At 52.9% G+C, this 54,770-nt stretch overlaps 2 protein-coding genes across 6 annotated transcripts; both read right to left on the reverse strand.

The window, feature by feature from the left end:
* Positions 1 to 4,346: 4,346 nt before the first annotated feature.
* fignl1 (fidgetin-like 1) lies at positions 4,347 to 9,686 on the reverse strand. 4 transcript variants are annotated; one of them, XM_018734567.2, is made up of 3 exons: positions 7,782 to 7,825; positions 5,312 to 6,721; positions 4,347 to 5,230 (listed from the first exon to the last, which is right to left on the reverse strand). In XM_018734567.2, the coding sequence occupies exons 1-3, from the start codon at positions 7,788 to 7,790 to the stop codon at positions 4,730 to 4,732; spliced, it is 1,920 nt and encodes a 639-aa protein (XP_018590083.2). In that variant the 5' UTR covers positions 7,791 to 7,825; the 3' UTR covers positions 4,347 to 4,729. The 4 variants fall into 4 exon arrangements, with proteins under 4 accessions (XP_018590083.2, XP_018590082.2, XP_018590081.2 ...); XM_029245935.1 differs by having other exon boundaries at positions 4,593 to 5,230; positions 5,337 to 6,721; XM_018734566.2 differs by lacking the exon at positions 7,782 to 7,825 and adding an exon at positions 9,390 to 9,686 and having other exon boundaries at positions 4,347 to 6,721.
* A 464-nt stretch (positions 9,687 to 10,150) lies between these two features.
* On the reverse strand, positions 10,151 to 53,808 carry itga9 (integrin, alpha 9). 2 transcript variants are annotated; one of them, XM_018734604.2, is made up of 28 exons: positions 53,373 to 53,808; positions 51,366 to 51,493; positions 49,831 to 49,937; positions 49,487 to 49,610; positions 49,058 to 49,125; positions 48,093 to 48,222; positions 47,312 to 47,397; positions 47,118 to 47,180; positions 46,494 to 46,631; positions 46,228 to 46,333; positions 45,744 to 45,838; positions 45,463 to 45,553; positions 44,797 to 44,842; positions 43,760 to 43,914; positions 42,188 to 42,348; positions 30,833 to 30,985; positions 27,252 to 27,328; positions 24,806 to 24,953; positions 21,117 to 21,203; positions 20,909 to 20,988; positions 18,900 to 18,989; positions 17,389 to 17,497; positions 16,890 to 16,997; positions 15,562 to 15,687; positions 15,334 to 15,453; positions 15,148 to 15,243; positions 13,614 to 13,733; positions 10,151 to 12,195 (listed from the first exon to the last, which is right to left on the reverse strand). In XM_018734604.2, the coding sequence occupies exons 1-28, from the start codon at positions 53,558 to 53,560 to the stop codon at positions 12,097 to 12,099; spliced, it is 3,099 nt and encodes a 1,032-aa protein (XP_018590120.1). In that variant the 5' UTR covers positions 53,561 to 53,808; the 3' UTR covers positions 10,151 to 12,096. The 2 variants fall into 2 exon arrangements, with proteins under 2 accessions (XP_018590120.1, XP_018590121.1); XM_018734605.2 differs by lacking the exons at positions 49,058 to 49,125; positions 49,487 to 49,610; positions 49,831 to 49,937; positions 51,366 to 51,493; positions 53,373 to 53,808 and adding an exon at positions 48,687 to 49,045.
* Between the last annotated feature and the right edge of the window lie 962 nt (positions 53,809 to 54,770).

Below are 54,770 nucleotides of genomic sequence, written 5' to 3' on the forward strand. Positions count from 1 at the left end.
CCAGCAAAAGTCCCACTAAAAAAAATCATAGATTCACAGAGGCACATCATGGCACAATGAAGAAAAGGACGTTTCTGAAGAGCTCCAGAGAAAAGTAGCTGAAGCCCATCAGTCTGGAAATGGTTACGCTGCCCTTTGTAAGGCTCTGAACCTTAACCGAACCACAGCCAGAGCCACACTCGTCAGAAGAAGAACGTCTAGAACGGCGGTGAATCTACCGAGGGGTGGCTCTCCTCCCAAAATTTCTCTATGAACAAGGAGTAAAATGATTCATGGGCTCAAGAGCCCAGAGCAAGATGCAGAGAAGGGCAGACCTGCCCAGTCCCAGCTTCCAGCTCATGTCGGTGTTCATGACTCCATGAGTGGTATTATAACGATAATAGTACAACATTGTTTTAATATTGGTGTTACTCATCTCTTACATTCTTCACCGATACACTGCGAACACTGGAAAGGACAGAGTGCTTTTTCACAGCACCGTAACTCCGCGTGAGGCTGAGCCTGTTCAGCTGGAACAGTGGAATATCGTTGGATACGCAGTGTCTGTTCTCTATCAAAAATAATATGCAACTCTCTCCAAAAGGTAACTGCTTCGGTCCTGTCTTTCAACGTATAGACAAGTGCTGATCCATGCATCCCTCAGAACTGCTGAATCCCTGCCACAGGGAAGAAGGGTATTAAACCCATCTCTTTGAGAGGCACTTCTCTCCTGATCTCCTGACAGCTTCATCGATGAGTCCGACACCATCTCCTGTGATTATCTATGTATTTGCTATTTGAATGTCACTTATATATAGGAGCTACTGGAGGGATGTGAACCAGCAACATGGTGGTGTGAGACACACAAGCTGTATGGCTATAGTCCTGTGTGTGTGCGCGTGTGTCTCTAAAGCTCTTTGTGTGTTGTTGATGGACTTCATTTACTGTGAGTTGTACATCACTGTGGACAAAAGTGTGTGGGACCTGAATGAATGGAGACGCTTCCACCCCTCCAGGCAGCTATACATTTAATCTCAGCTGCCTTGTGACAGAGTAGATGTCCTGGAATGTGCACTACTGTCCCCTGGGTTTTAACACGGGTCTCACCAACTGAACAAAGTGACAGGGCTCCAGAAGCACGGAGTGTCCCCCGTCCCCCGTCCCCCATCCCCCCCCCCAGGACCGAGCCGGCCAGCGCCCGGCGGCCAACAGGGGAAGGGAAGGGTGGCCGGGCGCAGCTGCCACGGGGCCGGCCATCCTGCCTGGCTTTGATCCGTCCTCCGGGACGGCCGCCACGTTTGCACTGCTGGCTTCTTGTACAAAGTTTGGACACTGCAGCCAGCCACCCAACTTGGGCTCCATCTGAAATATTCATCATCGACTTGACAAAAAGATAAAAAATAAATGAAACCCTTTTTTCAAGGCCTTCCAGGTTTTTCGAAGATTGTTTCATGAAAATTACATGGCAGTTTGCTTCCATGTGTGCACGCAGAGCACGGTGCCCCCCAGCACCGCACACTGTGTATGGTTGGGCATGGAGAGGAGCACCTGCTGGTGGACAAGTGGCCACAGAGAGGAGCCCCAGGGAACCTGCGAGACTTCAGAAGGACTCCGGGTGCTGGACAGGGATCGGTGCCGTCCTCGGGTGGGGGGGCGGATGCGTGGAGGAAAAATGTCTCAGTATTGCTCAAGAATGTGTTGGGCCACCGAGGCCCCCTGGTGGTACAGAGAACTTGCTGCACATCCAAAAGGCCCGAGCGCAGAAGTAGAGCAAGAAAGTTGTGGCTCGCACGTGGCCGCAAATGGAGCAAGTCGCACTTTATCCGGAACGCCGTTCCATCTTCTTTTGCCCATGTTCATGTCACATCGCAATAGTCGTGCTTGTTTTGGAAAAGCTGTTCCCACCTCACACTAAACTGGTATATTTGCTTCACTTACGGCAGCCTTTCATAGCAGTTTTGCTGTGGCTGCTGATGATCTCGTCAGAATTCCCTTTAAATGTGTCTTTCGACCACTTGTGAGCTGACTCACAATTCTATGCAGCTGCTGTACGTGTCATTAGCGCTCTGGCTCCGCTGAGTGATCACAAGCAGTCGTGACACAAGTGCTTCCCATCGGGGGGGACCACTGCGGGGACTTTCTGCAGTCTCCGCTCCAGGTCTGGATCCTACTGACCTTCTCTGGAGAGCCTCATTTTCGACCCCATCTGGGACGGTGGGAAGTAATCAGAAGCGAGCCACGCTACTCTGCCCATGCTGCATCCACCATGATTGAGTGGCCCATGTCCAGCCTCTGGAGCGGGACACAAGGCACTTGCTGCCAGAGTCCTAACAGGAGACCGCTGCTGGGCTGCCGCTCAGGAACAGCTCGAATGCAGAAGTGGAGAAGTCGACCGAGCTCTAGAGAACGGCCCGCGGCGCATCCCGCACTGAGGCACCAGCGTTTCCCAATGCAGCACCTCATGGCAGCAAACAGATATGGGTGCTGCGGTCAAAAGAGCAGCAAGAGTTTGCAGGGACGTGTGCAACTGTGTCACGAGACAAGGACGGGCCCTGCGTTGCCCAACTTCCCCAGCCGTGCTCAGGACTCCCGAAAGAGAACAATTGCACTCACTGGGGATTTGCTGCTCTGGATGCCCAGGTTCTCAAGAGCCAGTCCGAAAACCCAGCGACCCGAGGACACGCCACAGACACAGTCTGACACACCAGTAGTCGCCACAGTGACTCTTTGCAAAACAGCACCAACCTGGACAAGGGAGCAACTGGGAAAAAACCACGAAAGACCAAAAAGTTGGGTGTCTGCGATGATAAGGTGGCAGGGAAAAAGAAGAAAGCAGCAGACAACCTCGAGTGTCCCAAGGGCTCGCTGGAAATCTTACCCAATTTCCAATTCCGATGTGCTTTGCAACTCAGCAGCGGAAATGAGGCAACACTTAACTAACCAGGGATACAAGTCAAGAATCACAGGCCACTTAGAGAACTCTAAACCGCTACAAAACCATGCTGTTCAACCCAAGATGGGTTCGTAAGGGCTTTGAGGGGAACATTGGACATACAGCCATTTACAGTGAAACTCTTCCAGTACCGCGGTTTTACATATGAGGACACGACTAAGCCTTATCTAGGCCCGTCAGAAGACCGGCCTGATCTCGTAGGGCAAAGAAGACATGACAGATGACCCTTTGTTACCAGCTGTGCAACCGAAAAGAAGCCCCTACCTCGTTCCATATCCGTTACAACGCCATTGGCTGCGCATGATGAGTTGACGATGAGGAAGTGACACCACCTGTATGTAGCAGCAGAACCTTGTACATCTAGTCTGAAGTGTTCATGCTGGTGTTACCGCAGCACGTCCGCAACAAAAATATTGGCGACGTTGCTCATCCGTCAGGGAAGTAACATAAAACCCTTCCAAACAACGGCGAGTCCATCATTCCACAGTGAAAAAGACCACAAGACTTCAGGAACACCATCCTCTGGAGACACAAGGCCAATGTGGACGCACAGTAACCCACCTGACAAAACCTCTTTCCAGATGTCGAGCTGGGTTGGTGGTGGACTCTGGCTCTGCTGAGTGATTGCAACCAGTGCTGTTCTGTAGGCCTGGACATTCACAATCGAGTCTGCAATAACTTCCTCTATACCAGGGGTCTTCTAGATGAAAACGTGATACCATATACCCGACAGCTAAAGCTTGGCTGGAAGTGGCCCGTGAAACAGGACAACAATCCCAAACAGACCAGTAAATATAAAATCAAATGGTACACATACACTATGTCTAGAACCGCTTGCGAACCGGAGCCTAACCCGGCAACACAGGGTGCAAGGCTGAGGGGGGGTACATACCCTGGACGGGACGCCAGTGTACTGCAAGGCACCCCAAGCAGGACTCGAAACCCCAAACCCACCACACAGCAGGCCCCGGCCAAACCCGCTGTGTCACCCTCTCCCCCCACCTGAATGGTTATGGGAGGGGGGGAAAAAAAAAAAAAAAAAAAAAAAAAAAAACAACCTTGGATTTGGAATGTCTACATGAGCATCCAGACCCCAACCCCACTGATATGGCGCACTGTGCATAAACAGATGTCCTCACCCATGCGCTCCATGAGACTGGCAGCAGTCGTACAGAAACAAGGTTATTGCTGCAAAATCAACTGCATGACAGGGCATTTTGTCCACTTTGCGCCCACAAGGCTTTTGCATGTTGCCTTACTTTGAATAAGTAATGATGACAAAATCTGTTATAGGTTGATTACAGAGGCTGCTGTGATGTGGCAGTTCTATCCTCAGATGCAAAATCAGAAGAGAAAGAGCTGGAAAAATAACAGGACTCGTCCAAAATAAGACTTTTATTGAAAGACTAAAGGCACATACAAACATTTAGTAACATTTCCCACTTTTCAAACTGCTGCGTTTTTTTTAAAACGGAAAGATTTGTTTATATGATTCCTAAAGGTGAAACTGTGTAATGAAGCTAATGCAGCAGGATTTTCTGGAAATATCTGACAGGACAGCTGAGACAGTTTTGGTGAGGAAACGGCTTTTAGTTTGTGTGTCTTTTCTAACTTCCGGAGCAACAACAATTTACAAACTAAAAAAAAAACAGAGGTGTCTATGAAATCAAAAGGAAGACAAAGACAAAACGTGTCACTAACACTGTCCCTACGGCCAACAGCCCACAGAAAACGTCAGCCAGAGAGAATGTCTCCGTCTTGTGAGAGAGCAGAACATCACGGGTCAGTGGACCCCAGTCAACGGCCGCAGCCAAAGGTCTTGTTCCACTCCTCATAAAGCTCCAGGTCCTTCGGGGAAACACTGGGTCGCACCGTCTTCAAGGCCTCCTGGAAGTCTGCGTAGAGGATGGGCCGGACCTGATCTGGCAAGATGGTAGCGATGTCGGATACTCGGATGCTCCGGATGGGGCCTAGCGCTGCCTCGCGACACAGCTGGGTCATGTCTGCCCCAGAAAAACCCTGGGAGCCAACCACAATCTTCTCAAGCTCCTCTGGCTCCACCTGACACTTTTCGTGGGCCATCAGGTTGACTACGATCTGCCGACGGGCCGCAGCCTCGGGGAGGGGAACGTAGAGGCGCTTAGCCAGCCTCCGGCGGGCTGCCTCGTCGATCTCGTGTGGTCGGTTCGTCGCCCCCACCACCAGGATCCGGTCGTCGGCCGAGGTGGCTGCGCCGTCCAGCTGCACCAGGAACTCGGTCTTGATTCGTCGCGAAGAGTCGTGCTCACCGTCTGTCCTCTGCGAGAGGAGAGAATCAATTTCATCAATGAAGATAACAGCAGGCTGCTGACAGTGTGCAATGGCAAAAAGTGCCCGCACCATCTTCTCACCCTCACCAACCCACTTGGAGGTCAAGGATGAGGCACTGATGCTAAAGAACGTAGCTCCCGACTGGCAGGCGATGCACTTTCCGATCAGAGTCTTTCCGGTCCCAGGGGGACCAAAGAGCAGTATACCCTTTGGGGGACCGCGGAGCCCAGTGAAGATGTCAGGTCGAAGCATGGGCCACACTACGATCTCTTGAATGGTAGCCTTGGCAAACTCAAGTCCTGCAATGTCCTCCCACGACACTGGGGGACCATGGTCCATGATCTCACTCATTATCAGCTCGATGATTTTGGGTTCGAAGTTCTTCAACCGGTCGTCAATGGGCTGAAGTTGATCCTGGTTTGCCCCAACTCCTCCAACACCATCGCATCCTTCCTGCCTGGGAAGGGGCGACACAAACTTGGAAAAAGCACCCCGGGGCCTGTTGGCTCCCAAGGACTTCTTGATCCCTGCAGATGGAGCAGTGAGCTGTGCTCGCTGGGGCTGGTGACCATGCTTCTTCTGTTGCTCAACAACCAGCTGCTCCCTGGCTGATCTGAAGGCAGCACTGTGTCCTTCCACCTCTCTCTTTCCAGCAACATTATAGCTACTTCGGGCTTCTGCTCCCTGGGTGGGCAGCAAGCCTCTGTTCTTCTCCTCAACTGATCCATAGAAGACCTTCCGCTTATAGGGGTTTGAGGAAGGGCAGAATACCGGCTGGTGGCTGGGGAAGACACTCTCCTGTAGCACAGAGTGCACCTGGGTGGGACATTTCATGTTGGCCACAGACCCAGTCGCAAACAGGGGAGTCACTCCAGGTTGAGGCCTGCTAGTGGACACCGGAGGAAGACAGAGAGACAAGAGGCAGCCCCCCTTTGCTGCCTCCTCTCTCCGCGGGTCATTTGGAGTGCCACTGCCCTCGGGTTCGGGAAACACACTCGCCATGCCGGTCCCTTGCACAGGCCTGCTGCCCACATCGCTGGCCCCATGGTCAGCCTTCCCAACCACAACATCTGCATCCACAGGAGTCACCGAAGGACAGCTGGATGCACTTCTACTGCACAACATGCTGCGCACGCAGGGCATTGCTAGGACGCCCTCCAGCGTCAAGGCTGACCTCCAACTGACGCTCTCGTTCCTGTGTCCGCGGGCCAGATGCAGCACGCTCTCGGCGTAGTTGTTAAGCCCGCCCTGCGGGTCATCCAAGTCCAGCACAGCAGCATAGAGCTCCATGCGGCCCCTGAGCAGGTAGCCGGTTGCCGCCCCTGACAGCAGCGAGCTCGACCATGCATACTGGATGTCCAGGATGTGCCCTCGGATGGCATCCGCCTTCTGTTCAGGTGCGCAGGTGCCAGATGAAATGTCAAAGGACCTCCTCTGCCACTTGCTCAGGTGTGCCGCGCTCATGCCTGCCTTTGGCTTCTGCGAGGAATGGTGAGAGAGTGCATTAAACATGCATGGCCACATCACAGGGCTCCAGCTGTACATGTTCAAAGACCAGGAAAGGCAAGTTCAGCATTTCGAGAGCTTTGTGCAAAAGACATTTTGCAAGTGTGCTAGGAGCTGTCGGATTACAACGTCAACGGCTCAGACAGGGATTAAGTCCAGTGTTACTTTTTTTATCATCATCATCATCCCTGAGAATTAAAATCTTCAAAAAATATGTAATTGGTAGGAAAAGGCACAAAATAGGGTTAGGGATTAAAGTTAAGGGTTAGCCTTAGGGGCTTGAGCCCAGGCTCCCAAAAAACAGACGCTGTACAAACTGAGACCAACAGCATCTGCTGACAACGTCCAGCTTTGGACTCAGGGGGACAGCAAGGACGGGGTGCAGCGGGTTTGACCGGGTCCTGCTCTCCGGTGGGTCTGAGGTTCGAGTCCCGCTTGGGGTGCCTTGCTTGCGACGGACCGGCATCCCGTGCTGGGTGGGTGCGACCCCTCCACTCCGCTCCGCTCCAGTCTAATGCCTGGCCTGTGTTGCCGGGTTAGGCTCCGGCTCCCCGCGACCGCAAACGGGACAAGCGGTTTACAGACAATGTGTGTGTGGGACAGAGAGGAGGAGGCCGAAGAACGAATCGAATGTGGACTTTGACGAGTTTATCCTCCTTCTGTGGCGTGTTTGTGCTGCGCTGATGAAACAGCTTTTCTGCACAACTGCGTGTCCCGCTAATCCGAGGGCCTCCTTTTCTCCTTCTCCCCCTGAACATTATGTTCATTAGTATAATTAACAGTACTAGTGTTATTATTATTTGTCCCACTAGTAGTAGTAGTAGTAGTAGTAGTAGTAGTAAAACTGAACTCGCACGGCTGAGCGAGTCAGGCTACATCCGCTCTCACCACAGACACTAATCTTTCATCCGTTATTTGGCAGAGGAGAGAAAGGCTGTACTTGAAACGCTCACTAGTCCTACTGAGTAACTTTACACGAACACATATAGGCCATTAGGAGCGCAACTTCATTTTTAATATCGTTCATACTCACCGAGTCCATCCACAGAACGCGCTGCGCTACATTCCGCTGTTCTCTCACACATAAACCCCGCCCTCTCCCCCTTTCGCGCCATATTTTCAAAGGGAGCGGGCGGGGCCTACGCACCTTATTGGGTGATGTGGCGTCACGTGCCCGACAGAAGCACCGGAGAGCGACGTGATTGGCCGAAGTGTTATCACGTGCTGTAATAGCGTAAGGTACGGCGATATTCGTTTTGTTGGAGGCGGCGGACCTTCTCATCTGATTGGCCGAAGCGTCGTGACGCCACAAACACTGAGCGGGCCGGCGCGCGGATACACGTAAATTCAGCAGAACCGGTCAGCAGAACTTCGTACGCAGACGAAAGAAGGGCAGTAAAATACACCGGACAACATGAAGGCAAGAGTTCGAGATATGGCGCTGTTTATTATCACTGTTGGTTTGTTTTTGATACGTTTTTCAGTCACAGCATAGTCTCCTGCACACGACGAGAGCTCATTGACATTGATTCATTGTACCAGTGAGTAGTACACGCGTGAAGCGCTAAACAGATTCAATATTGGCCAGTAAAGCGGTACAGAAACACAGTATATTTCGTTTTTTGGGGATAAATCATGTACAAGCCTGCCAGACAGAGTCAGCCGGCCACCCATCTTTCGGCGCCACAGCGCCTCCTGCCGCGAATGAATCGGAGGGTAAAACCCTGACCACCTGGTATATTAATTTCTGTGTGTCGCGTGGAGATGTGTCACGCGCGTCTCTTTGAAGTACGGGTTTCAGTCGGTTCCGTGACCGCAGCGTCTTACAGTATTGTGGCGGGCAGCGCCGTGAGTTTGGATGGGGCGAAGAGGGACGCGGAGGCAGCGTTCATAACGAACGATTTATTTCAACACCAACACAAGGGAAATAATGCTCTCGGTCCGAGGACCCCTTTCCTTCCAGCACCTGCGCTTACAGACAGCCTTAGCGCCCCTAGACTCTCCCAACACAGTGGCAGACACAGTCAACCCACCATTTCCCCCCGAAGTGGCCCCAGCGGTTACAGAGATTATTTACAGATTTCCCATAATGCAACTATTTACATTAAATCAGTAATGCGGGTCGTTACAGTATCTATTTGTCTCTCTGTATTCTGTGTCTGTTTGTATATCTCTGTCTGTCTATCTATCTATCTATCTATCTTGGCCATGGGCTTTAGACTAATGTTGTAAGGCAAAGCTCGGAGGTTCTCGGTTCTGGCTCCGTTGTGGTGGAACGACCTTCCCTGCCTGTCACTCTGCTGAACTGCTGAAACGCTGTCTGTTTTCAAGAAGGGTCTGAAAACCCGCCTTTTCCAGATCCGCTTTGCCCAAGATCTCTTCAGATCGTCTATGGTGTAACCGTTCACGCATCGTAACTCCATAAGCATCCCCAGATACAACCTTTATTCAGCCACTGCTCTGGCATTGTACTTGCTCATTTGTGTATCTTATAATATTTAATAAAAAAAAAGAAAAAAAATGGTGGGAGGGTATCGGGATTTGTCTGTCCTGTGTTTTATGCACCTACTCGAACGATGAACCTCGGTGCAGCAAGTGGTAGGTAACAGACTAGGTTTACTTGAGTACTAGGTTTACTTACATCAGGAAGATGTCATCGACATATCTCCACCAGCAGGTGGGTTTTTGCACGGCTGATTGGAGCGCACGTTCCTCAAAGTCCTCCATGAAGAGGTTGGCAACGACGGGTGACAGAGGGTGATGCCCATTGGTGATGAAACCCACCCACCCTCGTCAAACGCTCCGTTTCACGTTTAACCTCCACAAGATGTGGTCGCACCCTGACGATGCTTCCAGCAAGAGAAGCGAAACGTCAGAACCAATGTCCCATAAGCGGTTTAATCCGGAAGAACAAAACCTCCAGTCAGTTACTGTAGTAATTCAGTGTAAAGTCAACTGTTTCTTTGAATGATGTGTCTGATCCTTTGTTCAGCACTCAGAAGAGCTCTAGAAAAAGAAAATCAAAGTGAAGTGAACTGTCCAGATTAGTGTGTTATTAATGTCCGAATCCGTCACATTGTTCTGTGCGGCAGAAAAACAAAACACCTGTGATAATAAATATGTGAAAATATTGCACTACACTACCTCTGTTGAGGAAGCTGGGAGTTTTGTGGTCTGAGCTGCTGCCTTTGGACCCCAAGGTCATCGGTTCAAATCGCACTTCTACCTGCGATACCCTTGAGCAAGGCACTTACCCTGTTTGTCTGGTAAAATTACCAAACTGCATAGGTAAATGATTGAATGAATAGCTGTGCACATTTAGACCACGAGAGGGCCACACACACACACACACACACACACACACTGAATTAGCACTCGAGGATTTAGATAAGCAACACAACACATAGTGAATCCTTTATTTTACCTTTGCAGTATCATAGCGATAAATAGACAGCTTTTACATGAGCTTGTGCACAAGAGCCAGAGAGAACAGCGTACTCTTACACCCAAACACTGAGCCACAGTAGTTTTCCATTGAAAAGAAGAGCAAAGGAGTGACGGCGGTGACAGCGCTTTGTTTTAAAGACACCTGGGTTCAGTCCTCGCATCCTGGAAGGGTCACGACGCTCCTCCCTGGTGGATGACGGGATGCAGGACAGTGACGTTCAGCTGTTCTTCATGGCATCGGTACGAATTCCTGACACCGCAGCGATCAGCCAACGGCCTAGAGGAGCACAGGGTGAGGCGGCCCCTCTGGGCCCCGGTGACGACCACAGCGAAGTCACCGGGCCCTGCGACGCCGAGTGTTTCGGAGCGCGGTCACGGTGCCGACCTCCAGGGGGAGCTCTCTCGCATTCCAGCCTGTTGACTTAAGCGGAGCGTTTCCCATGAGCGCTTCCCATGAGCGCCGGCACTCAGACGGTGATGGAGCGCGCTGTATTTTTAGCTCATGACACCCAGCTCCCTGTGAACCATGAGGAGGGGCGCCGGGGGTGTGAGCGGTGCTAATGGACCGCCTGGCACGCGGTCATACCGTGGCGGGGCCTCACTGTGGCACAAGCGGTCACTGTTTGGGGGGGTGGTTGGGTGGGCTCTCCCCAACACAGCAACCGCAAATTCCCACCTTCTTTCCAACTCCTCACAGAGAGTAAACAATCCCAGGTGTCAGTGCAATCTGGAGCCGGTCAGACACCCGCCCACCTGTGACGGCAGCGTCCCGAGGCACGGTGCCGACAGGCTCTCTACCGCCCCCTGCAGAGGTCAGTAGCAACGGCCACGAGCCCGCAGACCAGTTCTCACAAATCCCATCACGCCGTTACTCTTCCTACAGTGTCCGCACCTTGGAGAGAGTCCTGCAATGTACGTCCACCAGAGATATTAACTTTGTGACGTTTCCATTAGCAGAGGGCTCTACAGGCAGACGTGTGTCCACCGAGGAGCGTAACGGAGGAAGAGACGGTCATTCCGGCTCCCCCAGGGCAGGGCGTGATGGGAAGTCTAAGTGCATCCAAACTGCATCCTTTAACCATACCTTTTAGCCACACTCTTAACTGTAGCATTTAGCCACACCCATATCGGCTCCATTTAGCCACACCCCTAACCATTTCCCTGTAGCCACACACCCCTAATCACGCCCTTTGGCCTGGTCTTCCTCCTTTAGCTGAGCTCCGCAGCGTCCAGTGTGGGGCAGGAAGGGCTGCGTGAGCTCCAACGCCGTAGACCCAGCGCGCACCTGGTTCGAAGAAGCTTCGGACCAAGCCGGCCACGTGAGGATCTCGAAGCTTCGCTGAAGCGCCCTCTGTCTGCCTTGGAGGAAACATGCCAGAGAGGCATCTGGTCTGAAAAGCCGGACTGCGAGATGGCGGTGCCGCTACTTCGCGGGGTTTCCTTCCACTGCGTGACTTTAACCGCAGGTCTCTAAAGCAAAGTGTCACTCATTCGTCGATTGGTCATCAGTGCTTTGTACGAAAGACGGGAGGCGTGTCGCGGCGTTCCCGCATGTGCTGGCGGACGCCACCCGAAGCCACGTTCGATACTAAAGGCACAGGTGTGTACAAAAATAGATCTCGGTAGCGAAACATTGACGGCCCTGAGAGGTTCCTTCTCTAGTCCACTGTTATTTTCGGGGGTGCGCTCCCCCCTACGGATCACGTGTCCGTCTCACGAATGGGTCCCAGCTGTCAGCTTCTCGTGTTCTTCACCTGACCCTCCCCCCACCCTTAGCGCCCCCCAAAAGCATGTGGAGTCTGCAGAAGGCTTTCTTTTTCCACATATGGAAGGCGGAAAGGCCCGGAACCCGCCGGGGGGGGGGCCCTCTGGTGGGGAGGCTGTGCTGAGGCCGCTGGTGCTCACTGGCTCCTCTGGACCCAGTCCCAGCTCTCATCGCTGTCCTTCCGGCTCTTCTCCGCCTCGATGATCTCCTTGTAGCGCCGCCGGAAGAAGCCCATCTGCGGAGAGACACGGGAGGGTCACTCATTCGCTGCGGTGTCTGGAGACGCAGGCGCCACCTTCGGGCTGAAGGTTCGAGGCCCCCGTGCTCTCGCTGTGAAGCCAAGAACGCAAGAGGTCACCGTCAATGCGCCGCCGGAGTTGCCGTTGAAGCCCCGAGCGGGTGAGGTTCACTGGGGGGGGTGCGCTCTGCTCTGTTCTGCCCTGTTCTGCCCTGTTCTGCCCTGCTCCGCTCCAGCAGCCCCAACCGCCCCCCCACGCCCCCAGTGGACCCACACATGCAGCACTAGCATTTCCTGAACAGAGCTCTGCTAAACACGCGTTGCCTTGGCAATATTCAAGGCGCCCACTCCCAGAATTCTTTGTGCTATGGGTGATTTGTCTGGGTGGCATCTAGGACTCCACGGACCAACATTGTGGGGGTTCGCGTGTGGTTTCCCGTGAGGACAAGATAAAGAAGGTTTTTGGCCTGAAATGCCCTGTAAAGTGGGATCCTCCCTGAGGGCTATGGAGGCCAAATTTACAGAAGACAGAGGGCACAGGAAACGTGAAAAAGAATGTTGCATCGGGGCTCTTTGTTTACGTACAACGTCCTCGTGTGCTTATTTGTTCCTTCATTTATTCGCTTCTGTGGGGGAGCCTCACACCGCGTCAGCCTGCGACCGCACTTTGTTTACATTACCTGAATACGGGTACTTCTTCCTGGGGGTTGTCAACTCAGCCAGACACTCCCCCAGCCAGACTGCCGTGCTCCTCCACCTCTTGCCCGCTTAGTGGTCCCACACACGACGACAAAGATTCTCAGTTCTGGCTCCGATGTGGTGGAATGAGCTCCCTGTGTTCCTCAGAACTGCTGAATCCCTCTCAACATTCAAGAAGGGTCTCAGAACACATCTCTTTCAGACCCACTTCTCTCCTCATCTCTTATCCGCTACATGAAGTCCATAAACCTGGGGACAGCTGGTAGCGTAGGGGTAAGAGCTGCTGCTTTTGGACCTAAAGGTCACAGGCTTGAATCTCATGTTGGGCTGTAGTACCCTTGAGCAAGGTACTTACAAATTACCCAGCTGTATAAATGGGTAAATCAGTGTAAATAGATTACCCACCATCATTGTAAGTTGCTTTGGAGGAAAGCGTCGGCTAAATGAATAAGTGTCCATGTCAAGCTACACCACACCACCTGTTTGCGGCTACTCCTGAGATACACGCTCGCTACCCAACGCTGTCGGGCCAGCCGATGTGCGTCTGGATCTGCGTCTCTGTCTGTTAGCAAATTGCACATTTCTTCTCCAAGGTGTACGTTTGCTGAACAATTACAGGAATGATGCTGTTTCGGGGGTCAGTCCATGTGGACCCTCACCAGCAGGTCAAAGACCATACCTTCAGCCCCGGTCACTCAGGTAGCAGGTCACCTTACCTTCCAGAGCAGCACTGCCAGCAGCAGGAAGATGAGGATGCCCACCAGAAGGCTGATGGCTATGATCCAGCCCACCACGTACCCCCGAGGCTCCTGGTTGTGAAGAGCTTCAAACACCACCTGCAACAGCACAACATGGCTTTAAGTGGTGTCTTGACATTTAAGAGCTAGGCCTCCACCATCATCAAGACTGTAGATCTGGATTCAGACAAGAAGACTACAGATGTGGATTCAAGCATCTTTAACGTTTTTTTTTTTTTTTTGTAAACTTTTACTGGAGTAATGTTTTTAAAGTTACAGTACTTTTGCAGCTTTAGCTACTCATCACACGTGTGTGATACACAACAGCATCACTGCTGGCAGAGGGACAACCTGTCAGGGACCCAGTGGCTTCTTCTGTCTCCAGAACAAAGTGATCACCAAGTGTCGAAGGTCTAAAAGTGCAAAGGGCTGAGAGGGCGGAGCTTCATGCCTGGTCCCATTATTGACTGGAGAAGTCGCACGTAAGCACGTCACGCAACGGAATCATTCATTTGCAGAACCTCGGGAATGAGGCGAAGGGCGACGAGTCCACGAGCACGAATGTTACTTCGCAGCGAGAGCGTGCAGTACCGCTAACCCGTGACAAACGGTTCATGCGTTGCGTGGTTTTCAGCGCTATTTGCCTGAAGGCCCTGTGCTCAGGGGGTAAATCCTGCAGGAATTTCTCCCGCAACGGGCCCCTTGAAGAGCCTGTTCAAGGAGGATATATAACGCGAGGCAGAGCGGCTGGCGGGTCTCTGACAGCGAGGAATTTAACCTCGGTGAACCGTAAAGTGGCACGAGAACACAACTCACGGTCCAGATTCCTGTTGGCCGTGCAACATAAACGAACCGTGAAACACAGCAGAAGATGACTGCGGAGGAGCACAGACACATCCCTCTGTTTCCCACAGTAAAGCCCTCCTTCTGCTCACAGAGAACTGTGAACGTAGCGCGGCAAGCACAGTTTGACCGCATGGTCACCGCGCGATTAGAAGTCATTCGTATGCAGCACCCTGGAATGTGACGGTTATGAAAGCGGAGGAGGAGAGTGGAGAATCCACGGTGCGGTTCATCTGGCTGTGCTCGCTCGAGGCAGATGCTTCGGGTACCAGGAGCACGGTCAACGGTCGGGCAATGCGCAGAGGTTGTGGTCATTCTCAGTGATATGATGGCAAAGGGGCGGTACTGGTACTGGTCCCTCGCAGTTCCTTGGCTGCAGTTTCAAAAGCGACACGGTTTGCGGGGAGTTTGCACAACCTCATCATGATAGGATTTATGGAACTAGTATTGCGTTTCTCTTCATGTTTCAGGCGTTTTTCTGACTCTGTGGACCATTTGCGCGACTCTTTCAGGTCCATCTGTTTGTATCTGTTGACCGCTTGGGGAAGAGGGCAGTGGTTCAGTGGTGGGGAATGGTCAATGATACCAAGCACCCAGGAGAACTAGCCCCGGCCCTGTCCTAAAGAGCATCTTGATCGCGGGTCAGCCGAGGTCAGCCGAGGTCACTCACGGAGACGTCTTCCGGCAGGCCGCTGGGCACCTCCACGGCCACAGGGTCCACCCGCACGCCAGCCCGGGACACGAGCTGGATTACGGATGAGCTGTCCTGCAGAACAGAGAGAGACCCACACAGTGACGGCTACACACACACACACACACACACGCACGCACACCAGGCGATTCTAGGCACACTGACCCTCTTCAGGAGCTCCGTGTTCAGGAGGATGCGCATGTCCACGCTTGCAGACTCCTCCTTAGACAGCGACCCAATTGCACACGTGATCATGAGACAGGACCTCCCAGGGCGGTCGCAGTCCTGCCACACGGAGTCACGGTCAAGGTCGAAGACAGCTACCACCACAGCGTACGTGGGCCGGACCGGACCGGACCGGACCGAGAGAGCCACAGCCGGGCCCCCGCTTACCAGGACGCGGCGGCCCGACTTGGTGAAGAAAGCGAAGATGGTGTGGAAGATGCTCTCGCGGTCCTGTGGCACCGTGCAGGGCATCGGGTTGTTGTGGGAGGTGCAGTTTCCCCGGTCTCCTGCCACCTGGGGGAGGGGAAAGCTTGTTTCAGGCCTGAGGGACCGAGGCCGCTGCGCGGAAGACCGTGTTTCACTGAGCCACACAAGGAATTCCTTGACCGTTCCACAGCCTGTGTAGGCGGTCCGGTTTGGTCCGCTGGTAAAACAAGTGACTATTGTTTGCTATGAGGAGTACTGGTAATTTTACCCCGATGTAACAACCGCACCTGATGGGGTGGTTCCACAGAACCTCTGCTAGTTGTGGTATCAGTGGACTTTACCCCCGAATGCTTGCGCTGCGGCATCACAAACTGCACACCGACCCGTCGCCCCCGTTCACGATGCGGTTCGTGATGTGCTCAGGGACACCGGTGGTTCAGGTACTTCGTACATCTCGGTGCTTCTGGAAGCTTCTCCAAGCAGGAAGCAGGGCTACTGAACACACCTGCCTCCGGCGGCCAAGTCCCAGTGAGCGTCACACTCCTCGTGTTTTCGTACCTTAGTGTTCGTTCAACTTCTGAGAAGTTCGCAATTTATGGAAAGTTATGGAAATGTGCGTAAGAATGTTTTCGGAAACATTTTGGTTTTTTGTATTAGGAACCCGTCTGGAACCACTTTTGGAAAAGACATCTTTCCCTTCTTAGGCTGTGCGTGGTGCCAAGCCAAGGGCTGGGAGAGCAGTGTAACATGAACACTGGCCGGTGTAACACTAACGCTTGTGCTGAATGTACTGGACTGTGCTTCGCCACGGTACCATTTCTTTACCACGTTCAGCCAAACCACACACACACACACTGTCTGAAACCGCTTGTCCCAAGCGGGTTCGTGGCAAACCGGAGCCTAACCCGGCAACACATGGCTGGAGGGGACACGCCCAGGATGGGATGCCAGTCCGTCGCAAAGCACCCAGAGCGGGACTCGAACCCCTTACCCACCAGAGAGGGGGACCCGGCAAAGCCCGCTGCGCCACCCTGCCCCCGTGCCCCCGCCGGCCGAACCACATTTCAGTTATTATACCGGTGCTGACCTTTTGCGATAACATAAAATGAGAATATGACCATGAGAGGAAAATAAAACCTGATTAAAATTTTAAAAAAAGCCCAACATCTGGGGCTGAATCGGACACAAGTGGTAGAAAAGCTTTGGAGAAAAGCATCTGCTAAGTGAATAAATGTGTAGAGTGGTTCTCCTCCCTCCAGGTGGCGCCGTAGAGCACACTGCTCACCCACCTGGCTCTCCAGCACGTGCAGCATGTCGGCGCCGCTGCCCACCAGGCGGTTGGGGATGCGCACGTCCACGGTGGCCGCGGGCAGCCTGCTGGGGCCGTTGTTGATCACCTGGCCGGGGGGCGAAACAAACGTCAGGCACGTGGGGCGACGGAGAGACACCGGCACGCGCCGCAAGTCAGCTATTGTAGGAGGGCGGCGCCAGTGCGGCTGCGAGACGCTGCGCCATCTGACGGTGAGCAGTTACGCTTGCTCTTCGACTGAGGAGCAGAAGGCGCCGGACGTGTTGCTCCGGTAAAACACGGAACAACATGGACCACGGCAGGGGCGCCGGTGTGCGCGAAGGGGAGACGCCAGAGGAAGTCAAACAGAGTGAGAAGCGGGACGGGGCCCGAGGAGACACAAAGGGACGTCCCACTGGTGGCAAAGCAGGTCAAACAGACACGTCGTCAGTCTCTCGTCCGGATGGTTGCGGTTCGAGGGCTGCGACCTTGAGTCTCACCTGGAAGGTCAAGTTCAGAGGCTGGAAGCTGCACTCCATATCGTCCAGCTGCACGAAGCGGGCGGGGTCCATGGAGTTACCGTAGATGAAGGAGGCGGGCGTCACCGTGCTGCAGGGACACGGACAGTGAGACCGACCGCGGGTCCAACGGGGGTGGGGGTGGGGGAAGCACAGTGATAGGGAACTGTCCTTCAGAGGGACATCAAGCTGCCTGCATGAGACTTTCCCTTTGAAAGACACAAACCTCTTTGAAAGCAGAGAGGCTCTCGGAAGCGTCAGGACACAGAGTGTCCACTCCGAACGAGTTTAACAGGACACAAGACACACACACACGCACACACAGAGTCAGAATTGCTATGCCTCCAGGTCAGTGGTGAAGGACAGCAGGGACACCACTGTCCACACACAGTTACTCTCCTGCACTGATCCCACACGTTTGGAGCAACCGATGACCTGATGACCAAACCCTCGGACTGAGGACGACCCAGATCTGTCTCCGGCATCTCCGGTCCCGTGAGGGTCATGAATCCACCTTGGACCCCGGAGCCTCGGAGATGGAGAATGTTGAGAACAAACTGAAAGTAATGGGAGCTTGAAGCGCTGCCTGGGGACATGACCACATTCTGGAGAGAAGAGTTTAATCAGCAAAGAGGGGTCAAAGGTCACTGGCACTCATCACTAATAGGATCACTCGGAGGTTCCTGAGGAAAAGATGCTGAACAAGCTGAAAGGAGGACAATTGGACGCAGGAGTGCATGCTGAGCATCTCCTGTGACTGCTGCCTCACACTGGACCGGGACCAGGACCTGGTTGTAATCAGCCTCCTGAGCTGCTCCTCACATTTTGGGAATAATGTGAACGTGCATTTTGAGTGCATTTATTCATATATTGATTCTCCACATTACAGTTTTGCACTTTGAGCCCTGAAGGTTGGGGCAGCAGTCCAGCGGGGCGGACTGGACTCAGAGACGGCGGGAGTCCGCTGGGTCGTGAGCAGCCACGGCACAGGGCTACACTACCGCTCCCCTCTGAGATCTGGGCGAGTCGTGCGGGCAGATGATGACGAGTCGCCTGCGATCGAGCGACCGAGACTCGCCATGGAGATGATGAAAGGTGAGTGAGGAGGCAGTCGACAGAACGTGCACGACGGAGGATTGAAGATGGCAGAGGAAAGAGGACCTCACTGAGAGCACTCCCAGGTTTCACGCTTCTGCCAACTGCACTTCACTTACAGAGGCTTCTAGCTTCCTGTCACCAGCCCTGCTGGCAGCAAGTCTAGGGCTGGCAGCTTCACTGTCAGGGTTCAGGGGTCAGAGGTCATGGGAAAGGCTTTGAGCTCTCCTTCCTCTTATCCTGGTCTGTTCTTCACCTCTTTAGTTCTCTCTGCCAAAGTGCTTTCGTAGCTTCAGCCACCCCATTATTCCCGGAGCCGCGTGTCCATGGCAACGCTACGGACCCGCTCGGGGGATGGGGGCTAATACAAGACAAGGTGGCCCTGCGGCAGTACTCACCCAGTGATGGTGGTGTCTACCTCGTGGACCAGAGGGATGGACAACTCCAAGGTGTTGTCCGCCAGCTTGCTGTCGTGCTCCGGATTGGCGCTGAACGACAGGGAACAGCATCACGTTAGAGGGGCATGTCGTACGGCGGGTCTCGCGCACACGGCCCGGGTGGGGTTACCTCCCCGGGAGCCAAACACACCTATGGCAGGAGCTGCTCATCTTGCACGGGGGCCTTGGGTCCCAAGAGCCGCTCTTTTACCATCCTCTCCGCGCAAAGAGTGCGGCACCGCGGCACAGCGGGGCAGCGCTGGTGCCACGCAGCTCCCGGCCTGTGGGTTGAGCCCTGGGTTCAAATGCGGCCCAGTCCATGTGTCGTTTGCAGGTTCTCCCCCCGTGTGAGCGATCGCCACGCGGGCACTTTGACCCAAGAGTGCATTCCCAGCCCAGCGTTGCGCACAGACACTAAGTGTGCTGGAAGGACATGCTTAGTTATTCCTCAGCATTCTGCTACAGAACCTTGGTACGCTTTGTTTATATGCCATTTATATTATTCATTCGGCAAATACGGCACAGGTTCAGCAGCTCCTCTGGCTTTTGGTTCACGCACGAGTGTCTCGCAAACAGCGACTGTGTGCCGTACTCAGTGGGCACTTCACTTTGTGACATGACCTTTCACACCACCTGAATACGGACTCATTTCTTAGGGATGTTGCTTCAGTTGAGCTGTGCGAATATGTGGATACGGAATGAGGTAAAATTCCACAAGTGAGAAGCGTTACATTTGCGAACACATATATATATATATATACCGTAATTTCATGTATTCATTTATCAGACACTTTTCTCCAAAGCAACAAACATCTCATAGAAAATACAAAGTGTTCATTAGAGTAGCAGGAAGAGACACTTGGATGCAGACGTGTGATTCTGAAGTGCGGTTAGTTTGTTACTTTCCACCATATGAACCATCGTTCATCACACGAGTAGCTGCATAAAACTTTATCAGAATATCAGTGATTCCTGATCACCTTCCTAGAATAATTTAATTTTTTTTTGAGATGCATATGAACATTTACGTACATTACAGGAGCAGCTGCGTAAAGGTTTATCCGGGCATCGTCTTAAACTCATGGTGCATGAACATTTCCACCTTACGTGAGCTTAAGTGAGTGTGGAGGAGGTGAATACGTTTGCGTACAGAAGGAGCGAGAAACTTATCGACACGCAAACGGACTGCAGGTTCTCCCACAGACAGAGACCTCTGTTGCTGGGTCATGTGAGCCCATGCCCATGTGGTGTTAGGAAATGACGCTCAATGGGGCATCCCTTGAGATGGGGGGGTGTCAATGGACCCTCTGTATGAAGCGCTCCGCTCGGAGGTGGGGGCCTGCGGGTGTTTCCACTCCCTGCTTCACATGCGTTGCGCACAAAAGAACTGTTTTATGTATTAGACATGTCAGCATCACACAGAGCTGAAGCTGGAGGTCTGTTTGTGACACGACTCGTTTCTAAATCCAACGTTTTGGCTCAATGAGGACGGCCGCCGCGTTGCTTCCGGGCTCCTGCGCACCTGGGCCGTTTGGTCATAGGTTTGACTCCAGCTCAGTATGTGCGCAGCTTGCATGTTCTTCACGTTTGCCCGGGTTTCCTCCCGCAGTCTGGAAACGTGAGCTTCGGGTGAACTGGTGACTCTACGCACAGCTGACCCGCGCTTCCCGGATAGGCGCCGCAGCACTGCGACCCTGACTTGGACGAGTAGTTCCCAGCAGTCGGTGGGGATGGAAACAAAAAGAACTCAGTGACCTGTGACACAAACGTGTTTCTGCTCCTGATGTGCGTCCTCCGGGACTGTGGCAAATCCACGGGAGACGCTCCGTGACGCTCCTCCGGCAACACCATCAGAAGCGTGTTCAGGAGCAGAGGCTTACTACCCGCCGGAGCAGGAGTAGAGCGCCGAGCTGTATTGGCGCACATCCCTGACACGCGCCACACGGCGCTGGGCTCGAGCTCACACTCACCTCTGCGCCGAGACACGGAACCGCAGAGTGTCGTTTTCTCCAGAGAGACGGCTGGTGTCAAAGATGACGGCCAGGTGGTACTGAGGACACGGGGGACACAGGGGCACACTGGAGTCAAAGCGCGTCGTCATCAGCGCAGAAAAGTGCCAACACAGACGGGGCGCATCGGCAGAGCTCGCCGCTCACGGCACATACACCTGGGTCTTACCGTGGTCTGCGCTCGCATGAACGGGAATCCCACGCTGCACCTGAGGAAATCAGGCTCTGCGAGCTCACAGGAAATGCCCTTCTCCTCCTGCAGAAGACAAGGGGGGACAGCAGGAGGTTGAGGGGGCGAAGGGACACGCGCACACACGCGCACACGCACGCATGCACGCACACACACACACACCACTCTCAGCAGCAGAGAAATTGGCGCCGCCAGGCAGCTCTTTTGGCAGCTTGTCCAAGTGCTGTGCTGAACTCTGGCTTGTCTAAACATCTGCATCCTGACCCCATCTGCTGCCACGGTACCCACAATGCACTGGTGAGAGGAGTCACTTGAACCTCACCTTGTCAGGAAGGCGATAGCGGTAGAGTAATGCTGACGGTGCCGGCCGGGGGGCTGTTTGTACCGCGCTCAACGAGGGCGTTAGAAAAGGCGATGAGTCATCATTTCCTCGGTTAATTGTGAATTTTGTGTCACACTGGACGCCCTTTTCGTCATACAAAGCAGTAACGTGTAGAAAACCGTCATTAACGTCACATAACGAAGGCCGCTCTGCTCACTCGTGCAGGGTTCCTGTGTTCGGGTACGAGGCCACGCCCACCCCAGGCAAAAACATAGGAACCCTGAGCCAATCCAGCTCTCCAATGTGCAGAGCCTGCAAGGGCAGGGCTTCCCCAAAGCAAAACACTACTATTCATATACAACGCAACAGACAGGTACATTTACTGTCGCTCAAACATGTCTCCAAAGCCACTTACAGTTATTTACCCATTTATACAACTGCCTCATTTTTACTGGCGCTTTTAGGGTAAGTACAGGCTGCTACAGCTGCGATCTGAACCTGCAGCCTTCCACCTTCCCAAGGCAGCTGCTCTAACCACCACAGTGCCATACACATGTCCTTCGACAACGGGGGCAGAGATTCACGGCACCCTGCTTCCTGCCGGTAAAAAGGAGGGTAAAACGAACTTTGTGAGCAACGCGGGGAAACGTATGAAAACACAAAACTGTGCTCCCACTTTTGGTGGAAAGCGCTTCTCTTCCAGGGAAAAAGTACAGCTAAAAAAAGCGGCGACTGTCCATAACGGTAAAGCGTTTCGTGACGCAAAGAACTTCTCCCTGCCAAGACAAACAGGCCGCTGGACACAGGAAGAGGAGCCTCCAGAAGGAAATTCCTCTCTTCCGAGTAGCAGCAGAACAGAGATGCCGCCGTGCCCACTTCCCCACGAGAGAGAGAGCAGCAGGAAGGCTGCCAGGTACCATTGTACTTGGCTACCTCATGGAGGAGTAGAGCTGGCTTTGTCCTCGAGTGCATGTCAGTCAGTCAGTTAGTCAGTGAGGTTCTCAAACCCCTCCATGGGGGGCAGCAGTTCCCCCATCACCTGGAGAGATGGACCGACTCTTTTTCCAGGAGAGGACCGTGACCTCAGAGTTTGAGTGAACATCGTCCGCACCCTCAGTCCCCCAGCTGGACACCCTCCGCATCCTGTCCACGAACATGACAAACAACAGTGGAGACGAAACACTGTGAAGAGCTGGTAGGTAGCTCAGTGTGAGACCAGTTGGGCTCCCACCTCTGAGAGAAATTCTCCCTTGTCCTGACTGAGGACATGGACATGGACATGGAATCAAATGAGACCTTTTGAAAGACCTCGGTCATGGAAGGGCAGCTAAAAGCAGCACTTGAGGGTCGTTGGCGCCGCCCACAGTGGCAACTCTAGAACATGCTGCCGGCCACCAGAGATGACGGAAGATGTTAAGGTGAAGATGAGATGGAACACACCATGGAGAAAGACTAACACGGGATACTGGAGATGAAGCTCCTTCCATGTGGCTTTCATCGTGTAGGGACAGTGGTTTGGAGGACCGTAGAGCTGCAGCTCCTGCCACTTGGACAGATGTGTTTGCAGGAAATTAATACATTTCCAGTTGGCTTGAGACTGCTGTGAAGATGTTCTGGGCTCTCGATGAAGACCTTCTGTTCTTTGAGGTCTTTCATGAAGCAAGTCTCACTGAGAGGAGCGACTTGTTTCCACACACATCTCACATCTCACTCTTCTCTTTGTTTATTTAGCAGAAGAACTTTGAACGCTATCGGTAGAGCAGGAAACGTTCACGTCTCGGGGCTCTACGCTGCACTTAATGGAGCCGCACACTGGAAGGTATTTTTCAGCTACTAATGAAGCCCAGGAATGTGGGGGTGGAACCCAGAGTCCTTGTTAAACAACAATGCTTTACTGTGCGGGAGAGAGTGTCGCCAGCCAGCAGGGGCCGTTTCTGTGGTAAACACGTTTCCTGAGGGTAGCAGAGACTGAGGAGCGTTGAAGAAGCAGGAGCTCCTCAGTCAAATGTTGCGCCTGTGCAGAGCTCCAGTGGACCCTCTGCTGAGCCCTCAAGTCTGTCTGCCTGTGGGCACAGAGAAAGCGTGGGGACCTGCTTGATCCCTTGCTACCACATGGCTCATGGTCACCAGCTGTGGACCTGGAGACAGTCCATGAGGAGCAGCTCTTCTAAGTGGTCTACGTGCTCCTGATTAGGAACTGTGTTGCCCGGGATGCACGGCGCTCTCGCCCTTCTGCTCACCATCAGGTGTAAATACTGCTTGTGAGCATCTTACAGGGGTTAGGGTTAGGAAGGCCCCTAACGGATGGTCACCTATTCACATTCCTGGTGCGGGTTGACCGTCCTTCGGCGAGATCCGACTCTTCCTAAACGACAGTGTGACAGACCACAAAGCCTCACACGCTGACGCTATAATCCATCCAACTGATGGTCTTGTCCAGGATGACTTACAGCGTGAGCTTCGTGAGTCTATTTACGGCGATTTTTCCGTGCGTAGCCAGGGAAGCTCTTACTGGAGCAGTTCAGGGTAAGTTCCTACATCAAGAGAGGGATGTGAACCCAGGAGCTTGAGAATGCAAGGTGACCACTCTGTCCACGATGCTCCCACACAACAGAGGTGCTACAGCAGCAGCTTTTTATTGCAGAACCGGACCCAACTGGACCTTTCCTGTCCACATCCTTCCTCTCTGTGTCACAGCACACTGAGAACCTCTGTGCTAACAGTGCACCAGTATTCCCAACCTTCCCCAAATCCTAACCCTAGCCCCATCTCCAGCCACCCTAAGCTTAAACCAGAGTACTCAGAGTCTTGGGTCAATGAATAGGACAATCAATTATCCTCCTTGGCTGCAGGTAGCACCACAGATATGTGGGTTTCATTATCACAGTCAAGAGAAACGGTCTGGGTGATGTTTACACGCCACTGCTGAGATTGTGTTGACTTCAGTCCCGGAGGGTCTGGGTTACAGCAGCGACAGGCTGCTGGCATCAGCGAGTCTGTGGGCAGATGAGGAAACCCTGGGAGGTGTGAGGCTCGCAATAATATCGGCCATTTCCTGTCTTGCATGGAGGTGTGTCTCCAGCTGCCTACGCCACCCTGTTGTCAACACACTGTCAGTATGACTCCTGGCAGAACATCGCAACACTGTTGTTACACTGGCAGCCTGAAACAATATTTTGGCAAAAGCCTTGTCAAAATATTTGTCTGGCGGTGTTGCCAAAACGGAAATCTCTATGAAGAGTTTAAATAAAGTTCTGGGTTGAGTTGCATAGAAAGCTGAACTTTATATGGCTTGGAAGAGACCACACTGTCAGTATTGAAACCAAATACCATGGTGACCTCCTACCTTCTGCCACATCTTGATGAAGTAAAGCTCTCTGGAGAAGTTGAAGAAGATGTTGGTGTCATATGCATCATCGCCGGCATTGGAGATAGACAGGTTGAGAGAAATGTTCCTGACTCCGCCCAAGGCCAGGTAGGGCCGTCTGGGGACCCTGTGAGGGACACCATCAGAGATGTGGACAGAAGCTGAGGACACCTTCATAGCTGGAAGCCAGTCCACATCAGCACTTGAACACTTGCACATCTCGGTGTTGTAAAAAAGTACATTTTGGAGCAAAAACAATGAGAACCAAACAGAAACTGAGCTTTTGTAAATGAAATGGATATCATATCCTGAATCTTTCTGGAGGAACTGGCGCTCTACAGCAAACATGGAGTCCTCAGAGAATCTAACCTTGACCCCTGATGCTTCTCGTGGGAATCAATAAAGCGCTGTGTCAGGTCACCTGAAATGGTCACCATTGCGAAAGGACAGAAAAAAGCCAGAGGCACCTTCACAGTTGGCGGCTGAAAGGACCTGAAGGACTCACAACCCCGTCACTCTAATTTCTACAAGCAGATGCATCTGCTTCCAGTCCGCTGAGATGCTGGGAAACATCTCTCTGACCCTCGCTCAGCACTGCTGTCTCCATCGATGTGGACGGACTCCAGTGGCTCAAGGCCTCGGCAGATGATGGACTCAGGAAAGGAGTCAGCAAATCAAACCCACACTGCAGCTGTGAAACGTGATGCAGATTTTAGAGAAAAGTGTCTGCTGAAGGAATGAATGTAAATGTTGAACCACAGTTTTCACATGGTCAAGTTACAAACAAGATTGAGTTAGTTACAAACTCCATGGGTTTAATGTGGTTGAGTAACACAAGTACATGTGTCCATTTATCGGACACTTTTCTCCAAAGCGACGAACATCTCATAGAAGATACGATGTGTTCATTACATTAGGAGAAAGAGACACTTGGATGCAGACGTGTGATTCTTAAGTGCAGTTAGTTTCTTTCCACCAAATGAACCATCGTTCATCACACGAGTAGCTGCATAAAACTTTATCAGAAGAGCAATGATTCCTGATCACCTTCCTAGAATAATTTAATTTTTTTTTGAGATGCATATGAACATTTACGTACATTACAGGAGTAGCTCTGTGAAGGTTTATCTGTTGTTTAACAGGCATCATCTCAAAGTTATACAGCATGAACACGTACACCTTACACGAAATTACACGAGATGGTGGGCGAAGTGGGTCCATGACTTTACACTCAGCCTCCATGACTTCACCTGGGTTGTGATCTACAGACTTAAAGTTCCTCACAGTTGCACAGAAACTCCATGATCTTCTCCAGCTTAAACGAGAAACTTACCGAGCTTCTCGTGGTTGACCGAGCTACAGCTGCGTTTGCCATGGTTCAGCAGATCACAGAGTAGAAAGAAGCATCTGTGTAATGAGCCCCGACAGGACACAGACGATGAGAGGAGAGGAACGCACATCAGAAAAGCTACTGCCGTGTACTGTACTACAGCACAACTGCTGCACATGGTGGCCTGTCAGCCTTTCCAGTGCAGGAGAGGTGCGTATCTCAGCAACCCGTGTCACACATTCCACCCACGGTAATTTCCTAAGCCTGAACCCTGTGGGGGCCGGGAAGTTTTGTCAGGCTCCGTGTTGCTGCTGAGGAATTGAATTGAATTCGACGAGAAACACCGATCCCAGTCATCGGAGAGCGGAATTCAGGAAGAACAGTGAACTGCGTGCTTTGACTTGATAAGAGCGATGATAAAACTAATTGCATTCTGGGAACTCCGCTTGGGGACCACGTACCCCTGGGTTTAATGCTAGTGCCTGAAATGGCCCCTCGCGCACACACACACACACACACACACACACACACACACACGGAAACACACTGCGATACCGTGTCACGTGTGAAAATGGAGGGACACAGAGGGGAGCTGCAGTGATCTCCATTAGTGAAGAATGGCTGTTTGCTTGTGCTCCTGCTGCTCTCCCAGCCTTCTGCTCACTGGTCACAAGCAACAAAGCTGGTTCGAAGAGTTCAAAGTGAATGGGGGTCTGGGGAGAAACGAGACTCAAGGGAACCGCAAACAACCACGGAGTGGAACAGAACGACTGCGCAGAACTTCGTCCTTCGCAGGGACCTGTGCTGTCTCCTCACGGCACTGGTGTTGACCCGCACGGCAGCTGTCCGACGACGGCTACGCACCCTTTCTCTCGGTTACACCGAGAGCCGTCCGCTGGGGAGACACGTAGCGTGTACCTCCGGAGCACGCAGCACCGCGCACAGCTCTGCTGGAGCTGGAGATACACCCTGCAGGTCTGGGCTGACGCTGCTCAACTGATCCATCGTGCGCCGCTCCATGAGCCGCGAGGATCACCCATGTGAATCGAAGGAAAGCCAGTCAAGGGCACTCGAGAGGGGCGGTCAAGGTCTTACCCAGGCAGCAGCAGTTGACCTTGAAGACGAAGATCTGCAGCACAGTCATCGGACAAGCAGTTCTTCTCAAACCAGGTCTGTGAAGACAAACAAAGTGCTTCTCAGCTACTTCAGCCACAAGTATCGTGTGGAACATGAAAAAGCCACTGTAGAAGTGTCCCACGAAACCAGTTCAGGCAGGCTAGGTGGAGGGAGGTGTGGGGGGCATTGGGGGTCAATGAGAGCAATGAAAAATAAGGCCGCTGCCAATGGCACGGATCTCACGGGGCTACTTTGCAGGATGCTATCAAATGATTACCGAGCACAGAAAGGCACTCGTGAACAAATCGATGGAACGAACGTGAAAATATTAGAGCCGATCAGTGTGTACAGTGGATCTGCAGCAGGTCGACACGGTCATACACAGACACTTGTGGGTAAGAAACAACCTGGCAAGAAGTGGCAAGGCGAGGGTGGACCACTTGCGCAGCACCCCCTACTGTGGAAACGGTACGAACGCTGACACTCTTCGCACCGCTGATTAGTTCATAAACAGCAGCTCCATTTGGGCACCTGGTAGCGTAGTGGCTGGATCAAGGTACTTATCCTAAACGGCTCCAGTGAAATACCCAGCAGTATAAATGGCTAAATCACTGTATGCCGCTTGGGAGAAAAGCGTCAGCTAAATGAATAAGTGTGTCTTAGTGGCGCTCATTTCAGCACTGATGGGTCATTTCTTGCCTTCAGCACAAAGACCAACTTCTCTCTCGAACCTGAGACCCTCACTAAGTACAGTACTCTGACTGACATTAACCTCTGCTTATGGATGACTTGGACAGACAGTCAGCAGTGTGTGCTCCGTATATGGTTAGGAGGTGTGTGCGTGTGTGTGCATGTATGTGCGTGTGCTAGCTCTCTTTAACACCCGCTGCACGGAGGACTTCGGTGGAGGTCCTACCCCCTAGCGTGACAGACTGCACAGCGTGATAAGCCCTGGAGGTTCAAGACATCGCAGCTCTGCTGTTCTCCAGGCCCTTGTTCTGGACAGCCCTCACTGGGGGTGCAGGGGGGTTGGCGGATGGGCAGAACACACACTTGCACATGGACTCTGCGGGATACACTGAGAGCTGAGTGCTGAAGGAGGCGCCCACCAACAGACAGCCTGTGTGTTTATACACACACTCGACATGCTCGGTAAAATCACTGTAAATTAGTGCCAGTCCAGAATAAACTGTTTACACTCTTTTTACTTTTGAAACCATTAAACTGCTCAGGTGTCGCTTCTTGGCCTTTTAGCTAAGATCAAAGTGCAGTACCATGACTTTAGGGCGGAAGAGTGGAACCTAATAGGGGATTTTGTGTGGCATGAACACAGCTCTCCTGGGGGAAGCTCTGCTCCCTGGCAGGATTTTACCTTATTTTGGGCAGCCTGCTGAGCCCAAGGGGCACGGATTCAGGTGGCTTGTGCCCTGTCCCTGCAGGGTGACACGAAGATTTCATGTCCAGTGTGAAGAGAGCTCGGTGAAGGGTTCATCAAGAAGACGTTGACAGCACCTTGGGAAGATGACAGGATTGCAGCCACAACGAGGACGGTGGCTTTAGGGATGCTGACTTTGGAAAACGCATCCGCTTTTGCTGGAGGACTTGGGGGACATTGTCCTTGGACTCCTGGGACCTTCAGCGGAGAACAATGTCTGCATTCACGGGAATGGGCCATCGTCCTTGAGTGTGGAGTTGATATGGGATGGAGGAAGGCCCTTAAAACTGTCAAGTAGTACTGTGGAACAGAGGGGAACAGAGGGGACCAGTGGGGGAGCTGAGGTAAAGGACAGGTCCCTGGCTGAGGGCTCAAGAACTCCTGGTTACGTGGACAACGGAGAGGATTTTTCAAGAGTGACCAGAAGAGAGAAGAAGGGACGCTGTGCCAGTCACCTATGCTGCACTGGGGAAGTCGGTTTTGACGACAGCCCCCGACAAAAGGACCGAGAAGATTATCCCCCTCCTTAGGGGTACCTGATCATTCGGGGCTACTGATTACTGATTTGTCCCCCGTGCATTTAGGAGGTTCTCACACACTGTGGGTCAAAGTTAGAGCTCTGACTGCTGGTCTTGAAGAGGATGATTTCAGCAACAGGATGAAAAGCGCCACACTGCCTTGGTGACTCCAGTAGATGCTCCTCGATCCCGCTACACGCGGGGTCCTTTGCTGAGATCCAGCAGCGTCTCCCAGAGTCCATTTCATTCCAAATGTTCCTGTCTTGGTTGTGTGCAGCCACTGTGGTGCTAACCGGCATTTTCTGCAAAGGAGCGTGCAGTTGTCGAGGGGCTTGGACCCCACAGCCCCACCCTCGGGAGTAACCCGAGTGGGAAAGGAGAGCGGGGGCTTCGGGGTCGAGGGAGAGCACGCAGGACTCCAAAGATGAAAAGCAAACAGGGCTATTAACCGAGAGGGAACGGGATCCGTCCTCCTTCCTGCTCTGGGATAAGGTGGTTTTCCGCATTCCTGCATCTCTCTCCTGGGGTTTCGGCTACTTCCCTGACCCATCCGGGGGGGCTCCGTTGTGCCCAGCCACGTGGATCGGGGGTTCCTCTTGCTTGCTGCCCTGTGCTCAGACTGCACACGAAGTGCTCGGAAAAGACCGGGAACCGCAGCCCCCAGCAAAGCGGCGCCGGACACAGAGGGTTGTTGTCCCCACTCACCCCACCGGACCCCCAATCCACCTGCACCTTGACAGGACACACTTTATAGCCTTATAGATTTATAGCTTTATTGCTTCAAAAAGAGCTTTTTTGCTTACTTGAGCAGAAAGGCAGGAAGCAGCTGGCGCGACTCCCCACCCAGGAGGAGTTCCATGGAGGAGTGATGTACGGCGAGGCATGGGGAGTGTGGGTCCGTCCGCGCTGCAGAACAGAAATGTACGAAGGTGTGCCGAAGAGGGAGGCTTTGCGTGCCGGAGAAAACTAAACGGCGTTGTGCTCATCCACTGCTCCTCTTTGCAGAGAACCCGAGCCACGCGTGCACTGCCCTGAGACCTGAGAATTCGCTGCGAGTTTCATTCACTGGGCCCATTTATAAGACACCTGAAGAGGGTTTTTGATTTCGCACTTCCACAGAAAGCACACATATGCTCTCTGCATACACCCCTCCCACCCCCTGTAACTCCCAGAACCCAGCATGACCGACCCTTCACCTCCGACACGTCTCGGAGAGCAGAACTTCACAAAGCAGCAACCAGGGAGGGTTCAGCGTCTCAGGGCTCCTCGTCATCCACTGCAGTGTCAGAGCTCCGTGCCAAACACATGTTCCCACCATGAGGCCCTCGAGAAATTCCCGCCCTGGGGCTTTAGGGCGTCCAGAGGCTCTGCTAAGCAGCCCACCAGACGTCCCCAATAATGCGAGCAGCTCACCCCTGCCCTCTGGCTTACCCCCTGCAGAGTGAAAACAGGCCTCAGTAACATCACAAAGACGGCCGAGGAACTCAGAGTGTGACCGAGTGAAGGAGCTGCTGCTGAACCGTGGAGAAAAAATGTGTGCCATGCCTGTCCACAAAGACACCTGAACAAATGAGTCTGCAAACGGGAAAGACCCGATGGCACCTCACCTTGTTCCTTTGAGCCATGCGGTCGCCCTTCCTCCAGCGCAGCACGGGCGACAGCTGGGGCAGCTCCCGGTCCTGCGGCTCCTCGACTACATGTCGGCCCAAGCCGTAGGCTGCCTCGAACACGATGGGCGAGAAGACGTCCTTCACCTCTTTCTGTGGAGACACAAATGAGTGCATGATGGTGGAGCGGACTAAATCAAACATGAGAGTGATACTACTGAACCAGATCAGATGTCACCAGTCAGTAATTGGGTCCCATTGCCAGGATATGCCCAAATAAATGCCGCACTTTGTCAGACCAAACAGAAAGTCCTTCTTCATATATGGCTTTTTAACTTAGTTTTTTTGGTCACACTAGCACGCCGTCGTATTTCTGCTTAGCACAAATGGTAAATGGTGTGGTGCAGACTGTGCCGGAATACAAGGGATGAAACTTTATTTTGACTCGCTCTGTACTGCCTTTGGCACTGGACTCTAGAGCGCAGCTTTTGCAGGGAAAAACCACTCTTAGGGTGCAGAAGCACATCCCATTGTTTATTGTGTAAGAGGTCGAGGTTTTCCAAACCGACTCGCTATGTTTCCCACACTCTGTCAGTCCGGTTCAGTCATTTCTCACTCACACTTGAAGACACTCCTATGGTGCTGTCAAAGGGTGGCCTTCTACAGGAAGGGCTTCTCTGGGGTCCATGGAGACACCCTGCGTGAAGGAGGCCTTTATGTCAGGAGGAGGAACCCTTCACTGTCGGCGGTCACCTGTCATGCATCCTGGGCTGCTCCCTTATCCCTGGGGCCATTAAAGCCACACCCATGTTTCCTCTGGCACGGATTGTGGAAACAGCACAGTGCTGTGTCCAGTAGAAAGCACCCCCAGGGTCTCGATGGACTGGGCAGCAATGGACGTCGAACAGAAAGACCTCTTTTTGTGTGTCCAGTGCAGGACTCGGCATCATGGGTAAACATGACCATCCTGACCATTCTGACTCCAACTCCCTGCTCTTTCTGACTAGTGTCCTCATCCATCCTGTCCATTGTTTCTCAGCCTTTTGGCTAAGATCAAAGTGTAGAACTGTGATTTTACGGGGACAGAGTTGAGCCCAATACAGGACTGTGTGTGGCATGACTGCAGCTTTCCTGTGGTGAAGCTCAGCTCCCTCGGAGGGTTTTATTTTATTTTAGGATAGCCCATGGAGCCTAATGTGCAGGGCTTCAGGTGGCTTGACCGCCGTCACCGCAGGGTAACACAGAGTTTTTATTTCTAGTTGTTTTATTAGTCAGTCCAGCTCGCCCGCCGACGTCGACAGCTCCGAGGACCTGAAGAAAGGATGACTTACACGGCGAGGACGGCAGTTCAGAGGATGCAGACCACTGTGAAGAACACTTTTCACTTCCACTGGAGGAACCGGGAGGACGACACCAAATTTCCTGAGCAAGTTGCTTTTGTTCGGGAGGTTGTCTTAGGACTCCTGGCCCTCACCATTGAAGATGTGGTCTGCATCCAACGCAATGAACCATCATCGTTCTTCGACCTCACGCTACTGACCGAGGGGAATACTGGAAGATTTTGAAGACGTGTAGGGAGAACGCTCACCATGCCACCTTGCGCCTCTACTCCTTGGAACCACTTTGGAGGAACGACAGGAGCATCATGACGGTTCACATCGTCAACCCCTTCATGTCAGCAGCAGCTGTGGAAACTGTTCTGAAGGAGTTTGTCAACGTCATCGGAGGACACAAGAAAGGGCGGGATGAGCTGGGCTTTTGGAATGGGCAAAGACAATTGTAGGTAAGTCTTTGCCCTGACCCTGTGGGGATGGAGGGTTTTGTCTACCCTCTTGCGTATTTTAATATTTACAGCAGCACGAGCTACCTGTCAGTTTATCAAGGGCAGCCCCCCTCCTGTCACTTGTGTTGGGTCCGGAGGCACACAGAGAAGGACTGCAGAGACATGAGGTACCGGTGGTGTTTGGCGACCGGCCACCTGGCCAGGGACTGCGCAGGTCCCCGCCGCTGTTCCCAATGCAGAGGAGAGGGACATCTCTTCTGCAGCTGACCCCAGCGTAGGCCGCCCTGCGCTGGTGAGGTGCCGGGCAGTGCGGCATCGGCGCAGGATGGCCTGAAGGCAGTACCATCGTCGATGGGCGCTCGGGGTCAGACGGGAGCGGTGGCGGAGACTGAGGTAAGGGTTGGTTTTGTAGCTGCCAGTGTTGGCGGGTCCCAATCAGTGGGCACTACTGCAGTGCCTCTGGCCAAAGAAGATTTTCGCCGTCCTGGTCAGGAGGACACGACCTTGAACTTTTCGTGGGTGGCCAGGAGGAAGAAGAGACGAAGGAGGGAGGCTGGGCATGTCATCGGTTCTACGCTGGGGGTACCTGTTTTGATGGGCACCCCACAAACGGGCCGAGAAGATTACCCCCCCATCCCATTGGGACCAGATCATTCAGGTGTTCTGGTTATTGACTTGTCCTGGGTGGGGTTCCCTCCTCGGTTCAGTTTTTCACGCTCCAGTGAGGGGTCCCACCTGGGAGTGGGGGAGGAAGGGGACTATTGCTTGGAATGATTGTTTAATATGTGATTTTATTTGGGTTTTATTGAAGTTTTAGTGTTGCTGATGTTTAATACTTTTTTAGTGTGTTGTTGTTTATTGTTAATATTTCATTGTTGTATTTAATTTAATTTTGTTTTTCTTTATTTATAGTGTGACTTTAACATATGATATTTATGGCAGATACTGAAAGTCATGAGTACTTTTTTGGAGTCCGATGACATCTTGGAGTACTGATACTATGCAATTGTGCTTTTGAAGATATCAGTTGTGGAATTTTTAGTAGTCAGACGATGATTTTGATGGATTGAAGCAAAGTTGTCATGATTAGTACCTGATGTTTTAACTGGTGTTTAATGTTTGCTTTGTATTGAATTTTGTTCGTATGATTTTGGGTTTTTTTTGAGTATATTGAGTTGTGTTAGTACTGTGGTTGTTTTATTTGCAAATGTTAAATGGTGTATTTGTGTAGTCTTTCTATTTTTTAACTGGAGTTAATGAAGGAAAAAAATGTGTCTTCATCCACCCAGCTCTAGCACCCAGTGAACACTGGTCACGTGGTGAACTCAGCTGAACTACAATGGACCGACCAGCACAAACCGATGTAATAGGTGTCCACGCTTTGCCCATACTGGTGCTAAGGGCCTGCTTCTAAAGAAAGGGGCCACAACAAGTGTGCCGGACACAAATAGAGACGCCAACAGAGGCAGCGGGCCGAGCAAACGGCGCCGCACGACTGGCGATCCATTCATAAATGAACACGTTTCTGGCAGCAAGAGGAACAACCGTTACCTTTCCTTTCACTACCTCACCTTTGCCCTGAGCAGCAGACACCACCCCGCCTGTCTTGTGTCACTGCCCAGTAGAGGTAAGGGCTCACGGGTCGCACAACGCAACCCCGATTTTGAGACTGCACGGTCCAGCTCGGGTCCAGGCTCCTTGGACAGACCGGACTCAAAATACAGGCACCCTCACCATGAGTCACACTGCAGAGGCTGGACGGGGGTGGCGCTACAGCGCTCCTCCCATTCCGTCAGTTTGAATTTCCACTGAAACCCACAGGCGGGCCGCCGCCATATGGAATCAATAAGGCCCCCAAGGGGAGGGCAGGTATGTCAGTGAAAACTCAAGAAGCCCCTTGTGGTCTGAGCAGCGGAAAAGTGAGCATCAGCATTTAGCATCGCTCTTACACCCGGCTGGGTAACTGGGGTGATCTTACGCTTTTACCTCACCGGATCGTTTGCTTAGTTCTGTTTTGTCTTCAGTGGGAGGGTGGGGGGCAGTCAAGAGAAACGGGAGGAAATTGGACTGTTCCCCTCACTGAAGTCTCTGCACTTTCCACTGGGAGTCGTAACCAGCGCTAAGCAACAGGCAAAGCAAAGAGCAAAGCGGGAAGGAGCCAAACTTCGGGGCTACCGGGGGGCTGCTTCAGCACAACACGCAGCACTCTGCCGTTCCGACCTGTGTCATAACATCCGTGCACGCACAAGCGTGTGTCTCCGTAGTCATCGCCCCGGGACACGCAGTAAGAGGAAGAAACTCTTGACTATTAGTCCCCGATGGAGCAGCACACAGCCGAGCGGTCAGCTTGGCAGGCCAGCGGTCGTTCGCCATGAAACACTGCAAAAATATCCCATAAACGTTCCGAAAACATTCCAAACATCACTTTTTCTACAACCGTAAACAGCCCTCATAAATGGACCGAAATCCAAATCGGCTGATCTGACAGCCCCCCTTCGTGAAAAACAGATTCGAAAAACTGTCAATAACACACTGCTACGTAAACGTTTAAGAAAAGATGCGCAACACATGAGATGCTTGCCACAACCCATCATGCGGCAGTCTGCAAAGACACTTAAACCGTGAAGTCGGACCTTACTTGCAAAACGCACAAATTCCGATTGAACAAATCAATACAAGTGTACACAGCTGCACACAGCTGGTCCTCATCGTGCTACTGGGACGCAGCCAAGCAATAGTCGGAGTGCCGCGATGGAGCCGCCCCTCCCCCCCCCCCCCGGCACTACACACACGTGCCGACACACAGCGCGATTCACTGGCTCTCGCTCGTGACTCACTGCCCTCGTGCTGGAATGCTTTTTCTGGAAAACACAACCCCGGGGGCGGCGGGGGAGTTGCTGTTTATTTAAAGTTTAGTGAAGACTACAGATACAAAGGTAAAATTGACTGATTTTCTCCTGGAGATGTAACTGTAGAGGTATCAGGAGAGCCATTCCACAGGGTCTTCTGTGCCATTTGGATTGACATGTGAAGTGTGTTCAGTTTATCTTCAGGTCCTTCAGGGTTCACCGTTTGTTCGGAACACAACCCCTGTGTGGGGGCGAGGGCTCCATGGCAACACGTTTCAGCAAACGTCTCCAGACTCAGACTGGGAGAACCCCACAGGCAGTAACGCTAAGCATCTCCAAGACAAGGCCAAGGGACCTCCGCGGCCACAATCCACAAAACCGCAGGTCCGGTGGTCCTTCCAAAGCCGGCGCCGTTGCAAACGCCTTCGGCTCCTTCTCTCATCTGCTGACATCTCGGTACGCAGTCTGAACTGATCAAGGCAGGCAGACTCACCAAGGGCCAAAGTTCCCTGCACGAGCTGGCAGAAGCGAAAGCTTTGAATGCTTCTGTACTGAACACAACGACAACAAGCCCTGTCCCACTGAGGACAAACTCAACACTCTGTGGGCCTCTCGGACTTGACAGACAACATCGCAGGCCTGTTCGTTCAACAAACTCGGATACATGACGACGTATCTGTACTGACTACGCCGTAGACCTTCCGGACCCAACTCGAGGTGCCCCGATAGACCTCGGTGTATGCCTGATAGACCTACGGTTCCTCAAACGTGAGCTTTCGGCTCAGGCCGCATAACCCTTAAACACAGCAACAGAGAACACATCTGAACAGACTGGTATCCCAGGAGACAGCTTGCTGTTATAACGGCGAACAAAGCACTCCTACGGGGCCCACTTCCTGCGCAGCCACACCGAGCGCATCAGCGTCACTCAGCGACCGTGGCTTCCGTCATAAGCGTGAGCCACACGTGAAGTACAATAAGCTCACCGAGGACAGACGCGTACGAACAGTGCAGGGGTGATGGATGGCAGCTCATGATCCCATGGTCGCTGGAAGCAGATCATGGGGGGTGGAGCGCAAAACACTCTTTGGAATCATCACTTACGTTGAGGGGGTTGAGCGAAATGCTGTGTGTGCGTGCGTGTGTGTGGCGGGGGGCATTCCCGAGGGGGAAACAGACTGAACCGATATCAGCGGACCGCAGTGGAACCCCTTACCTCCAGAGCACAATCCTGCGGTTCAGCCCGTGCACTTTCACACTGGTGACGCAGGACATTCCTCATTCCCTTGAGCACACAGAGACCCGAACAAGGCTCTCAAAGGATGGGGTCCACGGCCCAGCGAGGCGCTCTTTCCACGTGGGAGTGGGGACTAAGGAGAGGGCTGCGCTCAGCTCTGCTGCATGACGTTCCATTCCTAACATTCCGGCGCCTCACGTCTTCGGGCCGTCACTGGATCCAGCTGTTCTCTGTTACCCAGCACCATCAGGGTCACAGCAAGGACAAGCGCACTCCTCTCCAGCCTCCAGTTTCTGGACCAAATGCAAACAAGCTGTGGGTGTACTGCTCCTGGGCCTCTTCTTGTCCATGTATGGAGTTACCCTCAAACAGTGGGGGGTGACTTGGAGGAGGCGGGAATCAGGGGCGGAGCAGAGAGGCTTGAGACTGGAGGGGAGTGTCCGCTGGTGCGTATGGAGACGAGAACGGCAGGGGTGAAAACCATGGCAACGGCATGTGATGGCACAGGGACGAATGCATCTGGATGTGGGCACGGTCTTTGTTTTTGTTCTGCACCCTTGTCAGGAAAGCTCTAAAAGTTCCCGCCTGAGCACTGAACTTCCTGTAGGAGCTCTCCAACAGGACTCTGCAAACAGCGACGCTCCTGCCATTGTTCCCTGGACTAAACAGATGATCCATCTCTGCTTAGTGGCTAAATGCCAAGCGGAGACTTACTACGAAGGCTGAGAAAACACAGTCTCGGCCGTGACGTCTCCTGAAGAGCCTCGGTGAGATCACGAGCCCGATCCAGAGAACAGCGGAGCGCGTTCTGTACGTGTGCCGAACGGCCCGGCGAGTCAGTTCATTCCGTTTGTCCGCGGATCCACGTTCCACGTATGACCCTGTGTGCCAAGAGCTGCTTGAAGTTCTGCGTCTCGGCTGAATGAGTGAATATGGCCCGGTCCACATGGTAGTGCGGAAGATGCAAGAGTGACTTTAGCGAAGATGTTTATTACTCTGTGGGCATGAAATCTTCCCTGAATTTCTGAGGAATCGAGAGCCGCTGTTTTTGGCTGCAGCCTTTTCGCAGCCTGGGTCTGGAACTGAAATGGGACTCGTGTTTGGAGAGACAACGGAAGGTAACACCCCACAGGGATAAACAGGAAGGGTGGCATGGGGTGACCTCGAACCCAGAGACCCAAGAGGACAAGCAAGCTGCTGGGGGCCAGGATGACGTTTTCTGTCGGCTCCCCACTCCGTCTGAATCCCGGTCCGCTCCTCTCGAGAGATCAACACAAGCAAACAAATGGTGAGGCCAGACCCCCCATCACTTCCCCTGTCCAGTAATCCAGCCAGGCCTTCAGGGAGGAAGTGTGTCGGCATGTAGAGAGGAGAGGAGAGGAGAGGAGAGGAGAGGAGAGGAGAAGGGGCTTGCAGGGTCACAGCTTCTTTTCTCAATCTTCAGCTGAGAAGGTCTATGAGTGCAATGAATGAGCTCTGGAGAGACCGGCATCCTCCGGAATCAAGAACAGACAGCCACGGGACCAATGTGGTACTGGACCACAGAAGGACCTCCTGTTGACCGTAGCATCCAAACTGAGCCACTGGATGGAAAGGAAGTAGGGTCAAGTTCTGCGAGGAAACCCAATTGGTTTTGATTGGTTTTTCCAATTTCTGCCAAGAAACTACACCAGTGAAGAGTGAAACGGCTGCAAAACGGCAGAGGCTGTAAACATGGCAGTGATCACATTAGCGGTCGTCAAGAATCCAGTCTGTTGCACATCTGCACATTCTCACAGCGGCAGGAGGAGCTGGAGTCCGAGTCGAAGGAAACTCCCGGGAAAAAACCAGACTTTGGGGAAATTTTAATTTGTGCACATACGGGTAGTGCTCGACATGTTATGACATTCGTGACTCACAAACACCCGAACTTTGACGGTCTTCCCATTACCAGAAGTCAAGCTACCATAGAGGAGCAATACCATTATTACGTGTAAAATGGCTTAGAGGTCTTATTTGATATAGAATGCCCAGGAGGAGGGGTGCAGCCACTGGCACTTGGACCCCCAGAGGTTTTTTCTCCCTCGATTTTAAGCTGGGAGATTCTGTTCCCTTTCTTCCATGGCCAGTACACTTACTTGTATCTCTATAAAAGCGTTATATTGTGTTATATTGCCGGTAGTCAACTGTCTTCTTTGTTTCTTTATCTGATGTGTCTGGGTTTCTTTTACCTTATGCCTCTGTTAAAGCGCTCCGTGTCACTGCGTGAGAAGAGCGCTCCGTTGAATTGAATTGAATTGAATTAACGTTTTTATCGAGTCCCCAGATGCTGTCGTAACATCTGGACACAATCGCTCCATCTGCTGCATGGCGTAGTAACATCGATCGGCCACTCTGCCACATGGTCACTGGTGGGGCCTCGGTCCGTGTTTGGACCTCCAGCAACATCGCTTTTCGGTTACAGAACTTTCCTGGTGTGATTCCCTTCAAGTTACCATACATCCAGTTTCAATAACCGCTTTGTCCTGGGCAGGGTCTTGGTGGTCTGGAGCCTATCCCAGAATCAATGGACACAAGACTGGGGGGTACACATTAGAGGAGACACCAGTTCATCTCAGGGTAGCCCCCCACACACACACGCACACACACACACACACCAAGACCAATGTAGTGTCACCAGTTCACATGAGCTGCATGTCTTTGGAGTGTGGGAGGAAACCAGAGCACCTGGAGGAAACCCACACAGAGACGTGGCAAACATGCAAATCTACACAGACTTGGAACCTACATCTGAACAGCCCAGGTGCTGTGAGGCAGTAGTGCTATTCGTTGCACCACCGTGCCGCCGCCCTTTAAGTTACTTTTTACTTAAATTGGTTAGACAGTGAAAAGTCAGTGTTTCAATGGTGCTGAAAAAGAAGACAACGGATTTAGAAACAACAAGAAAAAGTAACAGTGCAGCTTCAAAATATAACGCTGTTTATATTATTCTATATAAGTATTATTTTAACACGAATAATGTGTGAAATTAATGAAAAGATATTAAAACAACTGTGGAACGTAGCACTCAAGCAAGTTCACTGTTTATACTGCACTGTACATCCTTCAGGTCAACGCAGTGGACAAAACAGGATCGTTGTGAGCTGAGGACCACCTCTACAGTATGTGTTACACTTACGAATATTATATGTAAAACGTTACCGGTATGTTATACTACAGCGTGTGTCATGACCAGAGGAACAACACTACTAGGGAGCAGAGGAGGCGCCACTCGGTGTCACTGGGCCGGATCAAGTTTAAAAGGACCAAAAGCACTGAGACCGAATTCCGATTCTTAATCAGCGTTTCGCTTTCGCTGCCTTTTCCTAACCAACCTTAGTTACCTGTTTCTCAAGTCTTGCTCCACGGGTGTTTATGTTCCAGTTCCAGTCCCAGTCCCAAGTCCCTGCCCCGCCTACTCCTGCCTTTGCGCTCCTGTCCAGGTCCAGCGTTCCAGTCCCGTATTCTGTCCCGCTCACAGATTCATTTTTTGCCTTTGTGCGAATACACCGAGTGTCTCTTTGTCCCGCGTTCACCGTTTCACCTCTACTGACCTTTCCGGTTCGCACTGCGCACCTACAGTATACATTCACTCTGCCCGTGGGGTCATTTTACCTCACGTCCGCGTTCGGACGTTACAGCGATGCGGGTCCGCGTCGGACTCGCGTCCGGACGCCACGGTGCGAGCGTGCGTTGCTTGTGTGTGCAGACGAAGGGTGTGTTCTGGCAGCCCAGTCTCAACCAGAAGCACGGGTCTTTCCTGTTGCCGTGGCCCCCGGGGGACACTCCCGCCCCACCCCCACTCTGACAGATATGTGACAGGAAACAGCAACCACCCCCCCGACCCCAGTCCCGCTGGCAGAGCCTCGCGGGCTCCGGTTTGTCGTCCGCATGCTTTCATAAACACGCTCAAATGTAAGTAAGCGAGCGGGAGGTGAGCTCGACTGCGGAGACCTGCTTCTCAAAACCAAGCGTAAGAGCGGTTGGAGCCGCTCTTTAACAACCTGTGTTATTTCAACGACATGAAACTGTAGTTCTGTCTCATCGCAATCAAAATACAAAAGAACGAGCCAGAGAACAAGCGGCTCTCGGCCAAGGTCCGAACCACCTTCAACCAGCAGCCGAACCGCCGCGAACCAGCGGAACCGCAGACGAACCGCCGACGCACCGCTGACGCGCCGCAGCTGAGCGCCTGCCGGCCCTGCCACACACACACAGCACACGCAGACTGCAGAGGTGCGGCGCCCCCTCGCACACACACATCTAATTAGACAGGAGACTGTCATTTCAAGCAAGGCGATGACCGCCCCGGGGCGCCTCGCAGACACAGCGTCTCAGGTTTTCAAGTGTAGGGGATGCTGTGAGTCCTGGATGGTCACCTTGCCGGACAGACGACCAAAGACGAAAGAAAACGGTAGATACAAGACATTCAGAAATGCGTGTGGTCAACAGCCACGGTGGGATGGCTAAGTGTGTGGTCGACTGGTCAACGGTCCGGGCTCGTGTCGCTTCGGCCCGACCCGCTGGTTCTCTCCGTAAACCTCGCTACCAGACTATGGAATCTCTCTTTGTGCGTCGCAGCAGAACATCGGCTGTGGCTCCAGATGTTGTGGATCTTTTGCCCACAAGCTGAGATATCGTGAGAGCTTCTGACAGGTTCATATAACGGGGGAACGGGCACACGTTCGGCGGCACAATTTCCACACGTGAGCAACCTTGAAGCATTTCTTCAGCCGTTAATCTGCCGCAACGCAGCTCTCGTTTCTGAGCGCGATTTCCGCCCCGAGGGCACCGAGTCTCAACGCCCCTCCCAGGCTCCGCGTGGACGCCGACGACAGGACGGGGCTGGTGTGGTGGCAGATGGACACACTTGTTTGGAAACGTGCTCCGAAGGCCAATGGACTCTTCGCCGCATCTTCAGAAGAGTTTCATTAGGTTCAGGCCAACTGGAAGTCCTACCGTTGAGGAGCATTCAATACCCCAACTGGCTGAGAGAATCACTTCCTGCATTTGGCTTATGACCCAAACTTCAGACACAGGATCTCTCAGCGTTTGCATGTCTGTGGACCCTGTATGTCTACTTCTTCTTGCCTGAAAAAGTTCATAGATTTTTTGCAGACTCTTTCAGCCTTGAACTCTGCTCATCTGGGCTACATTTAGCAAAGACGACAGAGCAGGAACGTCAAGGAACACGTCCTCTCCAAATTCCAATTACAATGTGCAACATATTCCTTGTGTCTACCGAGCTCGTAATTCTTCGATGACTCATGAGCGCACAACGTGATTTGAAAATGGTCTCAAGAACCATCCCTGAGAGCCAGCAAACAGGTTCGAGACGTGGGCTGTGTATGGCATTCAGGGACCGATTCTGGGGTAACACAAAGTTATCAGGAGCCACCGTGACGCTGCCCACACGTGATCGTGAGGACCCACCCTGACGATGAGCACACTGGGTCACGGGGACTTACCCTGACATAGGCCACGTAGGTCTGACAGGCCTCCTTTCCACTGAGCAGGTGGACCACGCCGCTCACAGTGCCCATCAGATCCCCGTTCAGTGCAAACAGCACTCGTGTCTGCTGGCTCTTCGACCGCTTTTCCACGTCTGCTGTCAGGTTATAAAGCAATTCTGAAAGGCAAGACCATGGGGGGGGGGGGTGTCAGTATATCCATGAACGCAGCAGAGTCCTCGACAGGCTAGAGCGAGGAGGAGCTCAGGGTCTCTCTTTCTTTGCAGTGCGTTGCCCAGTTTCCTCCCAGAGTCATTTCTATATTGAATTTACAGGTCAGAGGTCACTTTCCATCTCACTTGAAGGGGAACAGCTAAATATAGCAGGGCCGATAGCTGGAGGTGGGTGGCCAGAGTCCACGGGGAGTTTTCTCTGCAAACAGAACCCCTTCCAGGAAGTCAGCCAAAGCAAGGGTTGCACGGGTGCGAGGTGGGTGTGGCCACTGACCCCAACTGGTTCCCCAGCGGTGTCCAAGGGCCAGAAAGTGTAGGATCAGAAGCTCAGTCTCCCACTGTGAGCTCGAGTCCAGACGCTCAACTCAGAGGGAGGAAGACGCAGCTGTAGCACTCTTGAACTCATAAATCCGTTGCCATAGCAACCATCCCGGACCCACACCGCCACTCCTTTGGGTGACTCTTACATTTACAGTTACTCATTTATCCGACTTTTCTCCAGGACAACTAACAATGTTAAGGCGTCTAAAATTATTCACCCATTTATATAGCCGATTTTCTTTTTTTACCGGAGCAATTTAGGGTAAGTACCTTGCTCAAGGGTAAGGCAGCCATTGGGATTCGAACCTACAGCAGCTCTAACCTTTGCGCTACCAGCTGTCCCAGCTGACCCTTGACCTCTGTAAGTGTCACTTATGGCCACACTCACATCTACTGGACATCACAGAGCTCAGAGGGCATAGGAGAACCGCAGGAGCAGGAGGTCCTACGTAGGGCCTCTGCAGAGGGTACAGAGGCCAAAGGAGGGGGCGTGGCAAGGCCCACACCTCATCCACCAATCAACGGTGAGATATGGCTCAAAATACGCCTAAGCTCTCACGCTGCCGCTGGCAGGCCGATGCCATGACTTCACCCCCCGGTGGAAGGGAGGACTCGTCACAGGGAGACTTTCTTTCCAACGCCGCGGCCAAGGCGAGCACGTCCCCAGCACAGCGCCGGGAGGAGCCCTGACGTCATGGTGGCGGCTTCCTGCTGCGGGCGCTAGAGCCAAGGCTGTGGGGAGTCACACCCACTCACACGGGCACGCGGGACCACCCCGCTGACCGGATGAGGAGCACACACACCATGTCCGGGCAGACAGCACTGCCTGAGTCCCATCCCCTCGCAGGGGGCGGAGCCATCTGGCACACATGGCGATGATGTTACTTTGGATTGCTTAACTGCTATGGCAGGAAAACAGCACTGAGATGCAAGAGGCAAGTGGTTCATCCAATGGGAGGAGATGCCGTTCAATCCCATCCTACACCACACACACACACACACACACACACACACACACACACACGCGCGCACACACCTATCTGCCCCGGGACTTGTTTGCCATGGAAGCGCAGGCACAGTGTGACGTTGAGGCAGTTGAGGTGCTGGGAGCTGTCAGAGCACTCTGGGGCTGTGATGCTGATGGACGGAGGCAGGAATATGGACACGTCCACAGTGATCACGGGCCTGGACCTGCGGGGGGGACAAGTTAGAGTCAGTACTTGGACTGCGTTGTACAGCAAGAAGGTGGCACACATTGCTGTGATGGAGCTGGGAGGGGCTTGATCCTATCGAAGGCGTCCACTTAAGCAAAACTTGTGAGATCAGGTCACCTTTAATTGCCGTGTTTAATGTTCCCATCCCATCTGCCCTGACAAGCTTCTTGGCGAAGGGGCTCAACAAGGCTGACAAGGAAGGAACTTTGCAATCCATTCCAATCAGTCTTTGAGATCTTTCTACTAGGGAAGGAGTGGAAAAGCCAGAGCTTTGTAGAGCAGGTCAGAAATGGGCTTGAATGCTCTTGTGTCCTCAGTGTGCTCTCAGTCGCTTTTCTGTCCCTCAGAGCTGCTGAATCCCTCCGACACTCAAACCTATCTCATTCAGAGCCACTTCCTTTTTTATCACCTCACAGCTCCACAAATGATTCCAACACTATCTGCTATAATTATCAGTATATTTCATATTTGAATCTAAGGTTCATGGGTAGAGTTGAATCAGCTCCCTCTTCCCCTCAGAGCTGCTGAATCCCTCCCTTCAACACCATATGCTATGATTATCTATGTATTTGCTACTTGAATGTCACTTCTATAGGAGCTACTGGAGGGATGTGAACCAGCAATATGGTGGTGTCAGACACGCAAGCTGTGTGGCCACAGTCCTGTGTGTGCGTAAAGCTCTTGGTCTGTTGTTGATGCGCATTGTTTACTCTGAGTCGTTTGTGTCTGTCGAAAAGTGTTTTTTATATTTTCATTTATTAATTTAACGTAGATGGAACAGCATTGGACAGTGACCTTCCACGACAGTGCAGAGCTTACTGGAGATACATGGACCGAAGGGGGTCATACGTGCACTCACCACAACATGACCACGTTGTCGGACATAAAGGCTCCGACGGTCACATCTGCAACACAGAGAACGCAGGATGAGAGCGAACAGTGAGATGGTGTGTGTGGGAAGACCTGCACGGCGGACGGGAGAAATGCTGCGCTGCACAGACAACAGAGACGCCCAAAACAACGGAGCACAGTGACTTGTTTTTCTTATTTGTGCCGCACCAGCGGGGCGGTCATGTGGAATGTGGTCAACAAAATACCGCGGCGTTAAGTCTGAAATGTGGACCTCAGAAGGGGGCGCCAGGTTTCCCAGGGGTGCCAGTTAACGGTCCCAGTTTGACTTTCTCTCACGGTCGGTGAGAAGGAGCGCCGAGGAGGCCGGAGGGACAAAGCTCTTCTGTCTCCTCCAAGATAAAAGCTGCTAAGCCCTTCCGCGTGTGCTTCCGAATCATCGCTCCGCACAGGAGCCGCCTTTCAGACTCACACAACTTGGTATGAAAACCCTTTTGCACGGGTTCGGTCAAGAGACTCTTCGAGGCCTGACTGTGGGAGGGTGCGCCCGTTCTCAGTAGATGGCCCTGGAGCAGTAACTTATCAGCCCATTTCAGGTGCGATCAGCAACTTGTTTACATGCATGCATGCATGCATGCATTAAATGTGCACACCCAACGGCTGCTGCGGCGCACACCTGGATATCCATTGCGGTCCATGTCCACGCCGCCAGAGATGGACTGGCCGAACATGCGCAGGGAAGGGTGGATCCGACGTCCGGAGAGTTTCTGTTGAGCACCAACAGTAGCAATAAGGGTGTAAGAAAGCCGTGGCGGTGCAGCACAATCGTTGCGTCCGCAGCGTCTCCAGAGCAACGGCAAACATGTAAATATAGTAATGTCGGACGTGTGTTAGACGAGAGCACAACATCTGAGCCAGAGGATCTACACAGATCTGGAAGCTTGAGGGATACGTAACCGTGGAATAGATGCCGATGACTCCATCCACATCACCATGGTAAATGTAGACTGCCCCAGCATAGTCATCTTCTTTGGGGGCTCCGATGGCCACATCTGGGTGGGTCAGGAGGCACCGAAAACAAGAGGAGACATATAAATTCTGGACATTGCTGCAGCTGTCTGGACACAGTGCCATGAAGCACAGCTCTAGTAAAAGAGCAGTGATGTGATGGTGACGCTTACTAACAATCAAAGTGCATAGTGAGGGTCTTCTACTGTCTCTGGCTTTGAGCACATGTGCTGCCCGGTCAGCAGTGGCTTTGAGAAGACCATCTGCCTGATGTTGATCAACAACAACTTTGAGAACATGACCGAGTGCCTGTGCTACCTTCATTTTGAGAAGGTGGTCTCCTGTCTCGACCAAGATGGGCTTGATGATGATGGGCACACTACAGAAACAGGTCTGCTGTAGTTCTGGCAAGGAGACCGTTCCAGAACATTACCTTGATAGCCATCATCGTCAATGTCCCCCAGCGAGGCGATGCACTCGCCAAAGTGGGCATCATAGGCTCTGTCCCCTGTTAAGACCCCCATCTCCTCCATGAGGCCCTGCAAGCACACACGCAGCTGTGAGGTTATCCAAACACGGCACTTCCAACCTTCCAACCTCTGGAACTCTTTTGAGAGTTCGCAAGTGCCATGAGCAGATCGAGGGGTGCGCTAGGGTTGGGATTAGCACAGGTATCACCAGGTAGCACAGGTGACTCACACTGCCTCTGTTGAGGTAAACGACCACCTGGCCCTCGTCCCGGAGCTCACTGTGCATGGGCGCCCCGACTAGCAGGTCCGACAAGCCGTCCTGGTTCAGGTCAACTGCACACAATGAGGAGCCAAAGTAAGAGCCCATCTGCAACCAAGCCGAGCCACAACAAAGCATTCAGTGAAAGCGTTCAGTCAGGTTGGGGTCCGAGCCCATTCTCCCTCCGTTTCTGAGTCAAGCCTGGACCCCCCAACACACACACTCAGCCCCACCCTATTCCCAACATCCACCTGCTAAACATGAGCCCAGCAGAAAGAGTGCAACAGCGTCTGGGACTGGATTCTGACACCACTCAAAGATGGCTTTCCCACACACACGTGGTAAGTTTCACCGCGCTCCTCATGCGACCGTTCGTTTGAAAGCAGCCACACGTTGAACAAGTTACACGTAATTCCATCACAGCAAATGAGAACTAACTTTGGTTCACTTATGTTTCATGCAGCGGTCATGACGGTCAGACCTAAAGGAAACAGCATGTAGACGACGCTTTCTGAGACACGGTTACTCCGTAGTGAAGGCGCCAGTTAACGTGGGAAGTGCAGAGTGACATGTGCGAGACATGCAGACACCCACCATTCTCCCTGAGGCCTGGAACATCTTCACAAGAGCACCACCTTCGATTCTGAAGATGTAAACCTGGAAAGTTGAAGAAAAGTCAATGAGCCAAACCTCTGGGAGACAGCAGGTCCTCGTTGGACTGTGTGCTGTGTCCACCACACCTTACCGGTGGACAGTAAGCAGCGCCGCGCTATCACTGCCACGCCTACCTTTCCTCCACCCCCGTCCCGGGGCGCTCCCCCGACGATGTCTGTGGCCGTGGCCGAGGAGAAGTGGCCCGCTGTCACCGCATACCCTGTGTGGAGAGAGTGGAAAGTTACCCCTTGTCAGAACCTCCAGGAAGCCTCTCCACGCCTGCTGAAGTCCCCCCACATCTCCTCAAAGCGAAAGACATAGCCCATCCCATGAAGAGCAGACCACCCGGCTTTGTGCTGACTCATCGAATATAGCGTGCAAACAGGAAAGCCAGCGAGAAGTGATCTGAGGAACAGTGATGACAAGCACCACGTGGTTCTCTGCTCCAGAGAACATTTCTAATGGGATTTGAGGAGGTTCTGCCCCAGGTTCTGCTCTAGGTTCTGCTCTCTGTGGCCCTCAGAGCTGGCTTTTCACACATCTCTACTGTTCTCAGTCTGCTGGCTGTGGCTCTGACATCATCATGTTTGGAAAAGAATTCATGGGATCTCTGGGACCAGGGCCTGCATTCACGATCCCCAGTGTGCTCCTTCACAGGTTCAGGTCAAACCACATGTTAGAAGAACAATGACCACAGTGACTCAGTGACACTGTGCCACCAACCTGAGAAACACAGAGAACTTTGCCATCTGCTACCAATTATGACCCCATAAGTGCATCAACGGAGCGGTGTGATGGTTCCAAATTCTTCTGCTGGTTATACATCTGATTCTAGGCGCCTGAGAAAACCCTGAACTGCAGCCAGTGGAGGTGCAGATGTTAGTGGAACATGAGGCAACGGGATGCTTCTCTTACCCAGGTAGCTGTAGCGCTCGGAGCTGGCAGCACCCTTGTCAAGGGAGTAGTAAGAACCGGAGGTCAAGTTGAGCACCTTGACCGTCCCGGTCCAGTAGTAGGACCCTGGAGCTCCCATTACAATCAGCTCCTGAAACACAGAGTCGAGTGAGTTCTCAAGGGTCTTCTTGGTCTACCGGGTTGGCTGGTACCAGCTGTCGGACCCTAACGCTGCTGACGCCCCACTGGTCTAACCGTTGCGAAAACAGAGAATCACTTAATAATCCATAATCTTATCCCTAACCCTAACCCTCCCACCCTGGGTATGAATCCCAGCTCAGGAAAGGGTTTCCGCTAGTCTCCACGCTGCACGGATGGCAGAAAACCGCTAAAGGCTCGTTTCTGTGTTTCCGTGCTCATTGACACTCAGTGTCCCATCAGCTGGAGTCCCTCTGCATGTACCGGTGGCGTGCGGATGAGTGAATAAGTAGTGAATGGCACTAGCAGTGTAAGTCGCTCTGGTGAATAGGGTGTGGTCCGTAGTGTTCGTTGGAAGTCGCTTTGGAGAAAAGTGTCTGCTGAATGAATAAAATTTAAACGAAAAAGTAAATGTACCATGTCAGAACTTGACAAAGGAGGAAACTTCTGGATCCCACCTACACCGGTGGACGGATGACAGCTCCTCCTTCACGCAGAACCGCTCTGTGATTCACCATTTAACGCGACTCTCGCCTCTGGGCTTTAGTGCCGAAACGTGAGCTACATGCGTGTCACCACTGCGTGTTCAAAGTGCGCCATCGTGCTCCGCAGCGTGTTCCGTGTGCGGCGCTCCGGACCGCCGCCTGCCGCGAGGAGCTCCGAGACCCTCTCGTGCGTCCTGTATGAAGGTGTCCAGGGGCTTCGAATCACATCGCAGCTGCGCGAACGCAGGCGGCGACGGGCGACGTGACGCGCGTTTGTGCTCTGCTGCGGTGGGGGTCACTGACCTCGGTGAACACGCCCGCGATCCCAGCCTGACATGAGCCGTGTTCCTCGCCGTACGTCTTCTTGTAGGCTGCGGCAACAGAGCGAAGGGCTGTTACTGAAAGCGCCCATATGGCCCTCATCAGGAGTGGTGGGGGGGCACTCGTTCTCCAGTTACACAGCTGTGTGCAGAGCGCCCGTGAACGAGTCGATGTGCCGGCCTCCGCCGAAGGAAGCAACACGGAAGGAGCCGGAAGCCAGGGTGGCCCGGGAGTTTGGCACGCGTCGCTTCCTTCTTTTGAAAGAAGGTGTGTGAGCGGGGCGGGACAGCAACACACAGCTGGAACACGGTGTTTCCCTGGAAATGTGCTGCCGCACCATGGTAATGAAGGTAAACATTTCACAGGCGATCCGGTCGCCCGTTTCGCGGACCCCCAGCCGCACACGCCTACCTTCATAGCAGGGGATGAGAGCGCGCGTGTGGCCCTGCAGGCTCGGCGAAATCACGGAGCAGTAGCCATGGGGAAGGATCTGTTCCGACTCGTAGAACACGTTCTTCCAGCGGTGGGCGCAGGCCTGCAGGCGCGGGGGGGTCAGAGAGGTCACACCGAGGTCAAGGGTCGCCCCACAAATGCGCGCGCACACACAGACACACACAGACACACACAGACACACACGCACGCATGCGGTTGGAAATGAACCCGGCGCGGCCGGACAGAGGAACGCGGTTCAGAGTGGACCACGTGCGCGCGCACACAACACAGTGACACGCCGACCGCCGCGGGGTGCCGCTCACCAGCACTTTCCCACCGGTCCCGTCCTGTCGGGCCAGGCTGATGCCCATCCACTCGTCCTCACGGTCCGCCTGACACGTCTTCCCACACGACTCCCTCCGCTTGTTCCCTGCGGAGAAACACGTGGACGCGGCGTGAGCTCGGCCTCTTCCTGCCGGAAGCCGCGCGGACGTCCCCAGCGAGGACCCGGAGCTTCGCCGTGAGCTCGGGAAACCTTTTGCCTCGACATCCCACAATCCTTTGCACGAGACCGTTCATCGTGGGCAGCTGTCCTCCGTCCGCTCCCGTGTGGCTCACGTTCACAACCTCAGATGACCCTGTTCTTTCATAGATGTTCCACTCATGAGCAGCTCGGGGTCTACAAACTTCACAAAGGGTTAAGCAGGCTGCGCTCGGCGGTTCTTTGAGAGAACGTCTCTAAGGTCTAAAGCCCGGGTTCCAACGTCTCTACCGACGTCCACTTTGGCCCCGGGGACATGGGTGACTGAACGAGGCCTTCGGCTGAACCTAGAAAGAGCTCTCCGGAGCCCGCTCCTCGGTCTGCGTCAACTGACTGACCTTGGTACGAGTGCCAGCTGCAGCCCGCTCTGCTGGAGGGGTGTGTGTGTGTGTGTGTGTGTGTGTGTGTGTGTGTGTGTGTGTGTGTGTGTGTGTGTGTGTGTGTGTGCCGACGGGCATCCTCTTCATATGTTCTGCTTGCGACGGCGAACAAAGTGGTGCAGAGGGGAACAGAGAGAAACCGGAACGACGGAGACGCAGGAAAGAGTTGGCGAGTCGCACGTGTCCTTTGCTCTGTGGGCTGCAAAAGCACTCAAATTATCTCATAATTATTATTACATTATTATTACTACTACAGTAAATTATCGCTTTTGTCCCAAAAGTGTCTCTTGTGCACATTTTTTCTTTCGTTTTCTGTCACTTATTTTCTGGGAAAGAACCGAAGAAAGAGAAGAGTCGGATCCCCCCCACCTGGCCATAGGGGGGCTTCCAGGGTGGCAGTAACTCCCTCCGGTTTACTTCACTACTACCTTTACCGCGGTTTCTTTCAACTTTAGCACCACTGTAGGCTTCGCAGTCACTTTACCTGTAGCTGTACTGTTTCACTGTGCTTTTCCCCTGCGGTACCATAAGCCGCCTTGTCAGTACAGGCGGCTGCAGGTTCGAGTCCCGCGGGCCTACGGACTCCGCCCCCCCCAGAGCTGCATTATGTTAAGGAGACACAAATATTTGGCAAGAGTCCTCGGGAAACATTCGCGGAACATTAATCAGACGTATCAAAATAACTCCTTGGATTTTTAGCGCACGAGTTACAGTAAATTGCAGTAAATCACAGAGTTCCTCTAAATGTGAGTCTCCTTCTGGAAAAGTGTCACATACATTTTACACGATTGGCCAAAATAACAAGGAGCTGATATATTTCAGCAGGGAGTCAGAGTGTAACTCTGGACATTGCTAGGCGATTGCCCCCCCCATCCCCCAGTCTAACTCTAAACACAGTCACACACACACACACACACACACACGTACACACACACACCTCGGCCCAGGTCCATCTCGGTGCAGCGGTGCTCCGGGTTGCTGCGCACACGGCACTTCAGCACAGCGCCCGGGCTCTTCACGGAGCTGCTGAAGGTCGAGTTGGACCTGGGGGCCCCCACCAAGATCCTGGAAAGAGCACGACACGGCGACAAGGTGAGAAGGTCCGCCTCGCTCCTCCGGCACCCTGATGGAGCAAGCGTGAGCAGGTCACGTGTTCCACGCTCCCCCACACGCACCGTGTGGACACTCCCTGCTCCCCTGGGCGTCCGGCACAAGCGGTCAGAACACCTGCGATGGAGCAGAGCAGTCTTTCGTGGTCACCAGCCTCAAGGTCACCTTGCTGCACAGGCATTCGCGTACGTGACTGCACGCAATGATGCTGCAAGAGCACCGTGCTATAGGGAGCTTTCAGGACTTCGCCGACCAGTCATCATCATTTACATTTATTCGTTTAGCTGATGCTTTTCTCCAAAGCAACTTACAATGTTAAGGTTACAATTGTTTACCCATTTATACAGCTGGGAAATTTTACTGGAGCAACTCAGGGTAAGTACCAGGGTAAGTACCTTGCTCAAGGGTACTACAGCCAGAGGTTGGGTCCAAAGGCAGTTGTTCTAACCACTACGCTACCAGCTGTCATCATGACCAAAGCAGGTGAACGTGAGCGGCGCGCCACCTCCACTGCATGATGGGTAACGGTTTATTTTCCTGCTCCATGAGCACAGCACCACAGGGCATTCAACAGCGGGAAACCACATTTCATACCATGGTGAAGGACCACGGTGCGATGCGGATGTGGGGTTTGGAAGACCAGTTCACAGGTGAACCTGAGTCACACACACACACACACACACACACACACACACACGCACGCTGACTGAAACCCCTCGTCCCGAGTGGGGTAGCGGTAAGCCGGAACCTAACTCGGCAACACAAGGCGCAAGGCTGGAGAGGGAGGGGACACACCCAGGACGGGACGCCAGTCTGTCACAGGGCACCCCAAGCAGGACAAGAACCTCAGACCCACCAGAGAGCAGGACCCGGTCGTTTCCACGGCAACCAGTAAGAAGTCTTTTAGACAAGACGAAGGCCACCACGGGCGCCCACGGTCAGGATCTGCTCCGTTGCTCAACGGTGAAGCGGTGACCGAGGAGACGGAGGGAGCGCCTCAGTTCACACGCAGTTTTGCGGTCGAGAACAGGAGGGAGCGCGTTGCCTTAGGCAGGACAGTGGAAATGAAGTTTAAACCCTACGGTCGTGACAAGGTTTCATTGGGTATCTCGAACCCAGGTTGTGGGCTCTGTTGAAACCCCGCAGGTACATTAGCACAAGGCTGACCGCAGGGGACGAGCCGCTGTTCACATCTTCTAGGGTCCGTACGGCAGAAAAAAGGCAGGTAGGTACTACTGCCACGGGTACGAGGAAGCTGGACTCCCCGCGGTAATCCGAAACTGTGCACCGTACCATGTTTTACACCACAGCCACAGCAAGATCAGTGCGGCTGTTGAAACGCACGGTCCATTTAATTCTCTTGCAGAATAATAACTGAACCAGTAATCTTATTATTTTTAACCTTTGACCTCAGACACGGCCCTCATTGTGCGCGTGTACGTGTGTGTGTGTGAGCGCACGCTAGCAGACCGCGGAGACACTTGATGATGAAACGCAACCGTTTGTTGAGCGGGGTCACGACGCCTGCTCTCACCTCCACATCGTGTTGAGTGGTGGGATGCCCCGTGGAACACGAACATGGAGACGCAGCGGAAAACAAATGTGTTTGGTTCTTGTTCACAGTTATTGCATCTTTTAAAGCCCTTTTATGGAAACATCTGCAGTTCCTTCATGTCAATGATGGTCTCAGCTAAGTAAACGCAGGAGTTTCGTCAGCGCACTACATCACATGCAACTCTCTTTCTCACACACACACACACACACACAAAGGAGAGTTTCTGCGTGCGCCATGGACATGCACGAGCGCGTGAGCGAGCGCGCCCAAGAGCCCTACCAGTGTGTGTTGTCGTGCTGGTGCTGCAGCACGGAGAAGCCGAAGAAGGCGCCGTGGGGCCCGCGGTACAGCAGCTTGTGCTCCGTGTCCAGGTTGTAGGAGCTCGCGGCCGAGAGCCACAGCAGAAGGACACAGAACCCCGGGAACCACACGGGCTCGCTCATCTTCACGCTCATCTTCTCGCTCATCCTGGGCGAGCAGCTCGGCTGCAGGAGTACGGAGCGAATCCTAGGTAAAACAGCCGTAAGGGAGCTCGCACTCTGGCAGATTCCCGGAGTCTGGCAAGAAGGGTCTCCGAGCGAAGCCCAAGTCCAGAGAGAGCAGACGGAGTGTGTGCAGCGCGAGAGAAGGCCGAGGACTGTGCGGAGGGACAGTGTGTACAGACAGCTCTCCTGGCAGTGTGTGTGAAGGGAGGGGAGGCGAGCCTTGTCTGCATGCGTGTGTGTGTGTGTGTGTGTGTGTGTGTGCGTGCAATGCCCTTGTGGAGGAGGGTCCCATTTCAGCAGGCAAACACACAGCTCTGCTGCCACCTGGTGACCGTCTCACCTGCACGTCCCATGTCTCAGCATGCCAGGAAACACTTTACTAACGACTCAATAACTTTAACGAGCTGCACCCATTATGGAACATTCATCTTTTAAGCCCCAACGGAGCTTACTGTAGTTGCACATTACTGACATTCACAGCAGTGGGCAGCAGGGGGCGCAGTGGCTACAGTCACCCCTTGCACTTAAAGAAACCACACGATACAGCAAGTTCACTCTGCTATATGAATGAGTAACCGTGTACAAACCCTTGGAGAAAAGTGCCATACTGATGTTCTTTAGCACTGGATCCACACAAAGCTGGTAAAAAAAAAAAAACAGGAGGTTTCGTGCAGAGCGAAGCCGCCGATACAGTTTGAGCAACGCAGCGAAACAAATATAAAACCCTCTAGAAACAGCGATGCAGATATGACTGAAATGAACCTGTTGTAGTGAAATTTGAGAAAAAGAGTAATTTATGAGTAGAACAACTCATGGGTCCCCACATGGGTCTCAAACCCATCTCTGTGAGAGCTACTTCTCTCCTGGCAGCTCCATCAGTGAATCCAACAGCATCTGCTATGATTATCTATTGTATTTTCCATTTCAGTGTCACTTCTCTCGAGCTATTGGAGGGACGTGAAGCAGCAACGTGCTGGCGGCAAACACGCAAGCTGTGTGCCCATAGTCCCGTGTGCGTGTCTGAAGCTCAGTGTCTCTTGTTGATGCACTTTGTTTACTCTGAGCTGTGCATCCCCGTGGATGAAAGTATCTGATAAATGAACTAATATAATTATAGAGGAACAAAGACCACATGTAATTTTTGAGGCTGTATTTTTGGGGCATTGAGTTGGCAAAGTGTACATCTGCCCCT

This window comes from Scleropages formosus, chromosome 18 (assembly GCF_900964775.1).
Source record: "Scleropages formosus chromosome 18, fSclFor1.1, whole genome shotgun sequence".
In the NCBI taxonomy this organism is placed as follows: Eukaryota; Metazoa; Chordata; class Actinopteri; order Osteoglossiformes; family Osteoglossidae; genus Scleropages; species Scleropages formosus.

What these genes read in the sequence shown, in the direction of transcription:
- itga9 (XM_018734604.2), bottom strand. Translation starts at nt 53,560, where the DNA reads ATGAGCGAGAAGATGAGCGTGAAGATGAGCGAGCCCGTGTGGTTCCCG. An exon ending in GGGACGGGGGTGGAGGAAAG is followed by an intron (nt 47,181 to 47,311) that starts GTAGGCGTGGCA and finishes TCAACTTTCCAG; the next exon opens with GTTTACATCTTCAGAATCGA. An exon ending in TGCACGTGCTGGAGAGCCAG is followed by an intron (nt 15,688 to 16,889) that starts GTGGGTGAGCAG and finishes CCCCTCCCCCAG; the next exon opens with GTGGCAGGAGACCGGGGAAA.